At 33.8% G+C, this 70,674-nt stretch overlaps 7 protein-coding genes across 8 annotated transcripts; 4 read left to right on the plus strand and 3 right to left on the minus strand.

Annotated features, from left to right (window-relative positions):
* The first annotated feature begins 2,451 nt into the window (after positions 1-2,451).
* LOC107028532 (sulfite exporter TauE/SafE family protein 3-like) lies at positions 2,452-8,181 on the plus strand. Its single transcript, XM_015229629.1, has 12 exons — positions 2,452-2,938; positions 3,633-3,792; positions 4,437-4,637; positions 4,726-4,790; positions 5,044-5,077; positions 5,188-5,261; positions 5,341-5,427; positions 5,563-5,613; positions 5,706-5,927; positions 7,271-7,364; positions 7,453-7,593; positions 7,685-8,181. The coding sequence occupies exons 1-12, from the start codon at positions 2,723-2,725 to the stop codon at positions 7,768-7,770; spliced, it is 1,431 nt and encodes a 476-aa protein (XP_015085115.1). The 5' UTR covers positions 2,452-2,722; the 3' UTR covers positions 7,771-8,181.
* Positions 8,182-10,919: 2,738 nt separating this feature from the next.
* LOC107029006 (coiled-coil domain-containing protein 25) lies at positions 10,920-19,014 on the plus strand. The gene is made up of 6 exons (XM_015230284.2): positions 10,920-11,239; positions 13,921-14,048; positions 16,487-16,590; positions 16,751-16,838; positions 17,747-17,808; positions 18,517-19,014. Exons 1-6 carry the CDS (start codon positions 11,127-11,129, stop codon positions 18,667-18,669), a joined length of 648 nt encoding a protein of 215 aa, XP_015085770.1. The 5' UTR covers positions 10,920-11,126; the 3' UTR covers positions 18,670-19,014.
* Positions 19,015-21,212: 2,198 nt separating this feature from the next.
* LOC107028966 (la protein 1) lies at positions 21,213-27,258 on the plus strand. The gene is made up of 10 exons (XM_015230223.2): positions 21,213-21,352; positions 21,441-21,519; positions 22,135-22,284; positions 22,370-22,512; positions 22,892-23,040; positions 24,928-25,029; positions 25,124-25,544; positions 26,117-26,264; positions 26,477-26,558; positions 26,943-27,258. Exons 1-10 carry the CDS (start codon positions 21,305-21,307, stop codon positions 27,034-27,036), a joined length of 1,416 nt encoding a protein of 471 aa, XP_015085709.1. The 5' UTR covers positions 21,213-21,304; the 3' UTR covers positions 27,037-27,258.
* Positions 27,259-33,693: 6,435 nt separating this feature from the next.
* On the plus strand, positions 33,694-43,021 carry LOC107029117 (transcription factor MYB3R-1-like). 2 transcript variants are annotated; one of them, XM_015230441.2, is made up of 12 exons: positions 33,694-33,914; positions 34,614-34,806; positions 35,116-35,170; positions 36,412-36,469; positions 37,792-37,886; positions 37,983-38,086; positions 38,588-38,716; positions 38,852-40,664; positions 41,284-41,624; positions 41,733-41,847; positions 41,967-42,170; positions 42,681-43,021. In XM_015230441.2, exons 2-12 carry the CDS (start codon positions 34,733-34,735, stop codon positions 42,807-42,809), a joined length of 3,117 nt encoding a protein of 1,038 aa, XP_015085927.1. In that variant the 5' UTR covers positions 33,694-33,914; positions 34,614-34,732; the 3' UTR covers positions 42,810-43,021. The 2 variants fall into 2 exon arrangements, with proteins under 2 accessions (XP_015085927.1, XP_015085926.1); XM_015230440.2 differs by having other exon boundaries at positions 34,619-34,806.
* A 1,407-nt stretch (positions 43,022-44,428) lies between these two features.
* Positions 44,429-52,712, minus strand: LOC107028388 (aspartate aminotransferase, cytoplasmic). Its single transcript, XM_015229440.2, has 12 exons — positions 52,454-52,712; positions 51,946-52,017; positions 50,172-50,233; positions 50,009-50,092; positions 49,291-49,390; positions 49,060-49,180; positions 47,045-47,208; positions 46,781-46,918; positions 46,226-46,347; positions 45,991-46,085; positions 45,148-45,268; positions 44,429-44,806 (listed from the first exon to the last, which is right to left on the minus strand). The coding sequence occupies exons 1-12, from the start codon at positions 52,646-52,648 to the stop codon at positions 44,722-44,724; spliced, it is 1,359 nt and encodes a 452-aa protein (XP_015084926.1). The 5' UTR covers positions 52,649-52,712; the 3' UTR covers positions 44,429-44,721.
* Positions 52,713-53,655: 943 nt separating this feature from the next.
* Positions 53,656-59,340, minus strand: LOC107028387 (eukaryotic translation initiation factor 3 subunit L). The gene is made up of 8 exons (XM_015229439.2): positions 58,865-59,340; positions 57,736-57,894; positions 56,427-56,758; positions 55,239-55,578; positions 54,750-54,898; positions 54,556-54,649; positions 54,046-54,117; positions 53,656-53,947 (listed from the first exon to the last, which is right to left on the minus strand). The coding sequence occupies exons 1-8, from the start codon at positions 59,225-59,227 to the stop codon at positions 53,903-53,905; spliced, it is 1,554 nt and encodes a 517-aa protein (XP_015084925.1). The 5' UTR covers positions 59,228-59,340; the 3' UTR covers positions 53,656-53,902.
* Positions 59,341-60,920: 1,580 nt separating this feature from the next.
* Positions 60,921-68,456, minus strand: LOC107028390. The gene is made up of 3 exons (XM_015229441.2): positions 67,793-68,456; positions 66,262-66,342; positions 60,921-61,716 (listed from the first exon to the last, which is right to left on the minus strand). The coding sequence occupies exons 1-3, from the start codon at positions 68,220-68,222 to the stop codon at positions 61,298-61,300; spliced, it is 930 nt and encodes a 309-aa protein (XP_015084927.1). The 5' UTR covers positions 68,223-68,456; the 3' UTR covers positions 60,921-61,297.
* Between the last annotated feature and the right edge of the window lie 2,218 nt (positions 68,457-70,674).

The raw sequence follows: 70,674 nt of genomic DNA on the forward strand, positions 1-70,674 counted from the left end.
TTTACTTCATGGTAGTTAATCATATAGAGAAACTAAAATTATAATATTGATTCTGTCTCTAAGAGTAAAGATCATTAATTTTCAAATCGTACAGTTCACTTATGAATAATATTATTATTGTTATGTATATATAAATTTTTATTTTCTAATATGTTTAAGCGTTGATGATAAGAAATGTAATAAAATAAATAATTTTTTTTCACTTTAATTAAAAGTCTCTTATTTTAAAAAGCTAACTACTTTTTTTCACACGTAAAAACTAATGAATTCAAATTAATTGATGCACAATGTGGTCAAACTTTCAACTTTGACATCTCAAATGGATATTTTAAGCTATAATATGATTAAATAATTAATAAGGATTAAACAAACGTGTGTTTAATTAGTTACACGAAGTGGACGGTGGGAACAAAATAAAAATTCACAAATGTTACTCAATTCATACAATGAGATAAATTTTAGACAAAATCTTGAAGAAAAGAATAAACAGAAAGAGAGTTATTTTGTTTTATTTTTTTTAAAAAAATGGTAAGATGATAATTAATATCATTGAATACTACCATTAGAAAATTTGGTAGAAAATACAGCACATATTTAAGTTTTTGGTTTTATAAAAATAATTGGAGAAATTGAAAAAGAAATAAAGACACTTGGCCCCCCCTCAAGATGCAAATAAAGTATTTATGTGCATATCTTTTCTTCTTGTAATCACTGATGAAATTATTACTCATATTGCATTTTCAGTGGACACAATAATTCTTGAATATATATATATATATAAATAACAAATTAGAATCACTTAGATAGTACTATACCAAATTTTCGGATACATTTTCATTCTCTCTAGAATACATTCCTGCGTCTTCTTCGAGATATTTCTCTTTCTAAATAATGTATTATTTGTAATGCTTCGAACAATTAACAAATATATCTGTGAGCAATGAAAATTTCAGAATTTTTATAAAAAAAAAAACTTCTGAAATAAAATGTATTTTGTAGGTTATACTAAATAAAACTCAAACTTTATCTTACTAATTAATAAATACTTTAATTTTGAATATGCATATTATTTATTCGGATTATTAGTTAATTAATTTTTTAAAAATGGAACTAGTGGAGGTGTAAAAGCATGTGCTAAACTTGGATCAATAATCATGGATGTCGTGTACTAATTGTCAATATTTAGCTTTATAAAAGAATCAAATTAAAAAATTGAAGATCTGATTCACATCTGAATCAACTTATATTTATTATATATTTGTTAAACCATAAATGTAAACCACTTTTTATGGTCTTTTGTGTTGTGTTACCTTTTTTACTAAATATATCTTAATTAATTAATAATTATCATTAAATTAAACTGTGTTAGGTAAGACTTGTTTGGTCCTGGTTTTATTTCTGGCATTTAGAGTAAGATCTCTAAACAGGAAATATAATTTATGATAATAAATAAACTAAGATATTTGATTCTTTACATTTTTACTCTTTTTTTTTTTATCCACGTTGGGTGAGAATATTGGCTTACAAATTTGTTACTTTTTTACCCATAATAAGGTTTTGTCCTTCCTCTAATTTATGGAGTCCCAGTAATTCTATTTACGTAGAAAATTCGATAGATGGTAATTTTTTTTTCTTTTGAAAACGCGATATAAAATTAAGTTGATTTAAAATTAATTTTTTAAAATTATATATATATTTTATAAATATTAAAATTGGATAAATTTGTAAAAAATTTTGCTAACAACTATTTTTGAGGGTTATGCTCGGATTCTCCATAAATTTTGTTATATTGATATTGTATTTTTTAAAATATACTAATTTTATAGTATTCAACATATATATATCGATATTTAAAAAAAAAATTAAACACTTTCGTAAAATAACTACTTATTTATATATTCTTCTCATTTGTTTTAAAGGTGGAAATAATGAATTTTGTAAAATCGTTTATATTTTAAAAATTCAACACTCGCTAGATTCTCTTTTCAAAAACAAAAAGTTACCCCAATTTTATAGAAAAAGGGAAAATTGGGAAACAAAATAAGGTGCACTGACGTTTATTGCCTTTTGGCCCACCAAAAACTATGTCGTTTTGTACTGATTAACCACTTAAACTGTGTCGTTTTGTGTGGCAATAGCTTTCTAGTTTCTTGAGTATATATATATATTATTCTATTCGAAAATAAAAGTTTACAATTTTAAAATAAAAATAAATAGATTCGATATTATTAGAGTCGTTGATTTAATAGATTATTTATTTTCTTTTGAAAAAAAGAATAAATATATCTCTAAATTATCATAAATGATATGCAAGATACTCTTAATCATATCCTATTTAATGTCCTAAAAATATGACGGATAATAGTCCTAAGGGTATTTTTTTTTGCTTTTTGACACCCTAATGAGTATCTTTTTGTATAACTGTCATTTTCTTGATTATATATTCATTCATTCATATTTGTATCTACCATTTCTCCTTTCTTCCCATTTCTCCAATTTTTCTCTGTTTCCGTAGTACCCATTTCTTTTCTTTGGTTAAAAAGAAGGAAATTTCCTTTCTTTACTACCAAACAAAGAAATTGGGTCATTTAGTTTCTTGTTTCGAAGCTATAACTTGTTATATATACTGTGTTTGAGTTTCTGACAGTTCTGTAATCACTTTTGAGTTTTTTGGGGGTTTGGGTTTGTGGGTGTGGAGAAAAGATAGCATTTTGTTGTTGTTATGGCAGGAGTTGGATCAAGATGGAAGGTTTTTCGGCCATTATTGTCAATTTCTTGGAGTTTTCTTCTGGCTGCCATATTTGTTTCAGCTGAAAGAAGTTTGAAGAAAGAAATTGTTGCACAAAATGCAACTCATCAGTCAGATGCTGATTTACTTACTTCAGTTGTGCAATTCTTGTGGAAGCCTGATGAATCTGGTTACCAACATGTTTGGCCGGTAATTTAAAATTTTGATCTTTTTAATTCTGTTGTATTTTGTAGTTTTTGAGTTTTTAGATTAGTGGTGATTTGTTAGTTTTGTGTGATCTAGTATAACATTGTTTGATAGTAATAGTTGACTAGTTGGTACTGTTAGTGAGCCTAATTTAGTTTGATTGGGTGGGACCATTAATGGACTAAATTGAATCTGGATCAATTAGAGATACTTTGAGAGTAAATGGAACCCACATCCATGAAATGCATCAATATATTATCTTTATGCATGTTCTTGTGGTGCTTTTTGTTTTTTTTTCTTCTGAAGTTGGAGAATATGGATGTCAACATGTATATTTATTTGCTGTTTGAGATCAAGAAGAGATTAGGAATGAACATGTATAGAAAAACTGGTCAAAAAATTCTAAGATGGAGTCATATGAGTAAGTTGGTCAATGTGAAGTTTGCAATACAGAGTAATTAATGTTAATTTTCCTTTTGAAAGTGACTGGCATGATGCTTCTGATCTCTGAGATGGTGGCATGTTGGAATTTTGACTTGTGATTGGGTTGCCACTTCCATGTGCTACATTGACTTATATGATCTTACTTTTATAGCTTGGTCATATTTTCATTAGGCTCCTGACCTCCTGTTTTGCCTTATTCCTTTGACATGGTTGACAAGGGAAGGTTTGAATGTTTTACTTGATGTCATTGCAGGACATGAAATTTGGATGGGAAATTATTGTTGGTTCGATAATTGGATTTCTGGGAGCAGCATTTGGGAGTGTAGGTGGTGTTGGTGGTGGTGGCATATTTGTTCCTATGCTTTCTCTCATCGTTGGATTTGATCCAAAATCATCTACTGCGATTTCAAAGTGTAAGATAGCGAGCCTAGTATAAGATTGACTTTTAAGAAATTTGATTGATAAGTTCATGATAACAAGGACTTAAAAAGTTGTGGTGAATATTTAGTTTATTCTGATCCTAGTGGACTTGCCCATGATTTCTGAAGTGATGGAACTTACTGATAAAAAGAAAGTAAAGACAAGGGAACTTAATGAGTAATAACTTAACAGACTCTGAAGTTTTCGCCTGGAATTGTTCCTTACTCAAGTTTTCTGTGGAAGACTATCTTCATGCTCCTTCTTATCAACAAAAAAACTTCTTTCCCTCCAGAGTTTTCGAGCTTCATTCAGTCATCTTTTGTTGGCAGATTGCTGGATATTCTTTTCCCTTTCTGTGAGAAGTATATAGGGCTTTAGCTTAAGACACCTTTTGAATATGTAAACAGAAAATAGCTTCTAGATTAGACAAGCCATGCATATCAGATAATTTACTCCCCGCAGATGCGTTTCCCCCCGTCTTTTCCCTTTAGCCAGGATAAGTGCAAACTCCCTGTGAAATTCACACTATATCAGCACAGTGCTGTAGTAACAAGTCTTAATTTTTGAATTTTCATCTTCTCTTATTAGCTGCTCTCTCCTGGTTAAGGGACTCACAGATTCTACTCTTGATTGTCAGGTATGATCATGGGAGCTTCGGTCTCTACTGTTTACTATAATCTAAAGCTCAGGCATCCAACAATTGATATGCCTATTATTGATTATGATTTGGCTGTTCTCATCCAGCCAATGCTGATGCTTGGCATTAGTATTGGAGTTACTTTTAATGTGATATTTGCTGATTGGATGGTCACTGTTCTGCTAATAATACTCTTCATCGGTAATATTGCACTTGAAATGTGACACACTTTTGTGATTCCTTTACTCACTGCACCAACAAAACTTCTGAACTTGTGTAATTGTTGTAGGTACATCAACCAAGGCCTTTTTGCGAGGGGTTGAAACGTGGAAGAAAGAGACTATCCTGAAAAAGGTTAATGAATTTTTCTTCCTATTTGAATACTGTAGTTGTACATTGAAACATCATGTTTGAATTGTTGGTACTTTTGCTCCCTCTTTTCACCCATTCTAGTGGGCATCCATTCTGTACAGTAGATAGCATGTCTGATAGGGGATTTTATTCCTAGTATCGTGATGCCTTGTCCCATTGGATTCTAGCAAGGCTATGTAAATAAGGTCATATATGTCAAGTGTTGGTTCTGATAATCATGTGTTTCTTACTTCAGGAGACTGAGGCTGCGAAAAAGTCAGGCGCAAATGGTAGGCTATAAAAACATTTTTTTAAAATTATATATGAATTAATGGGATTTCAATCTCAGTGTTCTTTTCTTTCCTGCTGATATGGTTTTTTGTGCTCATCGCTGGTGAAGACGCAGAGTATAAGCTCCTTCCTGGTGATGCCAACGATGCTGAAAAGAAAAAAACAGAAGTTTCCGAACCTGAGGTAACTTACTGTAGATCTTGAAATGACAATATTCTGCTTCTCCTGATAGTTTAGATCTAATAAGCCAATGTCATTTTAGGTGCCTATCATGGAGAATGTTTGCTGGAAGGAAACTGGACTCCTGTCTTTTGTTTGGGTTGCATTTCTAGGACTGCAAATCGGCAAGGTTTTCATCTTTCCTTATCCACATTTTTTGTTTATGATCCACTTATACTCAGAGTTGATGCTCTTGAGTTTGGATTGTTTAATAAAGTTGTTTCAAATTTTGTAAACTAACTCGCCTTGTGTTTTGTTGAAACAGAATTATACAGACAATTGTACACCACTATATTGGGTAGTGAATCTGTTGCAGGTTTGTATTTATCTATGTTAAAGGTTGATGCAAACTCTTAAATCTCAAATATTATTCTAGCAATGAATATGAACTCTTTCAATGTCCTGCAGATCCCGGTTGCCCTTGGTGTATCATCTTACGAAGCTGTTAGCCTGTATAAGGGTTGGAGAAGGATTGAATCCAAGGGAGAAGACGGAACTAACTTCCGGGTGATGCAACTAATTGTTTATTGCTTTTTTGGAATAGTAGCTGGTATGGTAGGGGGACTTCTTGGATTGGGTGGAGGATTTATCATGGGTCCTATGTTTTTGGAGCTGGGCGTTCCTCCTCAGGTGCGTGTATATGTTATCCTTGAGCAGTATGGAGCAATAGAATATCATTATTTTTTTCCATATATTAGGGCTACTTATCTATGGTTGGTTCTTTTTGGTGGTTATGCTTCTGCTGAGTTTTATTTCAGCCGATAATCTTTTATGATCATGGCTTTTACCATGTCCATATGGTTTTGTTAAAAAACATAAACAACCATAAAATTGGACAACTGGTCCCTCAAAGTTGGTGGTAGGCTTTGGGCTGCAGGCTGATCTGTCTGATATGTATACAGCTTGAGCTAAGCCAGACCAAACTTGCATATACAGGCAACAAATCTTTTAGAAATTCTCTGAAAATAATCTATGGGTACTCAAAATGGCAAATCATAATTGAAATTTTTAGTCATGAGTTCAAGCATGTACTTTTTTGGATGCAAATGTAAAGTCAAAGGGATCTTAGATATGTTATATACACAGATAAATTCTTGACTTCCTGGATTGGAAGAGACTTTCAAACAATGGAAGTCCATAATAAGGTGCCCCGGATATCTCGATTAAAAAAAGATGGCCTGAAGATTTTTGATAGAGACCATTTCAATTATCACTTGTTTAGTCATGTTTAAATGCGCCTCTTGATTTTTAATCAATTCCATTGTCAGTAGAAACAGTGACTTTTCACACAAAAGTTTGTGCCGAATGTTCACTTAATTGGGGGTTTTCCTTTTGAATGTAGAATTTAGCAAAATTCTTGGATACATCATTTCTCGACATATTGGATTTAGCATTTGTGTATTATGACATTCACAAACCATCTTCCTCCAGCTTCACACATGAATCATTTCCCAACTTTCCTTCCGTATTTCATTTTACCCATACCTGTATCCATGTTAATCTTACAGTTAAAAGAGCTTATATCGTCATCTTTGAAGTTTCCCATATTTTTTTATTTCCCCCATGTGTGGCTGCCTTTTTGTACTTTGCTTTCATTAGAATTACGAATTTCAGTAAATTGAGTTGTTTCATGCTTAGTCTTTAGTGTCAGAATATATCGCAAGCAGACATTAGGAAAATCTTTTATGCTTTGGGTCCTGGACAATCTCTCACCATTTATTTCATGGAAGTTGTCCATGACTAAACTAAGGATGAAACTTGGGATTTTTATGAGAAGTAAAATTATCCAGTTTTACTAGGATACTATTTTTCTTTTAAAAGTTAATCCAATTATAATTTATAAACCAGCATATGAATAAATTAAAGGGAGTTTTGGAGGAAGAATCGTTTTACTTGATCCGTCTTCATATCTATTCAACTTCTTATCGTACTTTATAGCGATTGTCTCATGTTACTGTGTTTCTGCTTACTAGGTTTCAAGTGCCACTGCCACCTTTGCAATGATGTTCTCCTCATCAATGTCTGTTGTAGAGTATTACCTTCTTAAACGTTTCCCAGTTCCTTATGGTATGTGCTGATCTCTTAAATTAACAATGGACTACAGAGTAGAGTTTTCACCTTTATATAGGAATTGAAAGTTGTATTCTTGCTGCAGCTCTGTACTTTGTTGCCGTGGCAACTGTTGCTGCTTTGATTGGGCAACATGTTGTAAGGAGAATGATTATGATACTAGGAAGAGCATCACTTATCATCTTCATCCTTGCCTCCACAATTTTTGTGAGCGCAATTTCACTAGGTATGTATATGTATTTCTTTGGCAACTCATGAGCATCAACATTTAGTTCTCCTCTCGAATGAAATCATCACTTCATTCTTGATTCTGACAGGTGGGGTTGGTATCTCAAACATGATTGGAAAGATCCAGCGCCATGAATACATGGGATTCGAGAACCTTTGCAAATATGATCCTTAATTAAGTTCAAGTTTAGGTGAAGCAAACTGGTCGTACATTAGTGCTTCCCTAACTGAAGTAGAGGTTTATGTTGAAGAACGATTCTTGGGTTGGTGGAGGAAGATAAATCACCATCTCGATTTATAGCTAGTTCAATTCTACATTAGATATACACTGGCAATGAATCTGCTGTGGAAGATTTCTGCTCTGGAGAAATCTGTTGTGGTATATTTATGCTGTGGGTGTTTTTCCAATAGGGAATTTATTGTCATTTTTGTGTGAAATGGAATTCAGTTTTGAACACAAGAAATAATGGGAGACAAAAAGGTAGAAATTCTCAAGTCATTTGATTTGTAAAACTCATGTGTTATCTTGGTGTAAAACACTATAATTGAATTATTATTGATTCCATGTTGCCCCTTTTGCTAGTAAGTAGTAGTACTTGAGCTTTATTTACTGATGTCTCATTCAAAGGAAAATAATTATTTTTGATGTCTTGAAAGTTTGATTTGAGGACATTGTGTCAAACATGATTCACTATAGTAAGAAAATGATGATTTCTTCTTACTAATTGCCAAATGCCTACTAAAGACGCTTGAAACACCCGGTGTTCGATATTTGTATTGAAGATTTGATTTTGCATTGGAAAGTTTTACATTGGTATTTTAAGTGTTCTCTGATAAAGGCGCTGCCATATTTAGTATGGCTTGAATCAAGATCTTTTATGTATTAAGATACCCACTAAATATCTAGCAATACTTAATTATAAATTCACCTACTATTATTTCGAATCTATAAATTTCAAATGTTAGATCCACCTCGAAGACTTCAGGAAGACAAGTGGATTTAACAGGAATTAGGAATTTTGATTATTGTTGCACTTGCTCTCTATTGTATGCTTACGAATTTTACTTGGCCTCTCCAAGTTTTGAACAAAATTATAACCTAAGTTGCGCTAATTCTTTACTTTAACACTCGTATCAGATTCTTCAAAAATACAATATTTTAAAAAATTCAACGTGTATCTGTTGACATTATTGAAGAGTTCAATCACATACCAAGATTCTATTTTTGTCACATTCTTATTCTATGAATGTTTACCTAATCCAGTTGCACGCATGTAAGTTTTGGTCATATTTTTCTAAAAAATTATATAGGGGATGGCTCTAGTGGATTGATTGGGTAGCCATGAAAGCTACTGGTCAGAGGACTTAAATTCCAGCTAACTTTAGACCCAAACTGATTGTCTTTTTGAGTTGGCACATGCGTGTCAATCAATTTGAATCAATAATTTCTACTATTATTAACCCCTCAAATCTCAATGTTCTGTCTCATGGTTGACATTTGACAATGAGAGGGTAGATTCTTTGTCCCGTTCGATATTCATTTTAAGATTTAATCGATTTTAATTTATATTAAAATTTTTTATTTTAAGGTCAAAGATAATATTATCTCAGAGATCAAAGAAAATTGTTTTTCACGAAAAATGAAGAAGGTAGTGGGGTTTGGAGGTGCCGGGAGAAGGGGGTGGAAATGGTCAGAGAGTGAGGAGGAGAAAATAAACTTGAAACATCACTTATGTAACTTGTTTTTCCTATATCTATTAGGGAAGTAATTTTTCTCATTTAAAAAAAAAAAAGGTAAATTACCCGCGCTTCGCGCGGTGGTAAGCTACCTCATTAAGCCTATGTATGATCATCAAATGAAAGAAAATATTTTCCTCCTAACCGAACACAAGCCCTAAAAGAAAAATGTTAATTAATGTAGAATCTTAGCCCTTAATCTTTCTTGAGGTGGATTTATTTATAGTGTAAATAACAAGCAATTTCTAGCCAGATGAGTAAATTGCACTTAATTCTAGATTGTATAAAATGAAAAATGTCATAATTTAGGATATTGAAAGTCAAATATGGATGCCAAGAACCAAAGCCTAGTTGCTGCCTACCATTATTTTCTTAACAAATGATTCACAAGTTTCATGAGAAAGACATTCAAATAGTTGAAAATTTTCTTTCAAATTTTGAAATCAAATTATCGACACATAATTATTTGACTTATAATTAAGGGTTTGTTTGGCTCACTTACTAATTATTGCCAAGTGTTTATTTATCAAATTAGTTCATTATTTCAACATCAAATTTGAAACATAAATTTTGGCTTAATACGTAATCAGTCTCTTAAATTTGTCAGGATATTTCATTTACACACTTAAACTAAGTCGTGTTACAATGTAAACCTCAATTTCTAATAAAGTGTTCCAATTAGGCACTTTTAATTCAAGTTTTTTTTTTTTTACTTTTATGCGTGTTTTCATTTGTCTATTACGTAGTTAAGTTAAACACATAAAATATGTCATATCATTTAATTATACGCATCAATCTCAAATAGAAAATGTCATAGGCTTTATAACTTATTAATGCAAATATGTATAATTAAAGGAGATAATATATTTTATGTGTTTAACTTAACTAGCTAATAGACCAATAACAATACATAAGATAAACATTCAAAAATTGATCTGAATGTGTCCACTGAAACCTTTACTGGGAGTTGAGATATTCAATTGGAACAAAATCTTGTTCGAAAAGTCTATAGATTGAGAATTTTCAGATTTTCACACACAAAATGTTGCTAGTTATTTTTTCACATTTATATCGACAACCCTTTAAACTTCTCAGTAAATTATATTTAAACATTTGAAGTACGATATGCTCTGATTAAACACATGACAATTTCTTACTCAAATTTTAAAAAAATCCTTTTGCGCACTCAGGCACCAGTTACTCAGTTGCATTAAACACTTAAAATACATCACTTTTCTTAATTATACACATTAGCTAAATAAATCGTAAAACCCCCATGCTTGTTCCAATTGAGGCCGATATATAATCAAAAGCGATATCATATTTTATGTAGCAGTTAAGTTATCTACGCAATAGACACATGATAATACACCCAAAAGCTTTTCCATATCTTAAGTCGAAAATAGACACTAATATAAACACTTTATTATAAGTTCAAATGTTAAACTAAATCATGTTATAATTCAAACGTCTAAATAAAAATTTATTGACAAGTTTACGGGAATATCATGTTTTCCTTTTTTTATTTTTTATTTTATGGGTGACAAAATTTTAAAATAATCATAGAACAACTTTTTTTTTTCTTTCAAAATCTAATCAATGTCCAAATTTGTAAGGAAGATTTAGCTTTGTTTGTACGCGAAAAGTGCGGTTTCAATAGTTTGCAGGCTACCGCTATATCCACCTGCCTATCTGACTCAGGAAAAACTCGTCGAATCTGCTTTAACAAATTAGGGCTTCGAAAACCCTAAAACAGAGAGCTCGTTTTTTCCTTTTCAATCGGAGAAGAGAAAAATGGTGTTCTACTTCAAGGCTCGACCGGAAACTGGTGACTACACCATCTTTATGGGTCTGGATAAGTATGAGAATGAGGAACTCATCAAATTTGGCTTCCCTGAAGACATTTGGTAACAACCCTTTTTCGGATTTTTGTTTTCTTTTGTTTTTGGGTATTAATTGAAGTGCATTTATTGGTGAAAGATGAGACCTTTGTGTGCTTTGAGGAATTTTGGGTTTGACTTTTAGTGTGGTTTGTTGTAAAGTTCATCTTTTTAGAATGCCCATTTCATTGATTTGTTGTTCTTTGATTGCCCATATCGTTCTTCATTGTTGACTTTTCACCTAGTCAAGTATGAGCAATTCTTGAATTGTGTAGTGTTTACAAATTCATAAATTCTCGTATTAATCCTAGTATGTTGTTCATTCTGTTTCGACTATCACATTAGTTTATTATTGTTTTTGGCTCCTTTTCTGGTAGACTCTGCACTGTTTCCTTGTTAATTGCTATATTCTCTTCATTGTTTCTTTCTTTGTACCTGGATTTGTTACACTTGAGCCGAGGGTCTCTCGGAAACAGCTTCTCTACCTCTTGGAGGTAGTGGTAAGGTCTGCCTACATTCTATTCTCTCAGACCTCACTTATGAGATTTTACTGGGTATGTTGTTGTTGTAGTATTGGTAGTTTCTTGTTTTATGAACATTCGGGCATATGTACAGATTCCAACACAATATTTGCAGATTACAGAAATTTACCAGATTCTGTTTCAAATCTTACATGTTTATATCATTCCCCTATAGCTGGAGAATTCTTATTGTATGCTTTTTAGCTTGTTGCAAATATGACTACTCTTGGAGCCTTAAAGAGATTTTGCAAGTGCATTGGCTAGTTGGTTGTTTTCGAATTGACAAAAGTAGTATTATTAATCCTAATTTGATCTCTTTTTTTTTTGATAAAGTAACTCTGTGTTTTATGTGCACTATCCAGTAATATGAAGCAATATGTAGTGTGGCTTGACTATTAAAAGTCTATCTTTGGTTGTCCATTTGATCTGATTTTTCAACTCTTAAAGCATATACTGTTAACACATAGATTTGTGTGTGACAAAAGCTTTGGCTTGATGTTCTTCTTCTGCTCTTGATTGGCCTCCACGTCTTGTTTTTTTACTTGCAGTGATATTGATATTGACTGCCAATTAGAACATAAAAATCCATAAGTGGATCGTTTTTCAGAAGGGAGTCTATCCTTGTATACATAAAGTAACTGAATATTTTTTTCCATCTTCATATAATACATCATGTTTTAGATGTATGTCAATGTATCTTAGAATGAGAATTATTGCCTTTGAAGTCTGACGGAGCTTGTTGAACTAAGTAACAACACTAATATAAAATGAAATATTGAGTTGTATTACTGTAGAATAGTTGAACTTGCCAAACTTACCAAAAATAATTAGTTTAATGTGTCTTGGAATGTTAGGGGACTGAATTTGTGGTAGAAAGAGGAGGCTAATTAGAAATATTCTACACACGTGGAAAGTTGATGTAGTGTATTTCCAGGTAACAAAGCTAATCTGGGATTATCACAGAGATAGTAAAGGAAGTCTGGGGTAACAATTGGGTAAATCATATACAATTGGAAGCCAGCGAGGGCATTGTTATTATGTAGGATAAATGAGAATAGGATGGAGAAAATAAGTACTGTTGGCATATATTCTCTTTCGAATAGCTTCACGGGAAAGAATCAAGACTCCAGTCGGCATCTAACTGGGGTTTATGCCGCAAATGACAGACATGAGCGGGAAGTTGGTGTTGCTAGGGGGTTGTGTGAAGGACCCTGGGTACTCTCCACGGATTTTAACACATCCATACACACCTCCGAGAAGAATTTGTTACAGAATAAACAAAGCAATGACTGATTTCTCTGACTTATTGAAGATATGGAATTGGTGGATCTGTAGCTGATAGGGGGAAAGTTTGGTGTGAACAAAAACTAATTGATCAAACAGAAGATACTTTTGATGTTTTACACTATTTATAAGAGCAATAAATAGATGCCCAAGTTGTAAGTTGTAATACTTTTGAAGGGGAACTGCATATTGTTTTTGATGTAGTTACACATGTGGATATTTAGATTAAGTGTACTGACAATATTAAAATCTATTCTAACTAGTTGATATTTTGTATATGGATCTTTTTCTTATATTGTGTCTTATTTTAGCTAAGTCCGCATTAACTCCATGAAATTGTAAATCTTCTGAGGCAACTTCTTTCCATGTAATTTAAAGTCTATCTTGTCCACTTTTAAACACTTCCACTCACCATAGTTTCACACCTCCGGGTCGATGCAGGTCATGACCAAAATCAACCCAAGCACATCCAACATTTTTGATCTTATCGAATCTTGTATTCCTGAACATCACCAATCTATTGGCTACCAGCTATCCATCAATTCAAGTAGTAGGTAGCTCTATCCGTCCAAATTAGTGGGGAAAGAATTCACCTTGTATGTTCTGTGCTAGAATTTGAACCTTGAAACTCAAGGTTCTTACCACCTCTAAGTCACCCCCTTAGGGGCCTAATGGAAGTAGATCTTTAACTAAACTTTTTCTTTTGCTTTTGTGAAATTTTTGGAGGTTATGTGAGTGTGTATGGCTATTGGTTATTACAGTTGCTTGCTTAGTCTTTGAAAGTATTAGATTGTTGCTGAGCATGTGGTACTATATGCAGACTGTCTTATGATAAAGATGTGTATATTTATTATTCTTTGATATATATGTGAATTTGTTTTGACAGCGTTTACTATGTTGTAGGTTCCATGTGGATAAAATGTCATCAGCCCATGTTTATTTGAGATTGAACAAGGGTCAAACATTTGATGATATACCTGAAGGTGTATTGGAAGATTGTGCTCAACTTGTCAAGGCGAATTCTATCCAAGGTAAATATTTCTATCCCGTAAATGTAACACCTTATTCATAGGTTGATGACTTAGAAATACCCTTCCGACCAAAAAGAATAAAAAAGGAAAAATGGAAAAGAAGCGTCATTGTACCTGCCTTAAGATCTTTGGTGAGACATGTTTTTTGGCACACTAGAATCCTCTTTTGGAGTAGACATGATACGTTCTCAATGTGAAGCGGTTTATGTTTATGTTAAAAAGACTATTGAAGTTATATGTTAGTACATGCCATAGATTCACCTGTATTGTACGTGTTACCTCTAATACTCTTACACAAGTAGTTCTTGTACATTGTTATTAGATTAAGTAGGCATTTTGGACATGCAATTATCATAATTTCAGATTCTCCAAAAAGCAGGATTTGGGGTTCCTAATTGTGATATAATTTTTTTAAAATGTAAAACATATCCATAAGTTTATATTTTGTGAAAAAAGACTCTTAGTTGTAATTAGTGCGAACAAAAGACTTGTGTTCAGCGTGAAGAGGTTGTCCATACCAAATGAAAGTATTGTACTAAAGAATAACACGTTTTGTAGAGGAGGCAGTATCCTTAGTAGATCTTATATGTTTTTTCTAACTGTTAGGATTTCATAATGGGATATGTTGTCCTCTCTCTCTGTATTTATGGTATTGGCACTATCCGCTTGCCTTTTTCTTTAATACTCAAGTTACCATTCTTTAAAATATTAAAGAATAACTAGTTACTACTATTGTTGACTAGTTGATCTTTATAAAATTATGTGTATCTGTAAGTTAGTAATCGCAAACATTCCAATACTATCCTCTTGCCATTTTCTTTAATACATCAAGTTATCATTCTAAAAAATAATAAAGAATAACTAGTTACTACTATTGTTGACTAGTTGATCTTTATAAAATTATGTGTATTTGAAAGTTAAATAATGCTTGCAAACATTACTTTATAAAAGGAACATAGAGTTATGTGATTTATCATTGCTGCCCCTTAGGATATTCCAGTATCTTGTTTATGAACTATCGTTTGTTCATTTTTAAAAATGTGGAACAATTAGAGAAATTTTGATAGTTCACACAACTTGTGGGTTTTTCATTTTTATGAAAAAAATACAACTTAAGAAATCCAAAATGCTTGTGATTTCAAATCATGTTCAAACAGGGTCTCAAGTCAACAAGTTCTCCTTTCACATGATATGAGGACCTCCATGATTTTCATGAAGACCTAGTAGCTTTTGCCTAAGGCTGCATACCCGTGTTAAAACTTCTCGTTCTTCCTCAAATTTGCTAGCTTTCCAATTTTTGGTCACTGTTCCAGCTGCATTATTTCTTCTTTTCAATTGCTTTATATCTTTTTCTTCTAATCATTTCAGATTTACCTCTCTTTCTCATCTCTTCCAAATTAGTATTCGATCTTTCACTGTCATTTTTCATGTAATAGTCTAGTCAACTCATGCCACATTTAATATTAGCATCTAGTCTGCTGAGACGTCATCCTCAAGTCAAGGGACGTTTATTGTTCAGTCAGTTGAAAGGTCATAATCACCATCCAGCTTCTGTTGCCTGTCTAGTGAGACATTCAATTAGTCTTATCAGCAAGACATCACTATGCAGCGGTCCTCTCTTGTCAGCATCTTGGTAATGTCACATTGTAATCATTGTTCAGTCAGCACTTTGTCAGATCCATGTCTTTTTCGCAATACATTACTTTTCTGACGCTCCTCCGGCATCACATTGTTTCCTAGTGGCAAGTCACTTTCCAATGTGGATGTATAATTCTAGTTGTTTCACCACCTTGCATTTGAAGTAGTATGTCGATAGGCAAAAGGATCAATCAAGTTGCTTTAAGAATATATCTAAATGCACAAAATCTTTGAGTTCAGTGAATTTAAGTAGGAGATGTTGCAGAACATTACATTATATGGACATCGTCGAATATTATATATTTGACAGTAAAATATTTACTTGCCTCGAGACATATATACTACCTTGATATAAAAAAAAGAAGGTAAAATAACAGCTTAACTTATTGCAAGTAACCTAGGAGTAACTATATAAAAGACTTTTCTCATTTATTGTTTCTAAATTAAAAGAATAATTTCTTTGTCTATTTTTTTTTAAAAGAAACACTACGGGAGGTCTACCTTAGAGTCACATATCATGGCTATTCATGTGCCTTGATGCATATTTACAGTTGGACATGTTTGGCTTGGTTAATTGACCCTTTTTATCTGTCAAGGGGAATGTATTATTTAATTTTTATTCTGTTGTAATGTTACTGTCAGCATATATGCTCGTAATTGTACATGAAATTCCGTATAACATTTAAATCAATAATCTAGGTTTAAAGAATATGTTGAGACTGCTATTTGGGTAACTTTTCTTTATCCTCTACCCTGTCAATTTATTTAAATGTCTTGGCAATTTGACCTTATTTTGGCAGGAAACAAGGTAAACAATGTCGATGTTGTTTATACTCCATGGCAAAACCTTAAGAAGACTGCCTCAATGGATGTTGGGCAAGTTAGCTTCCACAACCCAAAAATGGTGAGCATTTTCATGCATTTAACATGTTTTTGCTTTAACTAACGTGTGCAGGTTTAGAAATTCGAATGTTTTCCTGTGGTTGTGGAATTTTTTTCGGCGGTGGGAGGTTTTGTTTTTATTGTTGATGTGAAAGTTAATATATATCATGATTTTTTATTAGGTTCGTACCGTGAGGGTTGAGAAGCGAATAAATGAGATAGTCAATAGATTAAACCGTACAAAGGTGGAAAGGAAGCCCGACTTGAAAGGTAAGTTGCACATTCTGCATATTAGTTTTATTATGAGTAACCTGCAAAGGCTTAGAGAATTGTTTGCTGGAAAAATAATAACTACCTATTCTATTTCAACGCATGAAAGTTTCCATTTCTTAGGGTTTCTCGATGTCTGATGCACTTCTACAAATAAAAGTAACAACAGCATACCCACTGTGGTCCCACAAGTGGGGTGGGGTGGGGTGTGTGTGTGCGCAGACATTACCCCTACCTTTGTGGGGCAGAGAGGTTGTTTTGGAAGACCCTCTTCTCAAGAATCATATTTCAGAACAGATTTGAAAAAATAAACTAGAGTAAATAAGCTATGATGAAAATAGCTGAGAAAGAAAAGTACTAACAGCAAAATGGTAAAGATATCGAAAGTAAAAGTAACAACAGTAGTAATTAAACTGAAGAGTACAGTTATGCTAGCAAATTAATAATATTATTACTTGTAAGGGGGCAGAAAGGTGCTCCGACCTACTACTGTGCTCTACCACTGGGAAGAGTGAAATTGCTCGACTACTTACTAACCGTCTACCCTAATCCTCAACTTCTTTGCGTTCCTATTTAGTGTCATGTCCTCTCCCCAATTTTCGCAAATACTAAGATTGAAACTTATTAAGCACTAGTAGCTAAACTTCTGATGTCCTTGTCAAATGTATGGTCAATCTATCGAAGTTAAAACTTTTAAGGCTCCTGCTAGTTAAACTGGGTTTGTTAAAGTGGAATATAGGGAGGAGAATCTTCTTTTTTGATTGGTGTAAACACATTAGTTTCTTGTTAAAAGGAAATACAGTTTCTCTGTACTACTTCCCCTATTTCCCCTTCCTCTAAATGAGAGTCTAGATATTTATCTTGTGCAACAGTTCAGTAGTGATAAACCTTCTTGTTTGTGTTTTTAGCTGAGCGGGAGGCCGTCAATGCAGCTGAAAGGGCGGAGAGGAAGCAGCAGCTTAGGGAGAAGGTAAGAGTATCTTTTCTTGGAAAGAAGGGTTAAGTATGCTTGCTGAAAGTTTGAAACATGGGAACTGAACAGCACAAGGCATGCTGATGTATTATATTTCTGGGAAAATCAAGATATAGTGGGGAAATGTCCACAGAAATATATGGCCTTACCCAGTCCGAATGACCTGCAAACCTGGAATCTGCACCTTATTGAACATGTGTAACCTGTCTCTTTTTAAGTTTGTGGACCTGACTTGGTAAAAAGACTGATGATCACTAGTTCTATGTAGATTTTTTAATTGGGATCTAATATAAGGACTAGACTAGGTTGTTGGTTATTATACTGGGATGGTGGGATCTGATATAGCCTATCTTTGCACATCTTTATAGTCTATAATTACTTCCCCTGTATTTTTATAGAGTGATATAGTACTCTGGAGAAAATTGCTCAACTTGATACAAAAATTGACGTCCTCGATTAATAAGTATGGAATGGGGAAGTCAAGAAAGATAAGTTTTACAATCATATAGCCTTTTGCTTTTTAGTATCTTGTGCTTTAGGGTAGGTTCTTTAGTTTTACTTCATGCCATGCTTGCTTTAAGTTGTAGCTTTTCCTGCTGCTACAGTTTCTTACATATGCAGTCGAACGTCTTTATCCAGCTTTGAATGTTTTAGTGCATTCTGATGTACATGTTTATCTCATATCTTTTTGTTTTGGATGATCAGAAACGAAGAGAGGATATGGATAGGCTTGAAAAGGAAAGACAGGCTGAAATGAGGAGCTACAAAAATTTGATGGTTGCTGATAAGATGACATCTAACAAAGACATTGCGTCAGCTAACAAGTCCCTGCAAGAGATGGAGGAAGACTTCATGTGAAATGCAAAATCAAATGGATTTAATTGTTTCAATCGCTGCCATGTTTACAAAATACTGAATGAGAAGCTGCTTAAGAAGAATGCAGAGAAGAAAAAGGAAGATAGGGGGCTGGGGCATCGGGGTGAGGTGATCTTTTGAAATGTTGTGTGTTCTTTTGAAACAATTATGATCCTTTATTGAACATGATCAAATTGATCTTTGTAGGCCTGAACCTGTTTGTTAATAAGGGGGGTATAGGAGCCATATGGGTTGGAGTTCAAGGAGAAGCTTACTTGTAAAACCAGTGTTTTTGAATTTAATGGTGAAGATGACTTGTTATGATTAGGAGGAGCACTTAATTGTTTTTCTTTCGCTCTCTTTTTGAATTACATATTGAGTGCAGCTTCTTATTAGTCAGCTTGCATATGTGGTCTCTTACATGGTACATCTTGAAAAAGGGATGTTACAGAACCCCAAGAGTCAATTGTTGGAATGGTAGGAAAAGATTTGGCCCTCAGTTCTACTTAACATTCATTTTCTATATGCTTGCCTTCCAGGTGCTTTGAAAGAAAAGAGTGGATCCAACCAACATTGTCTTAACTATGATGAAAGGTTTTAACTTGCATTGGTGCCAGTGGATAGTTAGTAGTTTCTGGTTCACATAGGTGATGTGGTGTCTCAAGAGTTTGTGGTGTAACCTAGAAAGAAATGGAGAGATATTGAGGAAAGTGGAAGCCATGAGTAGTCATGTTGTGAAAAATCTAAGATAAAGAGTAGGGAAGGCAACTTTCACCATGGACATTTCAAGTTCATTCCCTCCTCTTCGTCCACCCAACATTCACCCCTTGACCATCCCAACCCACATTACTATTGAACCTCCACTCTCAATCCACTATTGTATTCTGTTAGATTATATATAAATATTGTTACAAAAATATGTTTTACTTATTTACCAAATACTATAAAATAAGTAAGAAATTCACTTCTTTACCATGAAAAATATGTTTCTTCACACTAAACATGTCATACTGTGAAGAAAAATATTGAGTCCTACCTCAATTTCTAAAAGATAGCTCATGAGGGAGGACTATCCAAAGATGGCATAAGGACCTAACTGCCCGCTGATAACTCCTTCGTGCTCAAGATTGGACATTTGGAGTATGGACAATATAAGGTCACTGCCCAACATAAGATCCAACAATGAATTGGGTTGAATCTAATTCTACCATGTCAAGAAATGAATCTTAGTTTAACTCAATCTAACTCTGCATGGTACGCCGTTCATATCGTACTCAAATGAATTTGGCTCTAATATCATGTTAACAAAATAGATCTTGATTTAATTCAACTTCAAAAAATTAACTCGTGAGGAGAAGATTGCACAAATCATATAACGAGAGCAAGGACTCAACTACCCATAGATGTGGAGCTCAACACCAACATGTGTGCTAATTTTCCTCACTCTTTTTTGTCGCATGACACATTTGTTTTTTGATGTGGCATTTTTACAAGGCAAACTTAACAACAAGCTCCTTTTGGGTTAATCATCAACAATTCGTTACAATTTTTCTTTTTTTCAATTTATATCACTTATAATTCTTTTCGTTATTGTATCATATTAGTTACATAAGTTATCAATTAAAATCATATTATCTTCCATTTAGCTAGTAAAGTTTATATATAAATTCTTCCTTGAATGATTTAAAATGTTTTGAAGAATATAAAGATTTTCGAGAATTTGTTAAATGAAGTTCCATCAATTTGTTATATGAATTAAAGTGATTCCATTGAATAGTCCAATAGTTTTTGAATATCTAAATTGTTGTTTAAAATATTACATTAATATAATCTAATTTAATTTTAAAAATTAATCAAATTGACTTTCAAAAAACACAATATGACAAATAAAAATAGACAGAGGGAGTATAATTTTATTATTATATGAAGATGATCCTTACCCAATACAAATAAAAAAAGATATATCAAATAAAATTAAAAAAATATATACTTTATCAATCTTTTTGTTTTCAATCACAATCTTTAATAAAATGTAAACATGATTGATTGCTATTTTTTTTAATCTCTTAAATACAAAGTGATGTTCTCATTATGATGATTAAAATACGTAAAGTTTGTAAAAGTTATTAACCATGCAAATAAAAAATTATCACAATATAGATATATTTTTTTCTAATAAGATTTTAACATGTTGTTGAGTGTTATAAGATAATAAAATTATAGTGATTGTCTATAACTACTAAGAAGTTACTTCCTCTATCATTCTCCATCATGTATAGTTAATCCTCCATTACTCTTCCGTCTTTACCATTACAAATTTAACTCTCACACTATTTAACCTCCCTCCTAATTATCATGATTAATATTATATTATAACAATGTTTTTATATATCTTAATAAAACACTATAAATAAAGCATAAAAAACGCATATCGAAAAAAAATATATATATATCATTAGAAAATATAAAATACTTTGCTTTGTCTATATTTCTTGATGGACCGGGTGGTTTGATTCCGACCCGACCCGACTTTGCCTTCATAAACTTCAAATCAACGCAATTTTTCTCTTCTAACAGTGCTTCCAAAACCCTAAACCCTAGACGCTTGTTTTCTCTCCTCTGTTGTACCATCACAACAATGGCTAAAACTTTGAACGAAGAAACTGTCAAGAAGGTCATTCGTCAGGTTTGTTTGGTTTTATATGATTTGCTTTCAATGTAACTGTATGTTCTATTGTTATCTGATTATTTTTTTCCAACTAATTTCCTTGAAGGTTAATTTTTACTTCAGTGATAGTAATCTCCCAAAAGATGGGTTTCTCAGGAAATCAGTGGAAGAAAGCGAAGATGGGTGTATCCTTTTTTAACCATATGTATCTGATTGTTTACTCGATTATTTTTGGGTCCATGTTGATTTTGTTCGTCATTTGTACTAAAGATTGATTTTTGAACCAAAAAAAAATATGAAAAAGATTTAATAGAGTTATTGAGATCTTGGAAGAATGTTGGTGATAGCGTCAATAAGTTGAGAGGAAGTATATGCACAGGAACTTGTATCTTTATAAGCTTAACCAACTATGGAATTATATGGTTTTGTCACTAGAATGTACTTGGGACTTAATCAAAGGACTTATAGTGGTAAGTTGAGCTTCGACTTATTTGACATTTCTGCTAAAGATGAAGTCTTTAAGCTTAAAAATTATTCGTTTCGATTTGTTTTGGCTTGATTAGGAGTTTTGAGGGTCAAACTAACAAATGTTCGGTACATAAAAAGCATTATAAGTCACAGTGATTAATCAAAATATTTAGAAGTATTTGAAAAAGTTCCATTAAAGAAAATATCCTTTTAATGTCCATGTCCAGATAGTAACTAAGACAAATAAATTGAAACTAAGAGAGTTTAAAAAGTATACGTAGAATCATTGAGGTATTGAAAGAATGTTGTTGCACTTAACTACATCTTTATAGTGGTAAGTTTAGCTTTGATATGTTCATTTTCACGGATGAGGTCTCACTTGGATTTGGGGATGGCAAAGGCAGAAGATATATCAGATGATACCGTGCAATCTGTTGCTGAAGCTTTAAGAGCTTCTTCTTTTCTTAAAATTTCAGAAGATGGTAGGTTCCTTGTTTGATTTTGCTAATTAATGTGTCCCTTTGATCACTTAGTAATTTGGCTGATTGTACTTGGTTTATGTTATAGGGAAGAAAGTTGGAAGAGCCAGTGAGCTTGCAAAGCCTGAGGAGGTTATTGAGCAAATTGATGTTAGGACGATTGCTGCATCCCCTTTGGAATACAGTGTCAAGCTGGAGGACGTGGAGTCTTTCTTTGGTCAGCATGGCGAAGTAATTCTGTAACTTTGCTCTTGCCTTACTTTTCAAGTGTTAATTCTTGCTTTACTTATGGTGAAATTTGATATCTTTATTCTATCTGTAAAACTGATAACTATTGGTTAAAAAGGAGAAAGAGAGATTGTGTGGGGTTATTCCTTGTAAAGAAACATTTCTACACTCTCTACCTGATGAGCAGCTATTGAAATTGTTTTGGTTGTTCCAGTACATTTTATATAGCAGTGTTTGAGACATATCCATAATTTTGCCTGACCGTTGTGAAGTTTGCATTACTTGCATTGATATCCCAAAATGGTACTGCACGAAAATGAGAACGGCCAACATGGTAAAATGTGTGCTGCCTGTCAATGATTTTTGTTTGCTTCTTCTTTAGGTGAACAGTGTGAGACTGCCTCGTCATGTAGCTGATAAAAGGATGTTTTGTGGCACTGCTCTTGTTGAGTTCTCCAATGAGGAAGATGCGGTTAACGTTGTGAAGCAAAACTTGGTTTATGGAGGAGTTGAATTAGAACTGAAACCAAAGTAAGTTTTTTGATTAGTAAGTTAATTTTACTGATGAAGATTAAACACCAAGAACAACACTTATCTCTACTATCCTAGAAAATCTGGGCTTGGATCCTATTATATCTGTAATGATCCCATGAAATCCACTAATCCAGTATTACACCAAAATTTGAAGGCAGTAAATCTTTTCTCAAGTTATATACTACGTTTTCTTATTTTGAAACATCTATAGTTCCTTTCCAACCAAATAGTTTATATAATGCAAAGAGGGATAGTCTTCCAAATCTTTTTCTATGTCTTCTTCATCCTCTGGTTTTGCGAGCGACACAAAGCTTATTATACATTGGCTGAAACCATAGTAATTTAGGAGTACAATGGTATTTTTCTATGGTCCTTCAATTCTCTGACAATAGGGGGCATTTTGGTTTGTACGTTATTTTAGAGTTAACAACTTCTAGTGGCATGCTATCTGTATGAACAACTAACATTACAAACACTTCTCATGCATTGGTGGATTTTTGCCTTCAATGATTTGTCTATCTTTGAAACGAAAACATTATTTTGGCTATGAGGAGTAGGGGAGGGAAGCTGATGCTGCTTACTCTTAGAGACCTACTATGTGGTGGTTTTTTTGCTCTTGTATGATCTATATTTTTGCTTGGTTGGCTGGGCTTCCTTTTACAATATTGAACCATATTTACTAAAGGACTGCTGCGCCTATTTTACATGCTCCACCTGTTGCTTTTTGTTTCACCCTTGCTGTATCGCAATATTACTGGTTTGGTAGTTGCAAAGGTCCAAGCAACAGCATACCCCGTGTATTCTCACATATGAGGTGTGGGGAGGGTGGGGTGTACACAAAACCTACCCTACCTTTGTGGGGTGGAGGTTGTTTCTGCTGGAGCCTTGGCTCAAGTAAGTTGTTTCTCAGAACATGTTTGAAAGAAATGCAAGGGTCAAAAGCTATAAGGAAAATATTGAAGAAAGAGAAGTACTGACATTAACAATATAGACATTACCATGTAAAAGGAACGACTATCATAGGTGGAAAGGTAATACTAGCATTATAATAATAACAAGAGTAAGGGAACAGAGGTAGGTGAAAGGTCCAATTAAATAAAATTGAATATATTAATACATATAGTACTACTACACATTTTTTTGTTCTTAACATCTTCCAACCGTTATTTTCAATATATGTATTTGTTTCTCAAACTCATAATGTCTTGTTTAAACAAATCCAACACTTGCTCAATGGAAATTGCGGTGGGGGGATAGGATATCATTTATTTTGGCCTCCTGTGTGCATTGATGGGGAGTCATTGACGTCATTAGGGCTTAGTAATCCATGGTGCATAATCTATTAATGTTTGTTCTGGGGAACTATGGATCTTATATTTTAGTTTCTTTTGATCGAGAAATCAATCTGCAGTCTACCCTTGATATCAACTGCAGCCTCTGAAAATTGGGATAATGAGCCTTCCCTTCATCCTTCCCCACCTGAATACCAGACTTCATTCACTTGGCACGCCGCTCAAACTTGCGAATTAAGTCAAGTCCTTCAATGGTTGCAATTTGAGCTTAACCCTAGAGGCGGGATCTTATTTTCTATTTGTCTGAGATTTGCTGTCCTAGGGGGTTCATAAGTTATGAAATGTGCTCTTTCTATTAAACGTGTCCAAACTTTGGCTATGTAACCTGTAGCTCACTTTTAAGTAAGTAATAAGATATGTTTTTATTTAACAATGGTAGATTATGACCATGACTTGATTCCAGTGGGATGATATGTCTCATTTTGATGGCCACTGCTTTGAACTATAAGTTTTCATTGTTTTAAACTGTAGTTGTTCCAATCAATTCCTTTTAATGATTCCTCATAGATACTGCTGATCTGTGGTTATTCAGGAAAGAATTTGATGTTGAAAGAGCCATTGAAGAGAAAGAAGTTGAGCAAAACCATCCTCGTAGTGGTCCAAATAGTAAAAATAATTCGAATTCGGAGCTAGAGTGAGTATAATACTTCTGTTAAGTAGTCCTCAATAATTGACATTCTATTAGCACGCTAGGCATGTGATTAACTCAATAGATGTGATGGTGGCAGCTATCCAAAGGGCTTGATCATTGCATTTAAGTTGAAGAGGATCTCTGCTAAAAGCTCTGCAGATCAGAATGGTAATCATGAACTGGCTACTGAAAGCGCAAGTGCTCCTGAAACAGGAGGCAATAAAGATACAACAAAAGACAATGTTGAAATGACAGATGAGAAGATCCCAGAAGGTATTAAAGATGGAGACAATGATGAGAATGTTGAGAAGGGTGATAAAAAAGATGCAGAGGATGGGAATGGGGAGACTGATGTTCAGAATCCTGAAGTTGCCGAGAAATCCATGGACACTCCAACTGAAGATGATGAGCAAGCTTCAGCGGGAGAAAAATTATCCATTGCTGCTTGCAAGGATAACAAAGATATCGTTATGCGTGAAGACCTGAAGAGCGTATTCCAAAAATTTGGTACTGTAAAGGTAAAATTTGTCCTTAATTATTCATTTGATACTTCTTCATTCTAATGATGTATGCATAGTTTGTTCTATATATGTTTTTCTTTTGATAAATAATTTTGCTTTATATATATGTTGTTCTTAGGGTAATTTCTTCATATTACTTATTGCTGTCTCTTTTTTATCCTTCTGTTGGATTAGCAAAATGAATGTTGTTGTTTTCTTCCTGCTTGGATAAACTCTCTTTGTGCCCATTAAATCAGTTGCGATTTTGGAACAGAAGTATTAGCAATCCAAATCTATTAATTTACTTGGCATTTTGCTGGGATTTCATATTATATTAATGAAACTGTTAAAAAAGTTATTTTAGTTGCATATTTGTGTATTAAGGACCTAAATACCTTTCTCAAAGAAGTTAGAGAATACTTGTGTATCAGTGACATGATACCATGTTTTTCTGGTTTCTTTCCACATTTCCATAATGGTTGTTTTTCCTGGAAGTTGTTTAAGATCAGGATATCTAGGTCGAATAAAACTGTAAATGCATCAGGAAAGCATAGTGTGACATTTGTAGTTTCATGGGTTTTCTTGTGCAGTTCATCGATTTCGCGATTGGAGCAGAATCAGGATATATAAGGTTTGAAAGTGAAGGGGCTGCACAGGAAGCACGTGCTGCTGGTGTACTTGCTGAGGAAGGTGGTTTGGCGGTGAAAAATTTCATTGCTGCCTTGGACCCTGTTACTGGTGGGTGCTTTTATTCTATATCTAGAGTTGCATTGATATTATCAATTGGCCAATGTTTATTTGTGCAATAAACCTTTGTTAATGACTCCGCACTTCAATTAACACAGTTTATTTTCTTTAATTTATTTCATTTTCATTATTTGTATCTCATCTTTTTGTGTGTGAATCGCCTCGGTAACGAGATAATTACTTGTGCGTGTCTTTTTAATCAGGTGATGCTGAGAGGGAATACTGGACTATGTTCCGTAATGGCCAGCAGGAAAAACGCCGTGACTTTAAAGGGAATAGGGGAAGGTAAGCCTTAGCTGTCATAATGTTATTCTGCTACATTCTTTCTCAATAAACATGTTAAGTTATATGATCCCTCTAATGTGCGAGTTAGTGAAACAAGATAACCATAGATACATGTTACTTGGTTGCTGTTGTAGTTTCTGGGTTCGTTCAAAGCACATATTAGGTTATGAGGTCCAGTGTTTTGGTGCTTAGAATAATAAACTCTTGTATCGTCAAGCTCAAGTACCCACAAAACTAAAACTAAAAGATGAAAGTGCATGCATCAATGATTGTTGAGATATTCTATTATGATGTGAGATTGCCCACTTGAATGAGTGATGTAGAGCCACAACTGAGAACTTGTTATCCCTTGCTTGATACTATTGTTGTTGTTCATGAACATAGGGGAGGAAGGTTCAACAGAGGTGGGAAGCATTCGCGTGGAAGGGGTAATGATTTTGGTGGACGCCCGAACAAATTCCAGAAAACTAGGTCATGAGGAATTCCATCTTTTGTACCATTTACGATGAATTCTCTCAACGTATCTTGTTCCACATTACTACGATGATATACTTTCATCATCGTAATGTGTTGCAATTTTGTGCCTTAATTTATGTCACAATATCATAAAATAGCTTATGTTTTACATTTTCAATGTTCCTTAGTCAGAAGTGATATATTTACTTTTAACTTTGTTAAATGTGTCTCCATGCTTTTTCTTTGTTGGGTTCTATACTAGGGCATTTAGAGGAGTGGTTTCTCTATAATCACATAAATAGAAGAAAATCAGTCTGCAAGTATTTTTTTTATATTTATAGCATCACTAGATTATATTTTAGAGTTCTGTGTTTAGAGAGTTGAATTAACCACATTGATATGAGAAGTACTGCCATTTATCATATTTTTCATTTGGTTTAAGAATATTTAAACTTAAATATTAGAATATTAAATAGTCCAATTTAATTTCACTTCCATAAATAGTTAAATTAACTCTTGATAATCGAAATGTGAAGGAAACACTGTTTGGTTTTGATTGAAAAGTGACAAATTAAATTGCTTTGTAGAATCAACTGGCTTCATTTTAGTTGGAGATTTTGTAACCTTTTTTCACTTTTTTTTTTAAATATAGGTTTAGTGATATTAAGAGTCTGTTTGGCTCAGCTTAAAAGCTGGTCAAACTGACTTAAAAGCTGATTTTTGACTTATTTAACTGTTTGGCAATACTCAAAATAACTTATTTTAAGTTAAAAAAAAATTTTTTAAGCCAAAAGTTAAAAGCTGGGGTAGGGGTGCTTTTTTTTTTTTAGCTTATAAGCTGTTTTAAGTTGACCACATTTTTATCTTTTTGCCCTTAATATTTTTATACAATCTCCAAATTACCCACATAACCCTAACATCTCTTTCTTCCATTTTTCCCTTTTCACGTTTGGCATAGCAACTTCAGCAATTTTATCCAAACACATAACTGCTTATTTTAAAAATAAGTTTCAGCACTTTCAAAAGTACTTTTTTAAAGCTGCTTTTATTAAGCCCATCCAAACGGGCCCTAAATACTCATATAATATGACTTCAGTTTTGAAAATATTTTTTGTATCTAAAATTAAAGACCGAAAATAAATTTAAAATATTCATAGTCATCGTTATGAAATTTAATAAGGAACACAAAATATCTCAGTATTTCTTTTTCCTCAGTTGTTGTACTTAAATTAGACAAGTACAGTCTAGGGTCAAATTATACATTGGTCAAATATTTACCCATTAAAATTTAGCTATTCAAAGATTATATGAAAAGTATTGTTATATATTATAATTTTTTTATATCAATATAATTTAAAAATATTCACCTCTCGAAGATGATACTATTTTCTTTTTAAAGCCTTATTTCATGAATAATCAGTAGTATTTCTCTCGCAAGCTATTTTGAATAAGAGGAGGACTTGATGTGACTATTATTAGACGTCCAATCCCGAAATGTCGATTAATATTTATATTGTTTGATTCTTTTTTAACAAGTATTTTAAACTAATTAAAATTAGAGTTTCAAAAAATTAATAATAAGATTAATTTAATAATACACATCTCTAATTAAATTTGTTTAAAAAGAAACAATATCCTTTTATACTCGCTCTGATTTTATTTATTTGTTATCAACTTATCATTTTAGGTTTTACGCCTATTAAGAAACTAAGTAAATTTACTGTTATATCCTTATTAAGTATATTTTTGAGTTTATTTTTTTCAATAAACTAACACTAATTAATTTATTTTGATTAGCTAATATAGCTAATGAACATGTTTTTTATACACTTATTTTTATGATATGAAATAATAAATATTAAAGACATCTATCTTAAATAACAACGATATATATAAATATGAACAGAATAGTAGTAAACAACATTTGCTTTTTATACATTTTTGTCAAAACAAAACTGTCATATTAAGCAAGTATAGGCGTGTGTATGCAATTTTGGGAAAACAAAAACCACTATATTAGAAAAGAATATTCTAAAATGTCATTTCACAATAATCAGATATATGTAAGCGACCCTAGCTCCTCCACACGTTTATATTTCTCATATAAATTATCCTCTCTGCCTCTCACTTTATCATAACTTTATATCATTCATAATTTTTTTTATGGCTTTCTTATGTTTTTGGTTTTAATTTAACAATGGGCCTAATTTAGGGTCCGTTTGGATGGGCTTAATAAAAGTAGCTTTAAAAAAGTACTTTTGAAAGTGCTGAAACTTATTTTTAAAATAAGCAGTTATGCGTTTGGATAAAAGTGCTGACATTGCTATGCCAAACGTGAAAAGGGAAAAATAGAAGAAAGAGATGTTAGGGTTATGTGGGTAATTTGGAGATTGTATAAAAATATTAAGGGCAAAAAGATAAAAATGTGGTCAACTTAAAACAGCTTATAAGCTTAAAAAAAAAACACCCCTACCCCAGCTTTTAACATTTGGCTTAAAATATTTTTTTTTAACTTAAAATAAGTTATTTTGAGTATTGCCAAACATCTAAATAAGTCAATAACCAGCTTTTAAGTCAGTTTGACCAGCTTTTATTGGTTACCTTTTAAATTTGGTACCAAATTTTACTTAGACATTTCAAGTGAGTGATATTTATTGTAGATAGCTTATGTAAGGTTTTGCTGTATCATTTTGATAATTTTTGCTTACATGATTTAGTGAGGATAATACACTTATTGAGCGCGCGTAAAAAATCTATTTAGTCATTTTTTTTAATTAATTTTTTCTTGTTTTCTATTTTCAGCCATCATTTTGCAAACTTATACAGTAAAACGATGAAAAATGATGAAAATTATTTTAAAAATTTAGAAATAGATCCATTTCAAAATTTAATATTAAAATATTCATTAGATTCTTTCTTAAAAGAACTTAATATTTAAAAAGGAGTGAGTTTAATTTTTTAGTGAATCATAAACCTGCTAATTAAAGTAAAAAAAGAAAAAAAATGAAATAATTAGAGACTAGAGAGTTCAGAAGATCAGTATCCATCTCTTTCTTATCCGATGCGGTGGGAATAGTCGCAAAAGCGACGCCTAATCAACCCTCTAATGCATCTTTATATAGAGGAAAAGGGTTTAATATATCATTAATTTTTTTATTAGAAGATACTAATAAAAAAGGAAGAATATGTAGTTGTTTCTAAATGTTTTAGCAAAAAAAAAGACGGAGGTATTTGAAGAAGACAATGGGGTTGGGAAACGAGGGGCAGTTATTTCTGTAAATGGGTATGGGTTTTTGGAGAAGACAGTGGAGGGAGAGGGAGGGGGTCATGTAGAAAACTTATTGATTTAATTTGTTTTAAAAAATTATTTGGGTAAAAATTCACGTGTCATTTAGTTATTGGTTATTTTATATTTATACTTAAAATTTATTTTTATATTTGACAAATGTCGTTATTTAATTCGTCACTTTACACGTCATTCGCGAGTGTAATACACGCACCTCATATATTTTTGTTGATTGGCAAAAGAGTGTCAAAATGACACAACAAAATCTTACATGAGGTGTCTAAAATGAACATCGCCTACTTAAAGTGTTTAAGTGAAATTTTGTGCTAAGTTTAAGGGGTCACAAATAAATTAGGCCTTAACAATGTCATAAAACTTGGTGTTGTTAATTTGATTTATTAGATTCATCTTCGACCGCGATTTCTCTGTATAAGAATTTGAGCTTATGTTATATCTAAAACATGGTGTAGATGCCCTTTGCAAAGTTTGTTGTTTGCTCGAATGATGGAGGGATTTGACATTAAAAAATAATGTGTGAAATTCTCTACATAATATGTCTGATTCTAGACGAATAAATTTTATCAAAAATAGCTGGTGAAATAGATAATAAACATTATCTTTTATGTGCTAAGTAATCCTCGTTCAAGAAGAGATACATGACCAAGGAGATCCGACATGGTTAAATTGTACCTACAACAAATTTTATCTAGCGAAATCAATTCCATTATATTTTACTGGATCTAAATTATGTAATATCTCAAAAAGAAAAAAAGAGAAATATTTGTGTTGTTTTTTGAATTTGCTAGAGCTTACTTGAAACACCAAGGTATATTGTTAGTTTAGAATATTACAGTTATATATTGTATTACTAGTTTAACTATAATATTTATTTTAATTATTATTTAATATTTTATTTATATCATTTGGTTTAAATTCAATCCATATAGTAATGAAAAGATTCAAAAATCTAATGTGATGACACGATAAAATATAATACAATAAAAATACATAATAATCATTCAAACAAAGTGTGATTTATGGAGTCCCATATAATTTGCTTTTTTTGGTTAATTTGTTGAAGTTGGATGTGTAGTGTTAACCTTACATTATTACTTAAAATTGTTTGTTTTAATTTATCCATATATCTACTAAAAATCTTCCTTTGATGATATTTCTTATTTATTATATTATAATACTGTAACAATTTTTTTTCGAATAACGTTTAATTTGTGTGAATGAAATTTATTTGAATCAAATTTAGCAAAGTAATCTTCTATTTTTATTTTATCTTATAGTATTCCTAATATTTATCCATAGATGTTTGAATAAGTTTGATTGGATTCACTTGGCACAAAAATAAAACCAAAAAATAAGATATATAAAAGGGAAAAAAATTAGGAAACAAACACCTGCTAAAATTTGATAAAAACATATACCCGTATTTAAAATTGTTCATAAAAAATAATCTACTATGTATGTATAATTATAGTAGAATATATAATTACAAAGTATGAATATATTTGCCGGCTTAATTATTTTTTCATTTCTATGAAATCAAAAATAAAAAATCAAACAAAATACTATTAATTTTTAAAAATGTAAAATAAAACTCAAATAAATTCGATTTAGTTCATTTTTTTCATGTGAATATGATCCTTATCTATTATCATAATTTTATGAAAAAACTATAATTATGTTTATTGGCAATCTTGTGTCTTATTTTTTTAATTATAATGTAAAATACTAAAGTTTGAGACAAGTTTTAGAATTTAAAAGAGGATAACAATTATATTTTGGGTCAAAAAGAAATCTGAAATAGATTTTAACAATCTCTAGAAATTAAAGGAAGGTATTTTGATTTTGTTGGAAACTCTCTTTTAGTATAAAAAATAAACTAAACAATTTGCATTTTGAGTTTCAGATAGTTTTATTTATTCTATTTCGATCCAAATATTTTCTAATTCTATCTTTTAACTATAAATAATTTCGTTTTATTTTTAACAAGAATTCATTGAAAGTGAACAAATGCATTTTAATATCTCAATGACTAAAGTGTTAAAAATTTGATTGTTAATTTAGCCACGTCATTAGAAATTTTTAATCATCAAATGCTGTTGAAAAAAGTTACAATTTAATAATAAATAAAATGCAAAATATAAATTTTTAAATTTCACTCAATTCACTTATTTCAAAATATCTATAATAAAAAAATTACATAACAATCTGACTGTAAGTGTCCCAATTAAATCATTATAACTTATAAATCGCTCTATTCAAATTGGTCGAAAAAGAGCCTCAGTCAATATTTTAAAATTTATAGTTAATTAGAAGGATAAAATTAGACACTTCTTAATATGATATTTTTTTAAAAAAAATACTAATATGCGAAAAAATAACTTTAAAATTTTAGCACAATTTAACATATTGGTGATGATTATCCTTTAATTTATTGTGCTAATGGTTAGCTCTCGGTCACCATTCTTTAGTACTTAAGTCGAATTATTGAAAAAATAATTTTATGATTCGGAGAAAATAAATCTCTATTCTCGTTAGTTTAGTGTTACGAAAAAAGCTAGTGGAAAGTAATTTTATTTTTTAATATAATTTTTAAAGTGTTAATTTAATAGACATATAAAATTTGGTATCGTTGTGATTAGACCTTTTGATTTGCGTCAATATTCATTTTATAATGCGAATTTGATATGACATAAGAAAAATTGACCTTAATTTATAATCATGATCATATTATACTCTATTTTTAATAATAAAGGACATATCAAAATGAAGAGTAATTAGAAGAAATGACCTTAATACTTTGTGTGGTAACCCTTGATTAAATCATTTGAAATTATAAGTGAATCAAATCGTTTTATCTATTGAAGGAACTTATATGCTATTTTTTCTGGAATTTGACTCTTCAATAGAAAAAAAAAAGATGATTGTGTGTGCATCGGCCGAGAAATCATAAGCTTAATATAACTTTCTTTTATTTTTTTAACATTTTGAATGTTTTAGTCGAGTTGATTGAAGCTTCTCTCTTCGTACAAATAATGCTCGTGGTGAAAGAGACCTTTGCTCACATCTCTTTTCACCACAAACATTTTATTTTAAGTTTTTAAAATTAAAATCTAGCGAATAATAATAATAATAATAATAATAATAATAATAATAGACAATAAAAAGAAAAAAAGGTATATTAAAGTGCATTTCTTTGGCTAAAGCATATGTAGCAGGTGCAAACTTGCCCGTTAGTATTGAAAATATTTGAAAATTTACCAAATATAAAATCAATCGAACGGCTGAGATTATTCCCCACACACATCATCTACCGTTGACTCAGTCTCACTATATTTTTGAAACCTTAATAGGGTTTTCGAATAACTTGTCCGCCCTCTTTAACATTTGAATTCCTAAAAGACCGTTTTTTTCCTCATTATTTTCTTCCAACAAAAACACTCTCTCTTTCTCTCTCTAGAATTTCTCTCACTAAATTTCATCACTTCATTTCTAGATCTTCAAATTTGTTCTTCTTAATCGTGTTTGGGATCGATCTGCAAATGTGTTTTGTTCACATTATTCCATTGGTTTGGTTGAATATTTTGAAGTTGTGTTCGGTAAGTGCTGATTTTCGTATGATGGGTGATTGTATATAAATTTTATTTTGGTTTTTGGGTTTGATTGAATTGAATTTGTGTTTTTTATGGTTGGATTTGTTAATTTATGATTTCTTGGTACTTGGGTAGTTGTAAAGTTTGATTTATTTTTTTTTGTTGTTAAAAGATGGTATCTTGAACCCTAATTTGATCAGATTGTTTTGTTTGCTCATTTTATTAGTTTCTTTTTGTTTATCTTGCTTTGGGATTTCTGTTTATTTTGCTGATTTTGGTTGTGTGTATTTTACCTTAATTTGTTTGTTTAATTCTTATTGAACCCTCAATCCAGTGATTGGTGGTATCAATGAAAACCTATGTTTGGTAGGACGAGTCAAATCTGTGATTTTGTTGATTTTGGTTGTGTATATTTTCCCCGAATTTGTCTGTACTAAGCCCTCAATCCAGTGATTGTGGTAACAATGAAAACCTAGGTTGGTCGGACTCTTCAAAAATGCTTACGGGCGTGTTTTGGATCCTTCAAGAGTAGTGCATTTTGGAGGACTCGACATGGATGGAGGAACATTTTTGGAGAGTCTTGAGCTACATAGATGAAAACTGACTGTAGTTATTAAGGGTTCTTATTTCTTTAATATATCTCATGCTTTTTAGCACCATTACGTTGTAATTTGCTCTGACCTTATCCTCTCATTTTGTCGTAAGATCAGGTAGGAGAGCCCACATCTTAGGGTGGCATATAATGAATTGGAGAAGACATTCTGGAGAAAATTATCGACCTTTGGGTGTTGGGTTATGCAGATTTGTCTTTGTGTCAAACAACCATGGAAAGTGATAGAATCAGCACTCCGTCAGATGGCACTAGCAGTAGTTACCAAAGAGTTCGACCTTTGCATGGGTAATTTTCAAAGCACTGGACTATTGCTTCTTTTGTGTCATTTTTAAAGTGCCATTATGCGATTATGTGCATCTTTCTGTATTGAATCTTTTTCATGTTGTGTTACAGAAACTCTTCAGTCTTTTAGTGGACAGGGCATTAAAAGGCTATTAAGATGAAATTTGAGTTCAGATATAGTCTTTTAGTGGACAGAACATTAAAAGGCTACTTAGATGAATTTTAGTTCGAATGTAGTCTACTCTGGTAAATCTCATTCAAATAGTCAGTGGAATGTTGAACTACTCACTCATCTGGTGCTAATGTTAACAGGAGAACTAGTGGTCCAACGAGACGTTCCACAAAGGGGCAGTGGACTCCTGAAGAAGTAAGTTGGCACTTCCTCGGCCGAGAACAAGTAGAAATTTTATGCATTCAAGTTGCTATTTTCTTAAACATATTTTCGTTTCCTTTCTACTTGTACACAAACTTTTCTTTTTCTCTGTTGGGAGAGGGTGGTAATCCATTTCAAGAATGGGAAATTTTTCTCAGGTTGGAATGGTGGTACCTAATTAAAATTTCTTGTCCCTGTCTATGAGGTGTAGGTCCAAGTACAAGTAGAAAAGGGAGTGTAGCATCAAATTATGATGAATCCTCATAAAGCAGAATATATTAGAGGATTCACATCTCTGCTTTCAACATGTTTGGCATTGTGGTATAGTTGATTTGTCCATGCATTTAATAAAAGAGTATCCTACTCTGAGATCGCACTGGTGATGACTACTAGCTGCTACATGTTTTGAAACTTTAAATAGGTTTAGGGTATTCGTTTCATATTCACAAAAATATCTGAATTTGTATGATTCCTGTTCCTGGGAATTGTTTCCTCAAAAAGTCAGCCCGGGAATATCCTTTGTTAATAAGTAACAAAAATTAATCAATGCAGATAAGAAAATACCGATATGTATAGCGTGTGATAAAAAAAGATAGTTATCCTATAGTCTGTATAGTTACTGTATTATGTAGGAGCTCAAAATAGATTATCAACATTGTGTCTTTCAGTTTGTCCAAAGAAGTAGTAAGTATAAACATACAAACTTGTGTTTATGTGTTGCAGCTAATGAGCTCTCAAAACATCTTTCATTCTTTTACTTGTATCACATAGGAAGCAGACAGGCATAGTGATATATTTGGGGATAAGTGTTTTTGTCCACTTTCCTACCCATCAACTGCTTATAGCCTCCTTTACTTGTATAAATTTAGCACAAGAATATCTGGTTCCCCCCTTTTCTCTAAGAGGTATATAGCAAACTTCTCTGGATCTATACATATCATTGATACCCAATTTGAATCTGGTGATCTGCGTAATGGTCAAGGATTTAATTTGATGGATATGTCACTATGTAGGAAGAACATCAGAAGTGGTCTATGTGCAAGATGGCTATTGATTGGGCGTCTATTTAAAGTTTTATTTGCATCAGTTGTTGACTTCGATGTCCTTCTGCAATCCCTATGTTTTGATTCTCATTTTATACAATTTTTTATGTGGTGGAGTTTCATCAAATTCAGTACAGATTTCAGCTTTTTTGTTTTATATTGCTAACCACATAAATCCTTTTTTCCTTTCAGGATGATACTCTATGCAAAGCTGTCCAACGTTTTAAGGGGAAAAACTGGAAAAAGATAGGTAAACACACTGCCTCATCCTGTTATTTATTAACCTAATGTGCTTGACATTCGCGGAGCATACTGCAGATCTTTCACCTTTTACACAAGATGCTGTTGGCAATGTTATCTCACCACTTTAACAGGAGTACAGGACTATCTCCGCAGTTGAATTGACAAAATATGTTATTCTAAGTAGATCACACTTGAGGAGACATTAAAGCTAATCTGATGTAATACAATAACTCGAGTTTTTTTTAGATGAAGTGATCAACTGGTCATTTTATGGACACATGAAGTAAAAGTTATTTGTCAGTTCCTGTGAACAGAACTGTTTCTCTAATCATCTTGCACAAACTCTTTTGGTGACGTGTGCATTGGTGCTTCTATTTGTCTTGACCTACTATAATGTGCTAAGTCATAGTTTCAGGACAAAAGACCTCACCTACTTTTATGCTTAGATTCAACATATACTTTGAACGAAAAAGTCAATCTTAGTTCAAGAAACAAAGATCCAGCTGTTGAACGTGTAGGACACATTTACTGGTTGTTGAAGATGGAATGAGTAAAAATAATGCAAAAGTGAAAATTTGGCCCAAAAGCATGTTCTTATCTCAAATTTGGTCAAGCCCGCAGAAATCAACATTTACTTTGGGTTGGAAGTTAATCAAAGCTCTAGAATAAGACCTAGAGGTCCTCCTAGGGAGATAGTTCTGTTTTAGGAACAAGGATATGGTGTGTTTATACTTATCGAGTCTTTGAGATTCACCGCAGAAATGTGCTCGAAGGAGCTTTTAAAGAGAATAAGGATTTCATATTGCAAGGGGTGAAACTTCTCTTTTAATGAAAATTCTCAGTGTTTTCCATTTGACAGTAAGTACCCACTTTTTTGCGCATCTTAATAGCAGCACTAAGTCAGAAAAACATTTGTTCTGGATGAGCTAAACCTTGTCTGTTTGGAGTAACTCTAGCTTGGGATTCACCGGCTATTGTCTTCTGCGTCAACTGTTCATGCTCACTTGTTAGTCATATATTTTCTGACACCACCATAAATCGTTTGCATTGGGTTAGAGATGTTCTAGTTAAATGAATTTTCCTTCCCAGTGTGTTTAACCTTTCTCCACTATCATTTTCCTCAGAAATATTTACTGGATTTTTTTTTCGAGGCATCCGTCTTTCCCTGTTATGAAATATATATGCTGCCTTTGAATTGTTTTACCTACAACTGCATTTGAAGTTCTATGACACATGCAGTCATTATAGCAGAAATTATTTATATAATATCAGCTTATTGCTACTTCTGCATTTGGGAATTTACTGATTTGAGAAGTTTACTCTGTGCAGCGGAATGTTTTAAGGACCGGACTGATGTACAATGCTTGCACAGGTGGCAGAAGGTTCTTAATCCTGAACTTGTCAAAGGTCCATGGTCTAAAGAGGTAAATACATATGCTTTAATAATACATGGTTATGTGGAACACGCAGCATCCATGTATTTTATATTGCTACTAACTATTTTACTTCTTGACTTCCAGGAGGATGAAGTCATAGGTGAATTAGTTAAGAAATATGGCCCCAAAAAGTGGTCCACCATTGCTCAACATTTGCCAGGACGTATTGGAAAACAATGTAGGGAAAGGTAAGCAAGTTGATTCTTTTGTTTTCCTAAATGGTATACATGTAATGTATCGCTTTCTTTTGTTTTTCTTTCTTTTCTTTTTACTTAAATATGGTTTCAGTTTCCCTAGATTTCTTTTGTGAATAAAGTTCCGAGAGCTTTGTGAGGTTTCAGCTTTCTAATTTTTCTCATTCAGTTTACATGAGAACTCTAAACTCCAGATGAGCATTAATTTTCTTTTATACCTACTTAATTGCTGTTTTCCATCTAAACCCTTTTCACTAAGTGTTAGACGCTGTTCTTCAACTAATGTTTGGACAAATCCCACTAAAATTCAAGAAATGTATGTCAACGGAATCCTTGCCAGTGGAAGAATATAGAAGTTTTGTGGTGCCATCTGTGTTGAATTTTCTTTTATTTGCCATAATTCAAATCAAGTGACAATTTCTCCAAGAATAAAACTCATATTTTCACTTTTATTTGTGAATATGTTACAATAATTTTTAAGAGTGATCTTTTCAGGTGGCACAATCATCTAAATCCTGGAATAAACAAGGAAGCTTGGACTCAAGAGGAGGAGATGACTCTCGTTCATGCCCATCAAATTTATGGGAACAAGTGGGCGGAGTTGACGAAATTTTTACCCGGAAGGTACTTTGAAGCTGTCAGCCACTCTCTTTGTATAGAACAAGAGTTCTTTTGGTTTATTTTTCCCTTTGAGTTGTTACACTGAGAATTCCTTCACTATTTTATATGACGTGTAAAGATTTTTCTATGATTTTTCAGGACAGATAATGCCATTAAAAATCACTGGAATAGTTCTGTCAAAAAGAAATTGGACACGTTTTTGACATCAGCACCACTTGCTCAGTTCCCTGCTCTGCCTATTGTCAACCATCAGAACCAATCAATCCGTTCTTCGATAAAGTTGCAACAGAGCAGTGAAGATGATAGTGTTCGTAAAGAAGGAACAGAAATGGAGGAAGTTTCAGAATGCAGTCAAGGTTCAAATCTTGCTGGTTGTTCCCAATCTACAAGTGATATGGGCAACACATTTGCACATACAAGAGAGGAGAGCAAATTGCTGGAGGATTCAAATTACAGGAAGGACCCAAGCGCCAGTTCAGCACCGTGTTCTGAATACTATACCCCAGCCTTTGAAGATATTACTTTTTCAGTGGAAGAAGTGCCCAGTGAACTTGCCGAATCCAAGCTCCTGGAGCATAACTTTTCACATGACTGGGCAACATCAATGGGAAAAGATTGGCAGTTTAATCCAGATGACATACCAAATGTTTCTCCTCTGGAGTTGATGCAGGATTCTTCAGGTCTCTTCATGCAGTGTCTAACTGGTACTGAGAATCATGACATGGTATCCTTTCCACAGCAGAATGGAATGAAGTTCGAAACGACTAATGATGGGAGCATGGTTGTGGGATTACACCAGCCGAATGAAATGTTTACTTCTGTGGAGGGTTTCAGAATGGTATACCCTGAGGCAGAAATTCCTCAATGCTTCCCTTCGGAAACTGCTATGAATGGTGTAGATGAAACTGCGGGTTCTTTGATTTATCAGATCTCTGAGGGTGGAAATATGTCCATAGAAAATTGCAATCCTCTCTGTTCAGATGTTATGGGAACTTCATCCTGCCAACCATGTTCTGTTCCTTCACAGTTTTCTTCAGAGCAAAGCTCATTCATGTTTGGTATTGCCTCAAATCAGTTTCATAATCCTCCGCATCCAGCTCATGAGTCCCAGACAAGTAAATGTGATAGTTTTCCATATCCCATTGAATCTGATAGTCCTTGTGACAACATAATGGATGATCCTCTCCTGAAAGACCAACTGGATCAAACAAAAGATTCTGTACAGCTAGTTTCTGTGAATGATTTTGGCTCAACTTCTTCAAATACTATTCAAACATGTCCGATGGTAAATGGAAATTCAGCTGTAAAAGAAGAGAAGAAGGATGGTGGAGCCTTGTGCTATGAGCCGCCTCGTTTTCCGAGCTTGGATGTTCCATTTTTCAGTTGTGATCTTATACAATCTGGTACAGATACACAGCAAGAGTTCAGTCCTCTTGGCATACGTCAGTTGATGATGACTTCTGTGAACTGTCTTACTCCATTTAGGTTGTGGGATTCACCAAAAAGAGATGGTAGTCCAGATGCCGTCTTGAGAAGTGCTGCCAAAACTTTCACAAGTACACCTTCTATATTAAAGAAGCGACACCGTGATTTGGTGTCACCTTTATCAGAAAAGCGATGTGGAAAGAAGCTTGAAAGTGATCTCCGTCGAGAATCATTTTCTAATCTGGCTAAGGATTTTTCTCGTCTAGATGTTATGTTTGACGACTCTGCAAATGAAAAAGCAATGTCTTCCCTAACTACTGATCAAACTGTTGAACTGCAAGCTTCATATGAAGATAAAGAAAACATAAATCCAACTGAAGATGGACGAAAGGAGGAGGACAAGGGATGCAATGGACATTCAATCTGTGGAACTTCTGGGAGACAGTTAGATGGAGGTGAAGTCCACTATAAAGATCAAGGAACAAGGGAGGGCAAAAGGATTGGAGCCAATGATGCAATTGGAAAGGTGAATCAAGTCATTTTGTTTCCTTTTGGCACCACTTTGTGTTTTCTGAGAGTGGTGGTGGTATCAATATTAGCATTACCATTTAATACTCCCTCCGTCCTATTTTATGGGAGGTAGTTTGACTCGGCTCGGTGTTTAAGAAAGAAAGGAAGACTTTTAAAACTTGTGGTCTAAAATGAATGATAGAAATTTGTGTGGCTAAAAATTATTTCATTAAGGTCTTTATCAAAAAAAAAATTATTAAAATAGACATTTTAAAGTTAAATTGCTACTTAAATATGTGGACTAAAATTCAATGAAAATTTTCCCAATCAAAAAACTGGAGCTGGATGTTACGAAATTCCTTCCTTTCCATTCAAGATCTTCACTATCTGTATGTCCTTTGTTCCATTTTTTTCTAAAGTGATGGCGCTCTACACTCTTCTACTCTTGTTGCATGATACTGTAACATCTTTTTAAGTCAATCTAAATTTGATGTTGACGTTTAAAATTCTTGCACAGTTTTAATGTGGTTATGACAACTGCCTGTGTTGATTTACGTATGCTTGCAAGACCCATTCAACTTATTCGACAGAGAATCCTTTAATTGGAAATAACTTTTATGCTCTGCTTGTTTCAGATAAAACAGCCTTCTGGAGTTCTAGTTGAACTTAATGCAAGTGATCTGTTCTTTTCTCCTGATCGTTTTGGAGCCAACTCCGACAGAGCTACAAATCTAAGCAATAAAGCTTTAGGAAATCAGTATGCTAGACGGATCGAAGCTGCATCAAACCAAGGTTCTGTTTCATCTTCATTTGAGACTTCATGTTTCTCTGTTATTTGCTCTCCTCGTATACGTGGAAAGAAGGATGGAAGTACTTTTGTTATCACTACATCAATGCAATCTGCTCCCACATCAACTGCCTTGGAGAACTCAGCTGAGACTTCAGGAAATGGAGTTGGAGCTGAGACTGTAAGCATGTAAGATAGTTGCTGTTCTTTTATATTCTTTTGTTGTTTTTCCAATACCCTTTCCACAGCATTTCTGTCCTGCAAAGTTAACGGTGCATTGATCCTGTTTCTCCACAGATCTGGAGAAACACCTTATAAAAGGAGTATTGAATCTCCTTCAGCTTGGAAATCTCCATGGATCTTCACCCCTTTCCTGTCAAGCCCGAGACTTGATAATGAACTTACTTTTGAGGTAAATAGGATTTTGGAGATTACATTATGCATTCTACGATGAGACTCTAATATCTTTATGTTTGCTCTTTTATTCTGTTCAAATCCGGGCTCTTATTTATGTACTTCGAAACTTCGTAGGATCTTGCACTGTTTATGAGCCCAGGTGACAGAAGCTATGATGCTATTGGATTGATGAAGCAATTGAGTGAGCAGACTGCAGGAGCATTTGCAGATGCCCAGGAGGTCTTGGGAGGTGATACTCCAGAGTCAATCCTACGGGGGAGGAACTCCAAAAACCAGAAAGCAGATGAAAATCATTCTCTTTTGTCAGCAAATGCTATGGTATGTCCAATCCCAATGTCAAGATGATTGCAAAACAATCTTGTCCCCAGTTATGATATCTTTTAATATCCTATGCTAATTTATGTATGTGTTTTCACATGTCATCACTATGCAGTTTCATTTATGTGTTTTCACTTTTCAGATATACTAACTATGCAGTTTTTCAGAAATTTAAGCACCTTTGCCTCCCAATCTTTTTATATTCCTTTTGGAAATGAACTTGAGAGGAAAATACTGTTGTTCTTCCTTTTTAAGTTTGTTCTGAAAAGAATGACACCTATCCCTGTAATCTTCTTGACTTTAAACTTCCCCATTTTATTCTGAACGACATTCATATCCATAAGAATGTTAGGCATGTGCCAAAAGTCTAGTGTTTTCTTTCTCAAATTCTGTTTCCAGTCACAACATCAACATGAAAAATTAGGAATCTGCTCATCGGTTAATTTACTAGTCATGAGAGTTAATTGTAGACTGAAATTTTTAACTTTCCTATTATCTGTTTATTTGCAGAGTGAGAGGCGTACACTCGACTTCAGTGAATGTGGATCACCTGGAAAGGGAAAAGAAACTGAAAAATGTTGCTCAAGCAACAACAGCTTTTCTAGTCCTTCTTCCTACCTCTTGAAAGGCTGCAGGTAGCAGCAGCAAATCCTTTCAGGATGGGTGGAAATTCTTGCTGTAACATATATAAGATTTGATATACCTGTGTGTATTTATTTATTTATTATTTTTGCCTTATACAAATACTTGTCCAATTGTTTGTCAAAAGATAATGGATTAGATATTATCATTTCATTAAACATTATTCTGCTTAATCCCATTTGCTAAATAAGAAGTCTATTTTTGTACAACAGCCCCTCTTGAAGCTTTTATTTTGCAGGAAGCAATGATACTGCAGCTACGGAATTGCTTGTACTAACATGTTCCATTTTAGTACAAGTTTTAAAATATATATGGTTTTGTTACATACCAATTATCATTGGTTGACCTTCTTTTAACTCGTCATGGAGTTTTAAACTGAGTTACTTAGGTCCTGAGTTTGGGTTTTCCATTGAGAAATGTGGTGTGGGTTCATCTATGCGCTCCACTTTGTATTAAGCAACCCTTTGCACTGAAATTTTTCCTTTTGCACATAACGTCTAATTATTCTTGATAAATACTCTGTGAATCAAGGGACAGATGATTAAAAGAAGCACAAATTTGTATGGCATAAATTAGTAAAACTACTCTTGTGATTTTTTAAGGAAAGGAGAAAGTAGATGATTAATATGTGATGGAAAAAGAAGTCGTCAAATGCCCTTCTGGTTTGGGCTTGGTACCTTCGGAGGTTTATCTTCCTGGACGAGCTTGTTGCACTGGGCTTACCGAATAAAAATAAATTTCTAATTAAATTTTTTAAAAAGGGTCAAGTTGATATGAAACGGATGGAGTAATTAGAGAAAATCTCTGATTTTGTACAAAAAGGCAGATTGTGATCTTTTTCACTGATTTTTGCTACTGCAAGTATCGCTAAGGTAAAGCTTAACAAAGCTAAAAGAAAGAAATTATCCTTTTTTTATGTATTCACTACTTTAGTTTCTTATGTTTTCCTGTGTTACTTTTATTTTACTACTTTAATATTTTAAATTAGTCTTAATAACTTTTTAGCCAGCTACCTATTTTTAGTAATTATGCAATTAAAACTATGATTTTGTAGGGAGATACCTGGCTAAATTAATTTTAAAAAATGATGTTACTGCGAGTACTATAACTTAACTAACTCAACAAAGTTAAAAAATAATTACATTTCACTTCATTTGCCGTATCAATTCTTTTGGTTCTTTTGTTTTTCCTTGTGTTATTTCCCAACAATTCTTCACTTTTTAAAAAAATCAACAATTGATACTAATTTTATCTTAAATGGTAAAAGCTATAAATTCAAGACATTGAAAATTGAGACTTACTTGAAGGCTTTAGATCTTTGGAGACAATAGAATAAACATAAACGTAAGAGTGATGACTATACGGAGTCGTTTGATATGGAGTATGAGATACATAAAGCTATTCCATGAATTGGGATATTCCATCGGATTACTTATCACCCATAGGGATCAGCTTTACTGTATAGATATTCAATGCTCCACCTTCACTTCATAGCACGAAATCGAAAAATGTAATAAAAACCCCAACTGAGATGGCACTCAACAATTAACTAATTTCCCAAAGAACCAACACCATAACCAGAATTTTTAATCAAAGATACCAATGTTGTAGCACGCTAATAAGATGATAAAGAAATGAGGTTTTTAATAAGATATGCTAGTAACAATTGAAGGTATGCTGAAGAGGTTACGAAAATTGGTTTTGCTACATTAAGCAAAATCTATTTATTCTACATTACAGATACAGGTTTATTATAGCCTCCAACTTAGGAGAGGAAACTAGTTACTGCAAGGAGGGGAAATTGCAATCGAGTTTTAACTTGAGCAGGAAATACTCAGCCAACTAAAACGATAGCAGCTAATAACCTTAAAGAGAACATGATGGAAAACAGTAGTAGCCAGTAGTGAACTCAACGACCCCGAGTCACAGCAGCATGGATGGCATCTGTCAGGTGTGGAACTGTCCTGGAGCTTAGACCTGCCATGCTAATGCGTCTACAAAAATGAACATGTGTTCCATGTCAAGGGTGTATCTGATAGTCAAGCTTCATAGAGGTTTATCACAATTATATACCAACTAGTACGAATCATGCTGTAGAAGTGTTCATCAATACGATCATATTTTTCTTACTGTTCCTGAAAGCTAAGGTAGAAAGTAACTACAAAAAGAACCAAGTGATGACTGATAGGATTTTAACATGTTCTTCCGTACCCTCCCTTCCCATTTTCTGTTTTACCTGCCCCTTCTAATAAAATCACATATCAGTTGATGGAGAGACATAATATTGTGTAATATGACACGAATAGAACTCTGTGACGTAGAAAAAACATATTACCCATCTGATGTCATGTAGATGTGGTATTCTTTGGTCATGAAGGCGACTTGTTCTTTGTTAAGTCCTGTGAAAGTGAACATTCCAATCTGCTTGATAATGTGACTCCAGTCACCAGGGGTACCTGCCAAGCAAAGAAACGTGAATAGGAATAGATAATCTTGTTCATGCAATGTTTGACATTTAAATGGATTAAGGAGTGCTTGACCGGAAGTAAGGAATTGACCAAGTATAGAGGCATCATGATTCTAACACCTGATGTGCCTACAGAGTTAAGAATGATCTTTTTAAATATAATGGGGATGGAGTTCAAATCAGAAACCCTAAAGAGGACTATAGAAAGAATGAGATCTATCAGAAGACGACTTGATCAATAGTTTCACGTCACCAAAGGCACCACATAAAGATGCGCTTGGGGATGGTTTTCTAAGGGTAGAAAATCTATTCAGCTGTCATCATGGGGTGTTAGTTCCATTAGAATGAGCAATATTTGATGCAAGGAGAATTACACAAGGACTTGATGAGAGCAATAAGGGAGATCGAGATGTGTCATGTTTTGGAGAAATGATTAAAATTGTCTACTTCCAGGTTTTGTTTGGCTTTACTTTTTTCTGGTTAACTTTCATTCAGGAGAATCAGCTTAGTAAAAGTTGGTCTTTTTCATCAACTATGTAGGGCAAATGAGCTGGACATATTGCAGCAGATTCTATAGGCAGCTGTGTACAACATTCATATGTAATTTTCATATATAAGGACACCTAACATGAATGATCAAATGAATAAAAAGAGCAGAAACCGATGCAATACATATGGAAAACATGAATACGTGACTGCTACCAATGTTACCTTTAGCACGTAAAGCATCAAATAATTGCTGGCGCATTCTGATGATTCGATCAGCCATCGCTTTCAACTCAAGAGTCCATTCATGGTACAAGTTTCTGCATGAAAGTAGTGATTTATTTTGCAGAACAATGACTAAACCTAATTTCTGAACATAAACTGAATTATTATATCATACAGAAACTAGGAAATGCCTTTTAGTGTCCGTGAAGCAATGTCCTGATGGCTGATATATTACCTGTCTTTGAGGATTGTAGCAACTATAGACGCACCGTGAATTGGTGGATTGGAATACATTGGCCTAATCACCAACTTCAACTGGCTCTCAACTCTGCTAGTTACATCAGCATTTCTGCACACCTGCAGATTTGAGAAAATTTAAAAAGATGACACTGTCAGCAGAGTGTCTGTGATAACTGCAATACATGATATTATGCGAACTGCCTCCCATAACAAGTTCTCCATTCATTCTTTCGAAGATGGAACCGCTACGCTACAAACTTTTGATATCTCTTACTGACGGCGAAATTTTTTAGGTCATGTTCTAAGCTGTCAAGTTTATATATTTTGAAGTAAGCTATGAGGGTTAAGCAGTTCAGTAGTTCATAACTTTGACTCTAATGTACCTCCAGTGTTCAGCACCAGAAAAAAGGCCAATTTAGAAAACAATAAGAAGAAGTATCATTAGAATCAAACATTATTCAAGAAAAAAGAAGACACCACAACAAAAGAACAAATGAACATTTCATATGTTTCTGAATGGGCAGGGCACACGTTATCATTTTAGACGTACTATGCTTAAAGCTCCGACACGTTCACCATAAAGCCCCATATTCTTTGCATAACTTTGAGCAACAAGTACTTCACCTCCATCTGCCACAAACATGCGAACAGACTGTGCATCTGTATCTAGGCTTCCGCTGGCAAAGCCCTATAATATAAAAGTTCAAATATCAAGATTAATCAACATATATAAAAAAAAATGTCTCATCTGAAAATGCTCCTATAAAAAAGCCAAAAAAAAGCTCTAGCTTTGGTTTGTTGGTGATTTTTCTACCTGATATGCACTATCAAAGAAGGGTAGCAATCCTTTTGATCTCATCAATCTCCTAATTTGCTCCCATTGATCTTTGGTTGGATCCACACCAGTGGGGTTATGTGCACAAGCGTGAAGTAACACTATCGCTCCTGATGGAGCGGATCCAAGGTCTTCCAACAAACCTATCATGTATGAAAGGAAAATTTCATATATAAGTCAACATCACGCTGACACAAGCATACAATATTAAAGTTACTCCCTCAGGTTTGAACATACGGATTATAAAACATTTAAGTTAAGATGCGTCTTATATTCCATTATCATCAAGTAATACATTTATTTTCCTCCACTCTCATATTTTCTCACATAGCATTAGAGCGTCTATGATCATGTAGATAACCCTAAATAGCTTTTTCTCTTTCGAAGAGTCTGCCAACCAAAAGTCATTTTTTCACAGTTCTACTATTGCCTTTTCCAGTGCCCATTCCGTTGGCACCACTTCTCTTTACTGTGACTACAGTCGCAACATCTAGCCTCTTTCCTATGACTATTTCAATAACCTGTGCCTCTGTACTACGCCGCACCACACTTCGTTTCAATAATTCTTCTGGAAACACAGGCTCTTTTAGATAGTTTCCTTCCCTCCACCCTCTGGCCTTTCAGTAGCGCCGCCTCCTTTGACCAGCATTATTCCTATTCTTCCTCCTATATTCTGACCATTGCGGCGGCAATTTTTTTTTCAACATTTCAGCAACTACATTTTTTGACAAGATCCAATGATTTGTTGATCTAATTGGGTACTTTTCTATGTTTTCAGGAAAAAGTCAAATTGTTTAGATGTGTGTCGCATTCCATTATTACCAAGTTACAGATTTATCTCCATTCCCTGATTTTCTCATGGGAAATATAGTTATGAGGAAAAACCACAGAGGATGATGTCTTTACAAGCTTGTCAAATTACTAGAGACAGTTTAAATTTGTGTCTTTACTATTTACACAACCAAATAAGTGATTCAGCCACAACTTGATACAGATTTGTGATAATTTGCAAGACTGAAAAGAATATCCATCATTCAAGAAGAGATTAATAACAAGAACAGCCAATTTTCGCATATAGCCACTCAAAATAACTCAATAATGCTCCATAACTATAGTTTGCTAATTACGATTCTTAGCTACACGTTAGAGGGAGGAAAGAGGCAAGAGAGATAGGGAGAGGGACGAGAGAGGTGAGCATAGAGAGGTGAATTATATATGTATATCTGTTAGATAATTGTATATATTTAACTAGTATGTATATGTATCAATGATCGTATTTGTATATCTACACACGATTTGTATATGTATACAATAGAATGGAGTTCAAACATTTGTATTTATATATCCAGTCTCTCTCTCGCTTTACACAAACATTTGTGTTTGTATAAAGCAAGAGAGAGCCAGGCAGAAGAGAACTGGGCAAGGAGAGATTTGTATTTGTATAATTGGAAGTGTATAAAGCGGATAGATGTGCATTTGTATTTGCATATCCAATCTTTCTCTCGCTTTATACAAACATCAGCACAAATTATACATTTGTATTTGTATAATTTGTATTTGTATAAAGTGAGAGAGAGACTGGCAAAAGATAGGCGAGAGAGAGACTGGGCAGGGAGAGGGGAGTTGACTGAAAAAGAGGAGAGAGGCGAGCGAGATTCCAGAGAGAGTGGAGAGAGGCAACAGAGAGAGAGGAAGAGAGGAGAGTGGAGAGAGGCAACAGAGAGGAAGAGAGGAGAGTGGAGAGAGGCAACAGAGAGGAAGAGAGGAGAGTGGAGAGAGGCAAGAGAGAGAGGAAGAGAGGAGAGAGGAGAGAGGAGAGAGAGGGGAATGTAATTATAGCTAGAAGTAATTTGAATTGTGATTAATGAAAACTGTAGCTATATTAGCTAATTAACTAGTATACGTTCGCTTAACCGAGTAACTTTCCCTAAATATATATATCTACTGGAACGATATCCTGTTACATCACTTTCTTGTAGGAAGAAGTTTCGTACCTTGAAAATGGAGTCCACGGGTTGCTGGATCATAGTAGCGGTAACTCTTAACTGACAACCCAGCTAAAGCGAAAATTTTTGTGTGGTTTCCCCATGTTGGTTGGGGAATATAAATAGTACGCTGCAGAGAGAAATACATCAAGGTCAATTCAACTTCAAAGATTGTGTACTCATTCAAGCAAAGAATTGAAGGAAACAAAAATGAAAGATGAGAAATCAAAGCAGTTTTACTTGATGATAGTGTTGAGCCAAAAATTCACCCCCAACTCTCAATGAGCCTGTGCCAGACAAGCACTGCACAGTTGTTACTCTGTTCTCTTGAATAGCAGGGCTGTTACAAGCAAAGAAAGAAAGATCATAAAATAAAGGTCACTGGTATAAGATGTATTACAAATCGAAGCATATTAACAACTCTCTTTTAACCTTGATTTATATGAAAGCAAGTCTAAAGTTTCAGCCATCCTTAACTTGAGAACATATGAAAGAGCATGATAGAAATAAGATAAACATGTCTGACAGCTCTAGACATTGATCTTACGCTTCACCACATGCATCGAAATTTTCCTATTTAGATGCTAGTGCTCTAACCAAATTTCGAAACCACATTTGCAAATAATTGTGTCTAAATTAGATTACAGAATGAAAACACACAGAAGTTGAGGGTACATCTGATAGCACCAACAACATGGAAGCAAAACATATAGAAGTGAATGGCAGTTCCAAGAACAACCGACTCATGGAATGACATGGACGGGATCAGAAGTTGACTGGAAAATGTAATGTGGGCAGATGTTAATAGAAGCTTCACAAAGATTTACCAAGCAATCAACCAAACACTTGGTAATGAAGCCTTAATATTTCAAGGTACTATCTTATGCAACTACATACACTATTTATCTGCCTGCGTATCTCATCTGCAATACTAAACAGAGAATGGTAACTCTTTTACCTGTCAGCACCAAGTATCAGCTTAGCACTCAATTTATTGAAGTCTGCCAACCCAGTAATCGGAAGGTACTCTTTAATGCGAGACCTGAAGAAACCTTGAAGGTTAATCACATAGGTTTAAGAAAATATATGGGTTCATAATTCTTGAAACGGAAAGCAAGTACCTATCATTTACTAGTAGCTGTTCTGCTTGTCTAACAACATTCAAAACAAGAGGTTTTCCTTCCTGATACCGCCGCACAAAGGGGAAAAGGAACACATTAGTATTTTTAGATGATATAATGGAATATAGCATCACAAGCTAAGGATCCCCGGAATCAATAGCCAGCCAGGAAAACTCAAGAGCTTCTTCTGAAATCTGAGGAAGGAGGAGTACTGAGAATCCTCAAGTCCTTTGTCAATAAACTTCCTTCCCAATTATTCCTCCAACGAAAAGATATTAAGAAACTTAAATCCAACTAGGAACTTTAACATCTCAATTTACTCGGGCAGGCAAAAAGAAAAGAACTAGTTTTAGTCTGCGAGTGTAAAATCAATATGTCAACTTGAGAGATCCATTGTTTTGAGTACACTTGAAGAAAGGTTGGAGCAATTCAAACCCCCAGAAATAAACACCTCCATGACAAATTGTTGATGGACTCTAGTTTCTTAACAATAATATTATGCAATATACAAATTGGTTTTGACAGAGTCTGATCCAACTAGCCTACAGAACACAAACGCAATATTCTCGGTGATCTTTAAAACAAATACATTTGATCCCGAAGTATTACTTACCAATAGGTATGACAAGTTGAAATCACAAAGTGACAAACTTAGTAGATATATAGAAACTGTTTAGTCTGCTTTGATTTTTGTTTTACCCCTCAGAAAAAAATCAGAACCATATACTGTGTTTGGCAATGATATAACATGAAAATGGAAGCAATTTTAATTTTATCACTGACTATGACAATCTAAAGGTCGTTTTTGTGAAAAATATAGATGATTTTCTGGAGATACAAATAATCCTAGATATTTAGTCGAACTTTCTTAAGTTTTATAGCGATATCTTTAGTATTTGTTGTATCTAAGAAAAGTTTAGATGATCTAAAGAATTAGATATTTGTACTTCAGAAAAAATCTAGATAGTCTAGAGTATTAGATAATTGAGGGAGATATTTGAAGAAGAAGTTAGAATAGTCTAGATTCTTCCTATGTAAAATCATCCCTGCACAACTATAAATAGGGGTGGTATTAGGCATTTGAATATAACCTAAGACCAACCCAAATCAAATAGTCTTCTTCTATAACAAAGTTACTTTATCAAAAATTCTTTCTCCTTTCTAGCTTCCTCTTATTTAGTTGAATCTTCACATCTTAGTTAACGAGTTATACTTTTCTTATGCTATTCTCATGGTTTTCCATATTAACCACTCCCTCCATTTCAATTTCCTTGGCCTACTTTGACTCGGATGGAGTTTAAAAAAATAAAGAAGACTTGAATCTTTAAATAAAAGATATGTTAAATGAACCAACATGTCTTTAATCTTGTGGTATGAACTATGTCCATGTGAAAAGTTGAAATTAAAGAGTTGTTAAAAAGAGAAAGACTCGATATTACAGAGAGAGTGCTAGTAAATATCACAGAACATCCAAGTAGGCTATATTAAATTATCAGTTACGGGTTTATGCAACCCATAATCTTAAAAAAATCATTTCTTAGCAAAGCATCAATCAAACACTTCAGCGTTGGATGAACTATTTACAACCAAATTAATACCGCAATCACCAAGACAATCACACTTAAGAAACTGAAGAAGGAAAATCTGTTGTCAATACTCAATAGTAATTTCTCGTGTTTTTGGATTTCAATCATGGAAATATCTAAATCACGATTGCTTATCTACCAAAAACAGTACTGCATTTATGACAAAAAATTAAGAAATGAATGATCACCTCTGTCCTATACGCACCAACTCCCAAGTTCAACTTCACGGGGCTGGTATCTTTGTTGTATGCAACAGTAACCTAACAACCAAAACATAACACCAAAATATGTCACCAAGCTTCAATCAATCTATATTTGAGATCTCAAAAAAGGCAAAATCACAAGAAACTAAATTAGACCTCAACAATTAAACACACTTTTGGAAGATATTATAACCGATTTTCTATTCGGCCGCGTAAAACAGAATCAGAGAACTTGATCCATGAATTTCATCTCTTCCTCAATAAGATTTTTTTGAAAAAAACACACAGAGAAAATTCAATCATTTCCATTTCAATTTCCATCAATCGGACAAAACTCAAGTGATCGAACTCACAGAACTATATCATCCATTTTTGTATATTGAATTCTTTTAATAATAAAAATGGATGTCCTCACGATTAAAAAAAGTTAAAATTCCTGAAAATTCAGCTCATAATAAGAAAAGTAAACACGAAGATTTAGAGAGAGAGTTACGCCGAGAATAGGATCTTCGGGAGCGCGAACGATGTGAGAGAAAACAGACTGTTTTCCATCATTTCCTGAGGTAGGAGCACCGACAATGGAGTGGTTGCTATGACCTTCAACGGCAACGGACGACGGTTCAAGGTGCCTCGCCAGAACACTCAACCTCCGATCGGGGGAGGGTGACGGTGATTGTTGTGTGTGCATTTTAGTAGTACGGAACTTTTCCTTGCTATAGTACGCCTTTTTTTTTAAAGTTTGTTTACTCTGGACTCTGGACAATGATCCGTAAAATCCTTTATATATATAGTAGTAGAACGGGATGGAGGAAAAGCTAGGGTGACGGGGTGGGTGATGGGATCGGTGTTATCTGATGACATGGCAGTTGTGGGGCCCATAATACTAACTGTCTATTTATTGGCGATATTAGATGGCGATACGCATTCTAGATGAAGGAAGGACTTTTTTTTAATACCTATGTGGCACGTTCTTCAAGAAATGAAGATTTTGTTGATTACGTAACCTTTTATTTTTTTGCTTTCAAGCAAGGTGTTTGAACTTTGATTTATAGCATTGAAAAATTATTTAAGGGTCAAGATTGAATATTATGAGAGTGAATTCGGATTATTATTTTATTAACTTACTAAAGCCTAGATATATATAAAATATTCTTCTCTGTTTTAACTGATGACAAGATATTTTAACTGCTATAAAAAAAACTTAAAAAAAAATAAATTACTATTGGATCACCGAATGCTTGCTAAAAAAAAAAGGAAAATAAAGAGAGATATGTACCATTGTGTTAATATTGTATTATTAATTTAAATACGAGGTATGTTTTAATTGTTACTTAAAATATATTGAATGTAACAATGAAAAACCTAATCGCATTGTTACTTTAATATTTTCATACCCTGAAACAATATATATAACAACCCTCCAAACAAAATGTGATAAAGAAAAAGCTACGGAAGATAGGAATGTACACAATAAGCAATATATTACTCATCAAAAAGAAGTTAATTTGGTTTTATCCAACTGTCATTGATCTTTGTATGCAAGTTTTGTCTCCAACACAATATTGTGGCATACTAATGAATGACTTAAAGTAATTATCTTGGTGATTGGAAGTGGCATATTTATTGTTATATCATTTTTAATGAAACTTACAAGATAATCGAACTGAGTTCTACAATATCAAGAGACTAGCTTGATTTTAGCCCAGAGCTCTAGTTTTGAACTTCTTAACAAAAGGCAACTTTGTATTGTATTAATAGATTACAAAGCGAGAGAAAAAATTGTTTCTAGTCACTAATCAACAAAAGCTTGGTAAACGCCGGTTCTCAAAACCGAAAAAATCAAAATACATACTCTCATTCAACTTTCTGCATTTTCCTCAGTACAAAAATGAAAGCTCAAAGCAAGTTAAATGCTACTGATACTATAACATAGGAAGGTGGCTTACTCCAGCTTTATCCTGTCAATATCAGTCATGATCCCTTCAAGCTGAAAAAGAAACGAACAGCATATGCACGTCGAATGAATATGTGGCAAAATAAAATGTGAATAAAAACCATGGCTGAAAATGCTTATACAAGAATTACCTTCACAATCTGACGCAAAAAGTAATCACCATACTTCTTCGCGGACTTAGATTCTACTACACGGACCATATCCTGGAATGAAAGACATTGTGAATCACTTTGTCAGAATGTATGACAGTGTTTACTACCTTGGGTTAGAAGAATAAGCACGGTAAATATTCTACATGCATTTATGGCCTTGTATTATTTGTAACGAAAGCTGCAGGAAAGATTAACACATGTTAAATGACACCAAAACCAGCAAAACAATCAATAAGAGATGCCCACACTTGTTCGCATCTCTTGAGAACAAGGATAAAGGTAAATGCTGAAAAACAGTTCACGGTTGATTATTCCCGAGCTACTCAAAAGACATTATTTTGAATATGATCGAAAAAGACTGACTATAAAACCCCACACGCACAATACCTAGATTATATCAAATAAATAATGTAGTCAGCCATCAATTACCCAATGGAGAAAGGATTAAAGGAACAAGATGACAAGATTTTTACATAATATGTTTCTTACTTCATCAATGTAGAAGTCCACATCGGCATTGGAAATTATCTTGCCATCAGAATCGACAGCATGTGTTTTGTGCTTGTATGTCATCAAAACCGCCCTGCATAACATTGCCTTCAGTATATAAGCCCACAAATGCATATATCACAGCTGAGAATTTGCATGATAACAAACCGCTAAATGCATTAGATATTTGAGACCTTAAATTGGGTTCATCCAAATCCATGTAATTTGCAAGCTTCCCCAGGGAGATTGTTGAATACACTTTCAAATAGGACCTAACACCAGCCAATAATTGTTGCTGCTTCACTTCATATAGAAACATCTTCAATTGTAGCCTATAGGCATCCTGAGGAAGACAATATAACTAATTTAATAGCGATGACAGCTGTGTAAAAGGTGAAGAAAATATGTCATGTGGTCGGAGCACACAAAACCATCATCTGTGGTGGTTCAAATGTGCAGTCAAGAAATAAGAAACATAGAGAAACCGTTCGCATAAAATACACAAGGATACTTGTAATGGAGATTGAAGGAGCAACTTGGATGTAATCGAAGTAAACATTTCTAGAAACAAATGAACATTTGCATGGAGGATTGAGGAGAACAATCTGTATCTTTATATCTTTAAACTAACCTTGCAGGTGGGATAAAAAGGACCAGAAACTAAGACTAGTTAAAATAGGTACCTGGTTGTAATTTACGAGAGGCTCCTCAAAACTTGGAGCAGAAGGAGTAATGAACTTAGGACATGCATATGAGAAGAGCTCGTCATAGAGTGCAGATGCCTCCTCATCATATCTCAGCATCCTCGCCATCTTCTCACCATACTTCTCCCTTAATTGAGAATTCACAGTTTCTTCAACAAGTTTCACTTGAGGGCACAATGACAAAGCTATAGCCAACAGGGCATACATCTGCTCATTTTTCTTCAGTATCTGCTCATACTGGGGTGACTTCTGGTGATACTGCTTTGTCTTATAAATATATAGAAGGATTTTGTTAAACTCATGGATAGCCTCTACATACCTGCAAAATGGTGAACCCATTTTCCAGATTAGAGGAAATAAAACTTCTCTACTAAAGCCAAACCAAATACAAATAGAACTGTGAGCACTTGTGGATGGGTCAGGTGGCTCCTTGTTGGGTTAAAAGAAAAGTGCACACTACTTTCTAGAGGTGGCAAAATCACACCCAACCAGCCCAACCTGTTTAAGTTTAACACGCCCATTTATTAGCTTAGCCCATTTCAACCCATAAAAAAAATTGGATTGATAAATTGATCATGAGATATGTTGTCAAAATATTTTTTAAGAAAAAACTTTTTTTTTAATTTGATATGTTATATATAGCCATAATACAGAAAAAATAATTTCATTAGGTACGAAAATGTTTTAAAAGAACAAATAAAATAATTAAACTTAATAAAACTTGGGTTGAGTTGGGTCTTGACCTATTCCATGAGTACTGCTTGCCCCGTTCTGACCAACCCATTCTGATCCAAGCAAAATTCGTTGGGTTGGGCTTTGACCCATTAGGACCCGCCCAAATTTGACCCAACCTGCCCAATTGCCACCCCTACTACTTTCTAATATCAGACAGGAAAGTTGCAAATTACTCAATTACATCTACAGTACATTTTATTCAGCTCCAAATGACAGAAGACAACAGTCATTCTTTGAAAACTTCAGCTAGTTCATTTAATTTGATTAGAACATCACAGACCAGCGATTTGCGCAAATATGGAAGGAATGCATATTTTAAAATATGCATCTTAGTAAATTCTTGAGTAAAATAGAAGTACACACAATCATACAGAACTGTACAGTACATGTAACAGAAATGCAAGAGTTGGGAGAAAATAATGATCAACATACCTCCTCAACATAAGATTAGCAAAACCATAGTGATATATTGTGGTTATGTGGCTCCCAATAACACTGGTGTAAACTCCCTGTTGAGTTATGTCAATTGGACGTAAACACTTCAGGCCAGTATGATAATCACCCAACAGACAATGAACTCTGAGCAAGCCTATCATGCTGAAATAGCCCAAAACCTTCAAGACATTACTTCCACCACTGTAATCATACCCATCAGTAGCAGTAAACTCTTCAAGACCTTCCTTTTCCCTCTCCAAGATTTGGATTATTGTAGATTTCTCCACAAGGGCTTGTAAGAAATTGAGAACACCGTAGACATTCCAAGCCTAATAAACATCATTATTAGAGTGATTTTTTAGACAATAAAATCATAAATGGTTTATTAAATCATAATAAGAAATATGTTGGTTAAAAAACACATCTTAGTTGTCCAAGTCAGGCTTTGACAACCAATCCAATCTCTTCACCTAATGACCACTTTGCACTATAATGATTAACATCCATCAATACCATAACTTTCTCCCATTATTAAACCAATATAGTCTTGTCCACAGTGGCGAAACCAAAAATTTTGCTAAGGGTTTTCATTATTAATTAATATATACCTAAGAAAAGTAAGCTATGACCTATATACTAGATATAATTTTCAATGTATACAGTGTAATTTTTTGACAAAAGGATGTATAATTGAACACCCATCATTGTACGTGGCGGCTCCACTGTTTGCCCATTCATGAAACAACACCATACGCCAATGTATGACCTCGGAGACAAGCTACAAGCAATTCTTACTCCATCACGACAATTTATGACCCTAGCTATAGCTATAGCTAAAAGGAAACTATTACCCAAACGTAACACATCAATACCCTGGATAATAAACTGCAAACAGCTAAAAGATGCCACAGAAGAATGATTTTTAAAAACAAATACCGGATAAAAGATGCTTGAGAACAATGTTGCAGGGTTTACAGTTAAAAAACAATGTTACAGATTTATGCATTTACTAATAATACATGTAACCAATAATAATTCAAGGGAACGCAGATAACCACATGGTCAATATTGTAATGTTCAAAAAAAATTCCTAGTTTTATCTAAAAATCAAGTACCAAAGATAAAAGAGTAATTATGCAAAAAATAACAAAACGCAAGAAAAAGATTATAAAGATCCTTAAAAGTAAAATAGAGGACTAACTGAACAAATTTCAAAAGTATATTTCAGAGAGTGCTATAACTTGGACAATCTTAATAGATTAAACTATAGGGAAGAAGAAAAAGCATCGTAATCTGTCAGCTCTACCTGGTCGTACTGCCTAAGCAATGCGATCTCCTCTGCAGTTTTGCTCTTCATCTTTGCACGGTATTGACAGAATGCCTGGAATTGGTATACAAACTCATCTACCATGTCCCACAACCACTGGTTTGGCAATTGCATGTTAACCACACCATGCAGCACCACCTACAGCAATGCAGTCTATGTGAAACTCAAGATTCATCTTACGAAGCCTATAAATGCACAGCCGTTGTTCCACAATGTCAAGCTTAGCAACCTAGCTACAAAAATCTATACAGTAAATAAAGTGCATTCTTAAATAAATAAAATACGCTCTTTCTAAAAGACCCTCATAGTACTGCCCAACTTTGTCCATTTAACAAATAGATGCTATACAGTTCAAACAGTTCTTAAAATACAAACATTCTAACATCACTATGCAAAGAAATTTTTTATATAATACTTGTTCGTAAGATCCAAAGTAAAGACCCCAAAAACTAATATAGTATAAACAATCTATTCTGAATATCAACAATTTTGATAAAAATGATTCCTTTAGGCTTGTGCAGTACGATTTATAGCCAAATTAATCACAGGTCTAGTCTTCGGGGAACTCTATTTAGGTTGTTTTTCTATATGGAGGATGTGCATGATTTAAGTAGTTTAGGTAAAATACATTGTCTGCAGTGCGAGTACCAATATATATATAGAATGTCACAATCACAAAGAATTTCACGTGACGAGCATAATGATAATATATCTACAGGCTTCACAATGTATTTAGAAAAGAACTACTTTAGTTGAAGTATATCATGCTAGAAATTTGATTCATTGCCAATAAACATAATTCAGTCACCAATATCAAAATAACTATGTTTGAACTCCAAATATCAATCTACTATATGCAATCGCATTACAATATAGGCCTAAATTACATTCAGACTATCGGGAGACATACAGCAAGTAAAAATCTAAGAACGCGTCTAGTGTTAAAGAATCCCAATTATGAAGAATTGGAATAAAACAGGCATGGATTCATGGAACTGACCCTAATTAGCTTGGAATTGAAGCTTAGTAGTTTTACTGAGCTCACTGAATAACACAAAACAACACATCAAAAAAGAAATAAATAAAAAAGGCGACAATATTTAAAAACCTGGAAAAGGCTGCAATAATTATCCCACGAATCAATCCGCTGTCTAAGAGTAGGAGAAAGTCTAGCATACAAGTGACGGAACCACATCTCACGGTAAAGCAAGCAGAAGACATGGTCATTATCAACGTAAGGCGCAACGGCATCAACAGAAGGCCAAGGAGTTTCCTTAAACATACGCTCACTCAATGTCTGAAAAGAGGTCTCATACATCTGGTGAATCTCGTAAACATTCTTCTCTCTTATGTGCCTATACAGATGAACCACGAACGATTTTACGGAATCTGGCACGAAATTCGGGTCGTACCCGACTGCATCTGTTTCTTGTGGGTAACCTCCTTCTTCGTACTCGTAGGGAGCTGCCATTGTTGAGCTTCAACGCTGAAAATCAAAAATCAAAAATCAATTAGGTTTAGGGCGAAACTGATTAACAGTGGTGTATGAGGTTGTAGCAGAAGGTTTTGGATGTTCTTGACCTAAGGAATTTAGTGGAGAAGATGGGCTAATTGGGCTTTAAGTTTTTGGGCTTTTAGAAATATATGCGGCCTGCTTTTGGGGGGAAATTTAGCAAATAGCACTTAATTACGTGTTATCAAACATTAGCCACCATTTTATAAGCTATTAACATTTGATCATATTATATGGAAAGAATTGTGAATAAAAATATTCTTACTAAAAACACAAGATAACTTTAATACAGTGATTCTACCACATGATACTTAACTTAAATAATTGTCGGTGAAACTCCAACTGTGTGCTGGAATTTCAGTACACTTTGTTGGAGTTCTACCATTACTTGTGTTGTCCATTTCCAATCATGTCATTTTCAGAAATCAAACCTTGAATAGGAATTTTTTCTAAGGAATCAAATATTAACTTAAGTTATGCTCTGTTGTTCATTACCAAAATTGGAATTCAAGTCTCAAGGGCAAATTAGAGTATGACAGCAGCGATCAAAAATTCATATTTTCATGACAAAGTTCGTTTCAACAACCTTTGATCATTATGTCAAGTTTTGCTTTCTACAACTGTTTTGACGGTAGATATACCTCTAAATATTCATCAGCAAATATGCATTTAGCAAGTTGCAGAATTCGAATATGAAATTTAGGGAATGAAAATTTGGGTTTGCAAAGTAATTCCCTCAGAATCCAGTATTAGAGCTGCTGCTTATTCTTCCATTTGGGTGATGTAACATGGTGACTGGTTCAAATAGGGAAAATTACTAAAACATGACATATTTTTTGAGTTAATACATCAGATGGTCACTCAACTTTGCACTATTCTCTCAGAAAGTCACTCAACTTTCAATTTTCCCTCAAAAGTCACTCAACTATGCACTCTTCTCTCAGAAAGTCACTCAACTATGCACTCTTCTCTCAGAAAGTCACTCAACTATCCACTCTTTCCCCAGAAAGTCACTCAACTATCCACTCTTTCCTCAGAAAGTCACTCAATCTATTAAATTATTTTTAATTAAAATTTATTGATATTAATTATTTATATAACAATCAAAAATTTTAAAAAATAAATTAAATCATTTAGTGATCCACCCACGTAACCCGACCCATTAAAAAATATGATATGACCCATTTTATTTTATCTTTAATCCTAAATTAATCCCTCTCTTTAACCTTGAATTAGGATTAGATTAATTTAGGATTAAAGATAAAATAAAATGGGTCATATCATATTTTTTAATGGGTCGGGTTACGTGGGTGGATCACTAAATGATTTAATTTATTTTTTAAAATTTTTGGTTTGTTATATAAATAATTAATATCAATAAATTTTAATTAAAAATAATTTAATAGATTGATTGACTTTCTGAGGAAAGAGTGGATAGTTGAGTGACTTTTGAGGGAAAATTAAAAGTTGAGTGACTTTCTGAGAGAAGAGTGCATAGTTGAGTGACTTTTGAGGAAAAATTGAAAGTTGAGTGATTTTCTGAGAGAATAGTGCAAAGTTGAGTGACCATCTGAGGTATTAACTCCATATTTTTTGTATCACTTTATCTATGTTGTATATCATCCAAAAATAGATGCTATACACTAATTAGTGCTCGTTCTAAATTTCAACAGTTATATATCAAGTGGTACGAGGACAAGACAACTACAAGGAACTACTCCAAAATTCAGTATCAACAACTAAGCAACGCTCATAGGAATACCACGAATCGTGCATTAGTCAGTCTACTCCAAATCAATTACTGAGAGATCCCTTCCCACTCTACCAGCCTTCCACCACCAAGAAAATCAATGTTCCCTCAAACTAACTATACAAAACCTGAAACTCTACCAAAATGAACCGATGCTGCAGCACTCATGTGCAGTTCAAAAGTTTTGCTATGCAAGTGATTGGGTAAGATATCACAAGTTAGACCTTCCACAATATTTCATTCACTGCTCGACGAATCCAACAGGAGGAAAGTTCATATTATTGTCTTAGCCGGCTAGAGTTGGTACGAGATAAAGCTGGAACTTCCTGGTAGTTATCAGATTCATCCTCTTCATCCGAGGACAAGAAAGAAGGACCCATCCATGCCTTGAAACTTTCATTCACACGTCTCTCTACATCTGGTGTGACCTCCATTGGATTTGCTTCAAGCATTTCTACTCCAAGATTGCGCCCACTGAAGTCACTTTCATCAAGAATTACAGCAGCTTTTCTTCTTAGAAAGAAAGCAGTCCCTCCATATAGAATCACCAGCCCCCATGAAGCAACCTCGTAACACCAAAACAAGGGTGCTGAGCAGCTGCTCCCTAAAGTGAGAAGGGTTGAACCAAGAAACAGTGCAAGCAGACCAAATACGATAGCAAAAGCAACATTGAGAATGGATAGACAGCGCACTCCACCTGAAACATAATGATGAAATGTTAGGAATACAAGAATAGCAGATGAAATGAATAAATCAATCTTCCCAGTAGAGACAAAAGACACTAGGAGGTCCATCTATCCAAGCCTTGGTGGATTGGTGGATTGGAGTTACCCGGAACCTGTGATGGTGGACGGTGGGAGGTAGCAGGTATCTCATGGAATTAGTCAAGGTATGCATAAGCCAGCCCGAACACCACAGTTAATTTTTTTTAAAAAAAAGAAACGAGTAAATCAATCAATAATTATTACCCACCAGCATACATGCAAATAGGCAGGAAACAAGAGCACCCTTCCTCCCACAGTAAGCAGTGAGACAGACAAAACCCAGAATCTAACAAATGTATTAAACCATCTCTATATACGTAATTCAAAACCTCCTACCACGCATGCTAATAATCTTACAAAGTTCTCCTTAAATAGATAAGTGATAGCTCAGATATCCTAGTTTTTGGGACCTGAATCCTATCCATTAATACAGTTCAAGTTGGTTTACCTTCAGAATGAATGGAATTCCTTCTGAAGTTGTCATCTCACATTTCGCAGACCTCATACTCCTTTATTAATATTATTAGCCAGTTCATGGAATACCAATTACTGGAGACTGTAAATGAATCAACCAGTTCATGATAAAAGCTCAAGTCGACTTACGTTTGTACCTCCCGGGAGTATATGGGCCCACCCCAGTACCTTCCTCCCATATTAAATACACAAGCTCAACTTCTTTATAGTTATTAAACTAAGAAAACCTAGCACTTCATGTCTCTCAATAATTTAACGGGCTGCACTCTAGAAGCTCAGATCGACTCATTCAGAGTTTGAAAGACATCTTTATCACCCAACAGTTTCCTCCATAGATATAAAAGGTAAGTTATTCCTGACTTAGCAGTTTTGATTCCCCAAACTCTTAAGTGACACACTTAGCAAATAACTAAGATATTAAAAAAATAGCCAAATGACCCTCCAACCTATCATTGGATTTCTAACTACACACTTATACTCAGGGGGGTTCTCTTTCCCCCTTGAACTATTTTAAAATGAAATAAATAATCCCTCAAGTGTTGAGTTGGCATAGCGAGTGCATTTCACTCTCTCATCTGCCTTTGGCTTTTTTCTTTGTTTTCTCTCTCTTTCTCATTATCTATCTATTTTTCATCTGAAATTTGCCATGCTAGGAGTTTGAAGATTTTCCGACTTCCCTTTTTGGAGCTCATCTCCTAATTAACCCTTAATCTAAATCACTTATCAGACTTTTTCTTCTCTTGTAAGATTTCGTGTCTTTATGGAACAGTGCTTTTAATTCTTTGAAGAAAAACAATTTTTCTACTTTCAAATATAAATTCAATCACTTCATATATCAAAGAGGGTTACATTGGATTTGTTTGTTGTAGAAGATTGAGCATTAATTTGCATTTAATTCGGACAAGATAGGAAATATTCTGGGGGTAAGTTTTTGTTGAATTTTTTGATGGGTATTGAATAATGGCTGCTGAAGAAGACGAAGTAAAATTTTTGTGCAGCTTTGAGCAGGTGAAGGAGGTGGAAGAGTTAATGGTGAAAGTGGGGGAGATGATAAAAGGCAGAGGTAGAGGGGAAGATGGTGGTGGTGGAGGAGAGGATGGAGGTGGTGGCGAATTCACGTTTCCCTGCAACTGCACTAGGCAATCAAATCTTCACCAAAAATTAAGTCCTCCGAGCCTCATGTCATCTGTATCAGATTCAAATTCCCCAATATTTTTCCCAAATCAAAGTTTTCACTTTTCACTTTTCACAAAGAATTAGGGTTGAGAAATGGTTGAAGAAGAAAGGAAGGAGGAGAAATTTACTAGAAAAAAGGATTAATTGGTGAATTACACATGTCAAGTGTGTGTTCACCACGAGACACGTGACTGATTATAGCATTTTAAGGGGTTATTTAGTCCGGGGGTGATAGGACCCATGTAAAGTATAAACGTGTAGTTGGAAATCCGGTAATAGGTTGAGGGATCATTTAGCTAATTTCTCAAGATATCATGAACGCATTTTTTGTATTCGAAAGAGTAAATCAGAAAAAGAACCCAGACAAGTTGAAGAACAATCCCAAAGTTAATTATCTCCAGGAATGAACTCAAGCCCAAAATGAACACACTGAGAGTTCAGCTCACAAACCAGTTTCCAACAGATATATAAGCCGGCCTAGTTCAAGCTAGCTCTTTGCTCGCATTGACAATCAAGCTCAGCTCGTAACGTAGATCTAACCTCCAAGGCTCTCCTTAGCTCGACTCACTTTTAGCTTTCCCTATAGCGTGTAAGAACATTTATGTTATAAAGATAGTCCTAAGAGATCAAAGTTATGGATTGCTTCTTCGATGATCTAAAATTCTTTTGAAAAGCTCATAGCAAGGTGTACACATGATATAAAATATTACTCCCTAGTTCCTCCATACCAAATTAGGTGGCACTGTTTGACTTGGCACAAAGTTCAAGACAAGAAGACTTTTGAAATGTGTGGTCTAAACGAACCCTTAGCTATTTGTGTGGCTATAAGTCATTTCATTAACGGTAAAAGGAGAATTTTAGAGTTAAGTTGTTTCTAATTATTGAAAAGTGACATTCTATTTGGGACAAACTAAAATGGATAGTGTACCACATAAATTAAGACAAAGGGAGTAATTATTAACCACACACAAGAACTACTGCAAGGTTATGTGTTGTTTCATTATATTCTGCTCTAATTTCTAAGAAGTATCTATACTCAGATGTAATTTCCACCACCAAAGCCATTCCTCTCGCCTTGTTCCATTCGCAATACTACTCTTTCTATGCACTTCTAGCTTTGCTCAATGTTTAGATTGTAGTAACCAGAACTTTCAGCTTACCAAAAGATTCTAAAACTCTTGACATGAAACTAGTCTACACATGATCCACCTCACTGAAAAAGACGACGCCAGCTTACTTAAAAACATTTCTGATAGATACAGACAATTGCCTTCCTAAGTCATCAGAGGTGTTATTCAAATACCTTGCTATTATCATGCTTGAGAAGAAGATTTATTATTTATAAATTACATCAAATTCACAAAGTGAAGTAAATCAAACATATCACCTTTGTAGTCATAGTAATTACTTTATACGGGGAAAAAAAGCATCAGGAGCTAATTAAACTTCCATGAATACATGAAAAATGAGCAGTTATAAGTTCCAGTCACGGAAAGAACTAGTCCTCTCATAATTTCAACGTGTTTTAGACAAAATCTAGATCTACATTTCTCTGGTTGACATCTAAATGCTTGTACAGCAAAGGTTTGATAGTTATTACAATATTATTCGATCATGGGAAGTATGGCAACTTCTCTTCATTATAACATCTTTGAGAGCTCGTCGCTTTTGTACCTTCCAACCTTAAGCTGTTACAAACTTGCTATAACAGTGGGTTACTTAGCTTCGATTTGTACCACTGTGGATAGCTCCGTATTTCGTATAACAAACTTGAATAACCCTAGTCCGTTTAAGGAAGAAAACTACTGAAAAGGAATCGATGTTTCTCCTACCAAACTCTTGAATTTAGGTTTTTTTTTCCTTCCTAACACCAGCTAGAACATAGACATACATACCACAACAAATACAACAAGTAAAGAAAACAAACGGACAGAAAAACAATTGAATCTGTTCATTGATGCACAAGAAGAACATCAGCAAAAGGACCTAATTTCTGCTGGTATGAGGAAAAGCTCAGATAGATTTTGCACATGAAGTTTTGGTACTTAGGGGGCATTTGACCTTGAAGTTTTGTACTTTTTTTGGCGTTGAACTCCGAAAAACATGTTTGTCCATAGCATTCTGGAATTTTGAGGAATTTGAAGAACACTAAAAAACTGTTTTCACTTCAAATTACTCTCAAAAATTCAAAAAAAATCCAATTTGTATTCATGGCCAAACACAACTCCAATTTTCAAATATCATTTTTAACTTTGAAAACAAAAACTTACTTTTTTCAAATACTCACAATTTTCAAGGCCAAACGCTCCCTTAACCTCTTGAGCATTATTTTATCCACAAACATAACAAGCATGAATCATTCCCGACAAGATCGTTTTTACACACCAATAATTTTAAAGCCTTATCCCCGAAAGGAAACGTGAGATCACCCACATTTATAAATACACAGAGCTAGAAAACTTGAAATGTATAAGTCAGAACAAATCTGCCGGATTCTCCGCCCAAAATAGCTGATATCTAAAACAGTTCTATTTATAAGAGCAACACCAATCTGCAACCTTCCAACAGCCAAATACAAAACAACCAGTACTATGCTTAAATGCAGTGAAAAGAGGCTCGCTTCCATGGGGAAAATAATATAATACAGTTGATGCATAGAGCTTAGAAAGGAAAGGGAGGTAAACGAGGAATTCTTTCGAAATCAGATATTTTCTGGAAGGACAGAAAAAGTAAATGCCTTAAATTTCCTACCAGTTGTTATAACTAGAGTACTACCCTTATTGGAGGTAACATGAACCAGAGGAAAACGTATAACTCAAGAAATATACCCCTTCTGGAAGCACAATAGTTATTCTCAACAACCTTCAAGCATCCATGTCTCATCGGAGCAGCGTATGCAACCATAATACCTGCAAAGTTTAAAGCAAAAACAGTGAGAACTGTTATCTTCTCTCTTTTTTTTCTGATAAGTCAGCTATAGTTGTAGCTCTTATACAATTAAACATTTAAAACTGGTAGCAGCACACTTTGAGCCCAGACACACAATTCTGTTATTTGCACCCCAATTTCAGTAACGATAGGATGCAAAGAAACAACAGGGGAAAAAAGAAGGCAGTAGAATTTCCAGGGTATTTATGTTGTACACATTACGTGAGTGTGTGAAATTCTTAATTTCATCAATCTCTATCCTTCCCTTCCTAACCGAGATAGGATTCACTTTTGCAGACATTTACAAGATGAGGAGAGTTGAGATCATTTTTATATTTATAAGGACATAGATGTGCCTTCCCTTCATTTAAAGTGTGAAGAGCGATTCAAATTTGAGAATTTCCCATAGCTGAACTCATGCTTGAACAAAAACAGGTTAGTTTTAGCCTCCAAAAACTATGCTCATCAGGTAAGATTAAGCATATATCCTTAAAATAATCCAAATAAGAAACCTTTTTCATCTCTAAAGTTCATAAACTTGGAATCCCAAAGAACCTAGGTCCAGTTAGGTCTTCAGATATATTGAAATTCCAATACAGCAAAGACTACAAGATTATAAGATTTTAATGAACTTTTCAGAGTTAATCAACAGATATAAAAGAACTTCAATCAGAGTTAACTATCAATTATCTATATTCACTTGGAGTCTCAGAGTTACATCCTCATTCATAGCTTCTAAAACGTCTTTTTTTTCAATTTCACATACATGTTGCAGTTTATTATAACCAGAGATGTCTTACTATATAAATATTTCCACACGTAGTGAACCTGCGAATCATTTGAGAGTCCGGTTTATACTTTTCATTTTCTACACAATATCTAGGGGAACTATCCTCAGAAAGACTAAATGCAACTAAGTCTAGGCCTAACTTAAGTAGAAGAGACAATAAAACAATAAAATTCCTGACTATGTTATCTGTGTAGCTGTCATGGCATCACTGAAATACACATTCTACTCTTTGAATGTACTAACAACTACTTGTTTCCCTAAAAGAGAGAACAGATTAAAAATTTGTGCTATTATCCAAAGATACACAACCACATTTATCCTATAATGTTCCCAAGTCCTCACGTGCTATTAGTTAAACTAATAAGGGCGCGAAAATACACATTGTACTCTTCAAATGCAATAACAAAAGTCAAAAGAAGATACATCTCATTTGCCTAAAAAAACAGATACTGAATAAGCATAAAGTACAAGCTAAACAGAGCAATTAGATGCAACGGCGAGGCCAAAAATATGAAACAGGCAATCTCTTTTTCGAATTCAATAACAAACTCAAAATTAGGTTTACTTCTTATTCGCATAAGACATATAAACCATGTGCTATCACATTTGTCAAACATAAAATATTTCTCACATCTACTCACCTGCAATTAGATACACTGCCGATATCGCAAAAATGAACGTGGAAGGAATGAACACAACCATCCAATAGTAATCCACAATCTCCTGATTAGTTAGGTAAAACGCACCAGGAAAACTATCCGAATCACCAGCAGTACTAGTAGCAGTACCACCACCACTACCTTCAGAACCACTAGCAGCTATATTAGTAAAATTAATCGAAAGTGGCTGAATACGATAGTCACCACAGAAAGGCCGGCGAGCAGGATCGACAGGAAACACTATTTTCAAGCTGATAACAGTACATACAATAATAGCAAGTGATATTAGGGTTAAACTGCAGATCACAAAGGGCCTCTGAAGACGATTAAATGCCTTGTCTTCCTCACGAAGACACTCGTATTCGTGCTTTGGCATAAACGCTTGCCGGAGTGCATCTCCGATTATCGCCATATTCTTTTTTTTTTCCCTTCAACAACTGTAGAAAGGCATGTACGAAGTGTTGTGAAGGGGAAGGAGAATTTGGAGAGGAGAAAATTGTGGAATCAAAATGGGGTTTGAAGGGTGGGAATGGAAATGCTAGTTGGTGCGAGGGGGTTTGGGGATGATGGATGGTATGTTCAAAGTTAGTTTGTTGCTTTTGCTTTCAGATTTAGCACGGTCACGCGTCTATTTGCTCCTCTTTTTTTTTTAACTTTTGTATTTATATCATGATGGCATGAATTTAATTTGTGATCTTATGCGTGAAGTATTGCCTATGTTTCCCAAACTAGACATGATTTTAGTGTGTTTTTTAGAAAAAAATTGTCAATTTAAAGTTAATCAGTTATTTAGTAATTGAAATTAACGTAATCATTAAAATATTAATTACATATTATAATAATAATTATTATTATTATAATAAATAATTATAAATAATCTAATTCTAGTCATGATATAATCATAATCGTAATCTAATCTAATTCTGTCGTAATATAGTTCTAATTCTAGTGTGACTCTAATTCTATAGCAATCACTACAACAAAAACAATCTCTAAGGAGGGAAATCTAGTCCCTAAAAGCTTAAATGTGGTCTCAATTGAGAAACAAAGACCAGAAAAATGTGGTCGCCACTCGTCCCAGATATTTCCGTCGCTAGTGGACAGTAAGGACGATGTAAGAAATCTGGTCCCTGAAATGTATTGGGATGGGGAAAAATTCAGGTCGTGAACTCTTTTTAGCAACTGCAAAACCGGTCTCAAATAGAGCATTTATATCTTGGTATTATGGTCGTCAAACCGCTTTTGGCGACCTTCCGCAACCTGATCCTAATAATTTTTTAGAATCGAGTGTATCAGCTGGTCCTTAAACACAGTTAAAGTTGTATGGGGTGGACAAGGTTGCATATGATTGGCCAAAGAATGTCATTTTGACACTTGGCATGTTGTAATTGGTTCTTGCACTCGACTGGGACTAACACCTCATTTGAACACGTGACGTCACCTTGTTGGTTTCGGATGCCTAGTCAATGTGACACGTGGCATGAGTTTGGGCTTCAAGGGGAAATGGACCTTGGATTTGAACTTAATACAATGGGCTCATTTATTTGTAAAGTTAATTAATCATTCAGCCCAATGAACATGGATTTAATTCAGTTTGTATGAATTTGATCCAATACAATTTATGTGTCTACAATACTATATCAGTATATAAATTTTATATTGATATCAGTAAGGACTTAAGGTTTCTTGTTCATACATTACTCAACGATACTATAAGAGTATATAATATCATTGGTTAGTGAGTAATTACTGAGCAAAAAACTTTAGTTTAACTCTTAACCTTGGATTTAACGAACAACTACGCCTTGCAATTTTGAATGTGCACAAGTAGACATTTAAATTTGTATAAGTTTGAAAAAGTAAATACCAGTGTGAGTGTCCTACATGTCAAAATACACGTATGACGTCATGTAGGACACAATGTTGTCATGTAGGACGAATGTGTCAATTCACTCAATTTTATACAAGTTTAAAGCCTCATTTGTTTGCACTTAATGAAGGTCTTAATCTTAATCAATCAGATTCACTTCATTTAGTGTGTTCGTTTTTTAGGACTGAATCTTAATCATTCATATTTAGTTCATTAAGTTTATTTGTTTATTTCCTCATAAGTCTCTTAGGCCTCATTTGTTTGCACTTAATGGAGGTCTTAATCTTAATCATTCAGATTTAGCCCATTAAGTACGTTTGTTTTTTAGGTCTGACCAGCTCATTAAGTTCATTTGTTTTATTTTTTTAAAAAAAATTAATGGGTCTGAAGAGGTCTGAACGGATCAGATCTGTAGGAGACTCTTAACAACATTCAGACTCATTTGATAACTTATCAAATAATAAATCATAGCTTTTCTGCTTTGGGCGTGCTATTTTATATTATAACTAAAAACTTTCTTTCTCACTTTTGTCAATCAAACACATTTTTTCTCAACTGGTAAGTTTTCATAAATCTTTTCAAGGTTTTTTTTTATATTAATAATTTTCTTGTATTGATGTGTGTCAAGACTCAAGAATACTGGTTGCAATAATATTTTTGTTGTATTGTTGTTTATCAAAGTTTTTGAATGAAAAAATAGTATTATAAATCATGATTATTAAAAATTTTAAAACTTTTTTTAATCAAAAGTGATATATTTTGTTGAAAGGAAAATTTTATGATATTTTAATAATATAATATTCAATTTCACTTCCACATCAGATATTGAAAACAAACGCATTAATTATTTAGTGTTCAGATTTGGATACCACATCTTAATATTTAGATGTGTATTGACTGATCAAAACACCTAGATCTTAATGCAAATCTTAATATTCAGACGTGTATTCAGATTCAGACCTCTTAATCTTAATTGAAACAAATGAGGCCTTAA

Source organism: Solanum pennellii, chromosome 8 (assembly GCF_001406875.1).
Source record: "Solanum pennellii chromosome 8, SPENNV200".
Taxonomy (NCBI): Eukaryota; Viridiplantae; Streptophyta; class Magnoliopsida; order Solanales; family Solanaceae; genus Solanum; species Solanum pennellii.

Bases quoted from the DNA above. Each gene is read 5' to 3' on its own strand.
- LOC107029117 (XM_015230441.2), top strand. From the start codon at position 34,733: ATGGAAAGTGATAGAATCAGCACTCCGTCAGATGGCACTAGCAGTAGT. The intron at 38,717-38,851 runs GTACTTTGAAGC...ATGATTTTTCAG, and splicing joins ACGAAATTTTTACCCGGAAG to GACAGATAATGCCATTAAAA. The intron at 42,171-42,680 runs GTATGTCCAATC...GTTTATTTGCAG, and splicing joins TTTTGTCAGCAAATGCTATG to AGTGAGAGGCGTACACTCGA.
- LOC107029006 (XM_015230284.2), top strand. From the start codon at position 11,127: ATGGTGTTCTACTTCAAGGCTCGACCGGAAACTGGTGACTACACCATC. The intron at 11,240-13,920 runs GTAACAACCCTT...ACTATGTTGTAG, and splicing joins GGCTTCCCTGAAGACATTTG to GTTCCATGTGGATAAAATGT. The intron at 14,049-16,486 runs GTAAATATTTCT...TTATTTTGGCAG, and splicing joins CAAGGCGAATTCTATCCAAG to GAAACAAGGTAAACAATGTC.
- LOC107028387 (XM_015229439.2), bottom strand. From the start codon at position 59,227: ATGGCAGCTCCCTACGAGTACGAAGAAGGAGGTTACCCACAAGAAACA. The intron at 55,579-56,426 runs GTATGTTGATCA...ACCATTTTGCAG, and splicing joins GCTAATCTTATGTTGAGGAG to GTATGTAGAGGCTATCCATG. The intron at 54,899-55,238 runs GTACCTATTTTA...TGTCTTCCTCAG, and splicing joins CTCTCGTAAATTACAACCAG to GATGCCTATAGGCTACAATT.
- LOC107028388 (XM_015229440.2), bottom strand. From the start codon at position 52,648: ATGCACACACAACAATCACCGTCACCCTCCCCCGATCGGAGGTTGAGT. The intron at 49,181-49,290 runs GTAAAACTGCTT...TTCTCTCTGCAG, and splicing joins TGGCTCAACACTATCATCAA to CGTACTATTTATATTCCCCA. The intron at 47,209-49,059 runs GTACGAAACTTC...CATACATGATAG, and splicing joins CCGTGGACTCCATTTTCAAG to GTTTGTTGGAAGACCTTGGA.
- LOC107028390 (XM_015229441.2), bottom strand. From the start codon at position 68,222: ATGGCGATAATCGGAGATGCACTCCGGCAAGCGTTTATGCCAAAGCAC. The intron at 66,343-67,792 runs GTGAGTAGATGT...TAAACTTTGCAG, and splicing joins GGCAGTGTATCTAATTGCAG to GTATTATGGTTGCATACGCT. The intron at 61,717-66,261 runs GTATATTTCTTG...ATTATGTTTCAG, and splicing joins CTATTGTGCTTCCAGAAGGG to GTGGAGTGCGCTGTCTATCC.
- LOC107028532 (XM_015229629.1), top strand. From the start codon at position 2,723: ATGGCAGGAGTTGGATCAAGATGGAAGGTTTTTCGGCCATTATTGTCA. The intron at 4,791-5,043 runs GTTAATGAATTT...TTCTTACTTCAG, and splicing joins AAGAGACTATCCTGAAAAAG to GAGACTGAGGCTGCGAAAAA. The intron at 5,928-7,270 runs GTGCGTGTATAT...TCTGCTTACTAG, and splicing joins AGCTGGGCGTTCCTCCTCAG to GTTTCAAGTGCCACTGCCAC.
- LOC107028966 (XM_015230223.2), top strand. From the start codon at position 21,305: ATGGCTAAAACTTTGAACGAAGAAACTGTCAAGAAGGTCATTCGTCAG. The intron at 21,353-21,440 runs GTTTGTTTGGTT...ATTTCCTTGAAG, and splicing joins TCAAGAAGGTCATTCGTCAG to GTTAATTTTTACTTCAGTGA. The intron at 25,030-25,123 runs GTGAGTATAATA...TGATGGTGGCAG, and splicing joins AATTCGAATTCGGAGCTAGA to CTATCCAAAGGGCTTGATCA.